General features: G+C 40.0%; 1 protein-coding gene, 1 non-coding gene and 2 pseudogenes across 2 annotated transcripts; 2 read left to right on the top strand and 2 right to left on the bottom strand.

Annotated features, from left to right (window-relative positions):
* The first annotated feature begins 20,151 nt into the window (after positions 1–20,151).
* Positions 20,152–20,428, top strand: LOC113200231 (ataxin-7-like protein 3B; annotated as a pseudogene).
* Positions 20,429–49,548: 29,120 nt separating this feature from the next.
* LOC113200243 (large ribosomal subunit protein eL21 pseudogene) lies at positions 49,549–50,030 on the top strand (annotated as a pseudogene).
* A 10,125-nt stretch (positions 50,031–60,155) lies between these two features.
* LOC113200238 (BTB/POZ domain-containing protein KCTD16-like) lies at positions 60,156–67,614 on the bottom strand. Its single transcript, XM_026413611.2, has 2 exons — positions 67,508–67,614; positions 60,156–62,210 (listed from the first exon to the last, which is right to left on the bottom strand). Exon 2 carries the CDS (start codon positions 62,202–62,204, stop codon positions 61,326–61,328), a length of 879 nt encoding a protein of 292 aa, XP_026269396.1. The 5' UTR covers positions 62,205–62,210; positions 67,508–67,614; the 3' UTR covers positions 60,156–61,325.
* A 2,477-nt stretch (positions 67,615–70,091) lies between these two features.
* Positions 70,092–70,167, bottom strand: Trnaa-ugc (transfer RNA alanine (anticodon UGC)). Its single transcript has one exon. It is a non-coding gene; the product is annotated as a tRNA-Ala (tRNA).
* Between the last annotated feature and the right edge of the window lie 1,922 nt (positions 70,168–72,089).

The raw sequence follows: 72,089 nt of genomic DNA, 5'->3' as shown, positions 1-72,089 counted from the left end.
TCCAATTTCTCTTCAATGTCCAGATTGACTCACAGTATGGGCACCCACTGAAACAAGTGAAAAATAGAGACTAAGGAGCTGTTTGGTCTTGGATATTCAAAACTCAAATATACCAAGAACAGAGGAAAGGGAGATGAGAGAGAGAGGAGGAAGGGAGCACACAAAATATGAAAAACAATAGTAACTGCAGGAATTCCTAGTCTGTTGGTTTGGGTAGTCCAAATAGACTCCCTTCAAGATGTCAGTACTTCCCTGCACCAACCATCCCTTCTGGAAAGTGTCATGTCTCTATCCAACTGGAGAGCTCCAGGATTGTCTCCAATGTAGGAGACATTTCTGAACTTTCTGAACTCATTGTATGTTCATATTGTAAATATGTTGATCAACATCTGTTTTTCTTAAACAGGTGGGAGAATGTCTCTTGGCTCTTTGAAAAAGAACTTTTCTTCCCATACTTGTCACAGCATGCCTAACACTGACAGTATCTCTTGCCTTTGCTAATTCTCTTTCAATTCTAGAAACCAGTATTTTGGTTTTCACCTGGTTACTAGCATATTGAGTTGCCTCTTGGCTTTTTTCTACCATCTTCATACCTCAGTTTGATGCTATAGAACTGTTTTTAAAAATTTACTCTCAGGGAACTTCTGACACTGTGGATTTCTATGATCACCATTTTGATTTTAAAAAAATCTTTTTGTTCTATTGTCAGAAAACCTGCCATGAGGTCCTGATAAATCCACAGAAGCAGAATATTTGCATAAGATGAAATTGTTACAGGGAAAAACCCTAAATAAACCCTGTAGTTTCACTTAATTTAAAGATCACTAATTTTGGAGGTCACACAGCTGCATAATATATTATTGATTTCCCATTAGCTTTACTGTAGATAGCACTTATGACATGTGAATTATGATGATAAAGCTTGCACAGATAACTTGAAGGCCACTTTTGCTGAAAACGCTAATTGTAGATATCTGATGGGTGATTAGAATTGGACGAAAAGGCTTGGCATATCTGTTTTTATATTATGTCTACCTGCTTTTTGCTGTCTTAACTTTTGGGTCAGATTCTACTCAGCTTGTCATGTACACATGTTGATTGCCCATGGGAATTTGTATGTGTTTTACACCCCACCTTTGTGCTTTCCCAGAAGCTGTATCAGCCAAAAAGCCTAAACTTCTTTAGCCCTATCAGACGGCCTATATTAAGCCATATGGCCAGGACATTTGTGTTAGATGATAGAACCAGAGTAAAAGTAACGCAGCATTTCCTAAGACAAATTGACCATGACCACCGAGTCTCATGCAAGAAGAAATCTTTTGGAACCATGTCCCTAGCTAGTGGAAAATTACTGAACTTTAGCTCACCACAGCAAATCAATAAAAGCTTGCTTTTCCCTATGTTCAGTGAGCAGCCTGTTCTCCTTTTGATCAGCACTGTGTCCCTTCAGCTTCGACCCCAATTAAATCCTTGCCTGTGTGTGTTCACAATATCTGGCTCAGTCTCATTTCTATCATTCCCATGCCAAAAGATCCTGTCTCCAGTAACAGACATAAAGAATGTTATATCCAACATCAGCAAAATATACATCCTTCTATTGCACAAAGAATATTATCCTAGATAAATGACATGTTAAGCCTCTAAGAAAGTCTTAAAACTTTTTTAAAAATTGGAAGACCTTAATAAAAATCCTTATACCTCAAGAAACTAGGAACAGAACAAACAACTAAATACATTAGGAAAAATGGAAATGATAAAGTTTAGATAACATAAATGAAATAGAAACTAGAAAAATGACAGAAACAATTAACAAAACCAAGGCTAGGTTATTATAAAGATAAAACAAATTGTTGAAGCATTAGCTTAAATACGAAAAGGAAAGAAAGAAAGAAGATTTAAATGAAATTATGCATGAAAAAGGAAACATTACAACTGATACTGAAGAAATATAAATAATCATAAAGTAATACCATGAGCAAATATATACCAAAAAATTAGATAACCTAGAAGAAATGTATAACTTCCTAGAAACAAGCAACCTACTAAGATTGAATTATGGTATGGTATATCTAAAAAAACATTAAAAATTTTAAAAAGATTATGAAGAAAGATAAGTTCTGAACAAATCAATAACAAGACATTGAATCAGTCATCAAAAATCTCCAAAGAAAAACAAAGCATGGGACCAGATAGCTTCACTGGTGAGAAAAAAACAAACATTTAAAGAAGAATTAACAACAATGCTGCTCAAATTCTCCCAAAGACTTGAAAAAGGATTTATCTTTGGGTAGCAAGAATGGCTCAATATATACAAAACAATAAATGTGGTGTATTACATTAACAGAATGAAGGATAAAATCACATAGCTATTTTATCAGATGCAGAGAAAGCATTTGACAAAATTTATCATTTGCTTGTGATAAAAATGCTTAATACATTAAGTACTGAAGGAACTTACCTCAATATAATAAAGACTATATGTGAAATTCCACAGCTTATATCTTATTTAATGGTAAAAATCTGTAAGCTTTAACTCTAAGATCAGGAGCAAGACACATATACTCACTTTTGCCATATCTATTCAACTTGATACTAGAAGTCCTAACTAGAGATATTTAACAAGAAAAAGAAAAAAAATAGAAATATAAATCATAAATAAATTGACTCTTTTGCAAATAGCATGATTTTATACACAGAAAACACTAAAGACCACACCAAAACTGTTAAAATTGAAAAAATAATTCAGTAAACATGCAATAATGCAATATCAACATACATGAATCACTGTGTCTCTATATAGTAACAACATACTATGCAAAAAAGAAATTAAGAAAACAAACCCATTTACAATGATTTCAAAAAGAATAAAATACTTGGAATAATACTTAAATAAGCAGGTAAATCATCTTCACACTAAAGACTATAAAAATTTGCTGAAATTAAGGAAATAAATGCAAAGATATGTTCACAGGTTAGAAGAATTAGTGTTTTAATTGATTGCTTAAATGTTGATATTATCTTAAAAATCTACAGATTTAATTCAATCCCTATTGAAATTCCAGTGGTAATTCTGATAAAAATGAAATAAATAATCCTAAAACTCATGAAAGCATAAAAGACCTAGAACAGCCAAAACAATCTGAAGCAAGACTAAAAAAGCTTGAGGAAACACACTCAATGATTTCAAACTAAATTACACAGCTATCACAGTCAAAACTGTATGTTACTGTCATACAACCAGACATATAGAACAATGCAACAGAATAGAAAGCCCATAAATAAACCCAGCCATATATGACAAAGTGATCTTCAAGAAAGGTTCCAAGAATGCTGAATAGAGAACAGGCATTATCTTCCATAAATAGTTTTGGGAAAACTGGATATTGATATGCAGCAGAATGAAATGAGGCCCTATTTCACAAGATACACAAAAATTAACTCAAAATGGAGAAAATACTTAAATGTAAGAACTGAAACTGTAAAACTGCTAAACTAAAACAGCCCATTGGATCGGGCAATGATTTGGATATGAGCACAAAACAAAAGCAAAAGTAGACGACAACTGGAACTATATTAAACTAAAAAGATTCTGCAAAATCCAAGGAAGGAATCAACATGGTGAAAAGGCAATGTGCTGAATGGGAGACAATATTTTCAAAAAGTATATCTGATAAGGGGTTAACATACAGAATAAGAAAATAAGAGGATTTTGAGATGGCTGAATATAGGTGTCCAGCACTCACCTCCTCAAAAAGAACCAAAACAGCTATTGAACAGCTGCATTTAGATTGAGTAGCTGAGGGAGTGATGGGAGCCTTATGGGACATAGAGACTTGGAGTGACAGCATAGAGAGAAGAACAAAGTGCCCAGAAACCACAAAGTGAGCTCACCAACCGGGGGTGGGGGGACTCCCCATTCTGGAGTAAAGGGTAAGAAAATTCCAAAGGAATCCATTGCTGTGGATGCCAGCAATTGTAGCTTAAAATAAAAGTTCCATAGTTCTTATAAACTTGGAGTCCAGTTAGGATTGCTGCCCGGAGTCCACATGGCAACTTTGCTTCAAAGAAGGAACTCACAATGTCTGCTACTACATAGTGCCATCTTGTGAATGAAGCCACAATTAGAGTCCATACTATTCTAGGGGCAAAAAGCTACTACATATCCCCATCCCTGGGAACCCATAAATGTTCCACCACATCTACACAAAAGGCTACAAACTCACCAATTCAACTAGACCCAGTTGTGCAATTGTGACCCTAACATGCAAGTCCACACAGTTTCCTTCACTACAGGGGACAGGTAGTCTGAGCATGGCAGGGGGTGCTTCCCATCAGACCTTAGGACCAAAGTGTCCCTGGAACATAAAACTAATCACCCAGAAACCCACCACCACTTTCTACTACCTCTGGTGCTTATGAATGCAGAGACTGAAGATGCATTTCCTATGATTCATGTCCCCTAGTGCCACTACTGTCACTGCCATCAGCACATACCATCACAGAGTCCGAAGATGTATCTGCCACAGTCCATGCCCCAGAAACAACCCCACCACCAGAAGTGCTCACTCAAGTGGGGTCTGGGATATTGTACCCCACACTCCAAGCCCCTGGCACTGCTTGTGCCACTACTGGATGACTCTACTGACAGCAGTGCTCACCCCCATGAGTCCAGGGAATATGTCCCCCAAACTCCATGCTCTAAGCACCACCCAACAGCATTTCTGGATATCCATTCCAATAGAAGAGCTTGCTTCATTGAGGCCTAAAGACATATCTACCGTGGTTCATTCTCTCAGGGGTACCATTTCCATTGCCAGAGGTTCTTACTGCCAGCAGTAACCACTTCTGTGGCATCTAAAGTCTCCCACAATCTATGTTCCTTACTGCACTAATTGAGCAGTTTTTATCCCTGACTCTGCCAGCTTCTGAGACTGGGTATGTCTGGCAGCTCATACCCACTGCAAAGTTGAACTACTATCTCCAAAAATACCTGTGATCAAAATCATTGAGACACTTACAGATTCTGCTGATATTAATTATGATTAAAAATTCACAGAGATTATACCTCTGTGCCCAAGCAGAACCAAAGCCAAAGCTCCCTAAGCAGCTGACTCCCTATGACAGGAAAAATTCTATCCTTATGAAAACTACTCCATAAAAGTAGAAAGGGTGACAGTTTTACCAGATAACAGAATAGGGACACAAGAAGTATGAAAAAGAAAGCATGAGACCACCAAAGGAAAATTAATAACTGTCTTAGAACAAACCCTAAAGGAAAAGATATTGATGAAATATCTGATAAATAATTCAAAAAGATCCTAAGGAAACTCAAGGAGATTTAGAGAATACAGACAAGACAACACAATAAAGAGAAAAAACTCACAATATGAATGAGAAATTCAGTAGGGAGATAGAGATCAGGAAAAAGAACTAAATAGAAACCTTGGAACTGAAGAAATCAATAAATCAAATACAAAGAAACATTAGAATTCTGGTGCAGTGACACATTCCTGTAATTTCAATGACACATTTGCTATAGCAGAGATATCACATGTTTGAGGCCAGCCTGAGCAATTTAGCAAGACCCTGTCTCAAAAAAAAAAGAAAAAGAAAAAGAAAAGAAAGAAAGAAAAAAGAAGAAGAAGAAAGAAAGAAAGAAAAAGGGGCTGCTGATGTAGTTCTGTGGAAAAGTGCCCCTGAATTCAATCTCCAGTACAAAAAATAAAAAATAACAGAGAGCCTCAACAACATACTAGATCAAGCAGAAGAATTTCTGAATTTAAAAACAGGACACCCAGTAGTTCAGGAGGCTGAGGCATGAAGATAGAGGTGCTGAACAACTCAGTGAGACCCTGTCTCTAAATAAAATACAAAATAGGGCTGGGGATGGGACTCAGTGGTCGAGGGCTCCTGGGTTCAATACCAGGTACCAAAAACAAACAAACAAACAAACAGGACACTGGAAAAAAATAGAATGGTTATTATCAGAAGGATTAAAAAAATGCTGGCAATAATACTGAGAAAAGGAAACTTGTATATGCTGTTGGTGGGAATATAAATTAGAACATTTCTTACAAAAAAATAGTTGTGATGTTCCTCAAATGATCCAGTAATCCCACTACTGGACATATATCCAAAGGAAAGCAAATCATTATGCCAGATCCCTACATGCCGATGTTATTGCAGCACTACTCACAATAGCAAAGATATGAAATCAATTCAGATATCCTTGACAGATTAATGGATTAAAAATGTGCAATATAGCGCTGGGGCTGTAGCTCAGTGGCAGAGCTCTTGCCTAGAATGTGTGAAGCACTGGGTTTGATCCTCAGCATCACATAAAAATAAACATAAAATAAAGGCATTCTGTTCATCTACAACTACAAAAAAACTTTTTAAAATGTGCTAAACATACACAATGGAACATTTTTCAGCCATGAAAGTAGTATCCATCAGAAAATGAAAAAAAATGTGTTATAAATATTTTTTAGCCTTTAAAACAGGAAATACTGGGGCTGGGGTATAGGTTAGTGGTTATAGTACTTGCCTAGTATATGTGAGGCCTTGGGTTTGATCCCTAGCACAAAAAAAAAAAAAATAAATCCTGCCATTTTTGATAACATGGATGAATCTGGAAGATACTGTCAAACACCGAAGGATACTTGTATGATGAATCTAAAATAGTAAAATTCACAGAAGTAGAGGTTGAAATGGAGTTGCCAGTGGCTGGCTAGAGCAAAAAAAAAAAAAATGGAGAAGTATTAGTCAAAGGGTGCAACTTTTGGTAATACAAGATGAATAAATCCTAGGGATCTGTACAGCATAGTGCCTATAGTTAATAGTACTGTAGATAGGTAGCTAGTGTAGTTAGGTAATCGGGTCTAATATTGAATAAGATAAGGAAAATGAAGGCCATTATCAAGAATGGAGTCCAGGAAACCAGAGCAGCACTTGGGGAAATTGAAATGTTAATGTTCCCAAGGCTCCAGAACCCATCCTAAGGAACTGTTAAAGAAACAGCTCCCAGCAAGCAAGGAGGTGCTAATCAAACCACCCCAGGCCCTTCCTGCCCAGATTACACTTTCAGCCCACCTAGCTCCCACCTTTTGGCCTTCCCACCTGCATTCTATCACTGCAGGATAAAGGGAAATAAAAGATAGGAATGTGGGAAAGCTGAAAGAAGACCTCCCCCTTCCACGGATTCTGCCTTTCAGGTTCCCTTCTTCCTCCAGGGAGAAGTCTTTTCTGCTGTCCTTTAATAAAGCTTCTACTTTCCACTCTATATTTGCCTCGGCGTGCTTCTCTGGTGTTATACTTCAGCATTCGGAAGCAAGGACTTGTTGCTGGTAAACAGTGGTAACAGATTGGAGGTTCCCCACCGAGATCTACACCGAGGTAAGCGCCTCTCCATGCACCCCACTTCTGTCTGATGTGCATCTTTCTCTATCTTTCTTTCTGGAGGGTGATGTGGGCACCCAATGGTTATTTAAATGCAACTAGTGAGGTTTCCTGGCCTAGGCAGCTCTCAATCACCTGTTCGATACAGAGCAGACATGTTGGGTTCTGCCAAAGCCACTTCCCACTTTTCTATCTGGGCCCGGAGAGCAATTGGCGTGAGTTCACTGATATACCTAGCCTAGTTCTCTCATTAGATCAGAAGCCAGCTTGTCACAAGTTATGAAAGATTCATTTCTGTTTTCTGTAAAAATATTAGGATGTCTGTATGGCCTAGCCATTAATTGATGTTGTAAAGCTGATTGGAATGCCTGCCCGTTCCCTGAACTCACCCATGTCTATTTTTCCCTGACCAGATAACTACCCTTTCCTAAACCTTAATGACGCCTCATAAATTCTGGCCTTCCCTGGCTGGATAACGACCCTCTCTGAGTCTCTAAGATCTCCATAAATTCTGATGCCAGGACCAGCAAAAATGTAAACTTGTGTTATGCTCCTCAGAGTGTTGTTATCTGTAACCCCCCTTTGTGTAAGTTTTTGGGCTATAAAACTGGGCCACAAAGAAGCCTCACCGCTGACCTTGGCTCCCACGATTTTGATGGGCAAGGCAGCCCGGCTGGTCGAAATAATAAGCTTGCTGTAATTTGATTTTAATTGGAGTCAGTGGTCTTTTCTTGCGTCGTGGTCTAACACACAGTGTCTCTAATCCTGATCTGCCTTGGATGTGTGGAGGAGGAGGAAGGAGTTTGGGACAATTGTAAAATTCCGGTCTGGGCTACACTCAGACGTATTCCTAAAGTTCCTCTTGAATCCCTTCCCGACAGCCCTAAGGGGTATTTGGGTGATCAGTAGATGAATGGCACTGAGGGAAAGCCCCAATTTCATTTGCCTCCGTATGGGCTACACAACACTCCCAACCTTGCATCCATTCCCTCCTGGATGCTCCCCTTCCTTTGCTGATCAGAAACACTAGCAATTCAGGTTGTAGGACTGAGAAAGACATGGGATAATTAGTAAAAAGGTGCCCAGGTTCCCCTCATGCACATAGGTAACTTTCACTAGTCTGTTTTAAAATTTCCCAATTACCATTCCGATGTTTAAAAATGTGCTGTGTTCTCTTTAAGCTATTAGAGGGAGGCATTTGTAGAATCAATCTTTCCAATAGTCCCTCCCATATCAACCAGTAGATATCCCTCACCCTCAGGAGATTTCTTTAGTCTACGGGGCAAAAAGGCAAACAAGAACAGTGGGTGATTCTCTTTTGCTGTGGGTTTTATAGTGGCAGGGAGGAAAGCAGTAATGCCCTTAATTCTGAATCCTCCCAGGGTCTCCTGCACAGAGCAAACTGAGACCCTAGCACTTTGCCAAAGGGGATCAGAAACAACCTTGACAAATCAAAGTGAGAGACAGGTTTTCTGCACCATAAGGAAGCTCAAGCTTGGGGAGATGTCCCTAATAAGAACAGTTTTCTCCCACATAGGTGCCTGAATCCTGTTTTTTTTTTTTTCTCTTCTCACTCAGATGAGAGCTTCTCTCTCCAGTATGCTAGCTACACCATTTACCTGCATATTGAAAAATTGGGATGTTTGCCCACGGATGATCAAGAAAAAGTTGCCTCAATACAAACTCCCTGATGGAGAATCCTGGCCACCAGAGGGAAATATCGATTTTAATACAATTTTACAGCTTGATAAATTTTGCAAAAGGGAAGGGAAATAGTGTGAGGTGTGAGGTGCCATACATCCAGGTTTTCTTTGCCCTAAGTGAAAACCCCAAATTATGCCAACAATGTAAAGTAGACTTAGGTATGATCTCTGCCATGAAGAGACAAAATCTTAAGAAATCACCAACTGAGGAGAAAGAATCAGGAGGACCCACAAAGTCTCCATCTCCTGCTGATGTGCAGAAGTAGCCCTCCTGTCCCCCATATCCTGGCCTGTCTCTGCATTTGCCCCAACAGACAGATCAAATATATTACCCCTCCAGAAGATGCCAGGAGGAGAATTTAGACCAATCAAAGTACATACCCCCTTCTCCCTTCAAGAGCAAGACAGATAAAAACAGACTTAGGGAGATTTTCCGAGGACCCAGATAAATATATTGAGGTATTTCACCTGGAAAGATATTATGCTATTGCTCAACCATACTTTGACTTCCAATGAGAAGAAAGCAGCCCTAAGAGCAGCTGAACAGTTTGGGGATGACCTACACCTTGCTCATGCCCCAGCATCACAGACTAGGAGCAAACCCAATTATCCATCTGGAGCACAGGCAGTTCCCAGAAATGATCCTGACTGGGACCCAAATGATGAGCAGGATGCTTGAAAAATTAGACATTTCCAAATATTGGTCCTTGAGGCCCTCAAGAGAATTAAGCAAAAGCCCATTAATTATTTTAAGGTTTCAGAAATTATCCAGGGCCCCCAGGAAAGCCCTGCTATTTTCATGGAGAAACTCAGGGAGGTGATGAGAAAACACACTACCGTGGATCCTGAATCCACAGAGCACCACCTACTTTTATTTTTTTATTTTTATTTTTTAAAGGCAGAGAGGGAAGTTTATTTGGGAAGTTCAGGTACATTCAAGGGAGGATGGGGGCAATTTCAAGAGGGTCACCTTTGGATAAAACAAGGAATGGGCTCTCAAGGGAGAAGGCGGGCCACCTCCAGGAAGAGAGGGCAGCCTGTGGTGTGGGTGTTCATATTTGCAGAGGCCAGTGCCAGGGGCTGAACGGAGGTGGAGGCGGGGTGGGGTTGCACCATTTTATACTGGTTTCCCTGAGTTATACCTGCCCTCAGGTTCTGGGGTGGGGGGACAAGGGCTGGTCACTCAGGAGCTATAATTGCTCCTGGGTGCTTCCTGCATTTCAATGACTTTGGGGTGTTTCCTTTAAGATGCAGCAGCTCTCTGGGTATCCCAAATCCCTATCTCATTAGGGCTCAAAAATCAGTGACGGAAGCTGTTTGACACACACTGTAATCCAGCAATGCAGGAGGCTCTGGGGTTCAAGTTGCAGGCCAAGCTCAGCAATTTAGCAAGGCCCTAAGCAATTTAGAGAGACCCTGTCTCAAAATAAAAAATAGGAAGGGCTGAGGATGCTGCTCGGTGGTAAAGCACCCCTGGTTCAGGGCCCTGTAGCAAAAGAAAAAGAAAAAAAGGGTGAGTTGCTTCCTTCCGGCAACATTTCTGCCAACTTCATTCTTACCTGTTTTGCTCCAGCAGATTCCAGCCAGAGGACCTCCCTCCATCCACTGGCATCTGGAAATTGGGCCACGAGGAAGGATTTGAAGGAACTCCTTCCCCACCAGTTATTCCAAATGGTCTCTGACTCTCTGTGTTGCCAAGGGCCAGTCCTTGTCCCATGGCAATCCAATAACGAGGACAGTTTGGAGAAAAAGGGAAAAGAAGGTTTATTGCTTTGGGAGCAAAAGAGAAACACAGGGGACTCCTGTCCCAGAGGCTGGGATTCTGCCCATCAGCATGAACAGGGGGCTTTTTAAGAGGTGACTCAAAGGCTCCATTCCAGGGGCTCCCTGTTGGAGCTGGGATTCACCTGTCAATGTGTGAGAGAGAGGCATTTCTGAGACCTTTCCCCAAAGTCTGCATTACTTGGTTCCTGTTGAGCACCACCTAAAGGACAAACTTATCACTCAGTCAGCCCCAGGAAGTTACAAAAATTGGCATTCCCTGATCAATCTTTAGATGACATCCTCTGACTTGCTACTTCCGTTTTTTATAATAGAGATCAAGAGGAAAAGGAGAAAGAGCCCAGAGACAGAAAAAGGACTGAAGCACTGGTATTAGCTCTTTGAGGAGTAAGCTCCCAGGGTGAAAAAGGAGGAAAATGAAATGCTGCTCAATCCACAAAAGGGACTTGTTTCCATTGCGGAGAGGAAGGACATTTCTGGGATTGCCCAATAGCCACCCCAAAAGCCCTGCCCTAAAATGTGAAGGTAATCACTGGAAGAGTGACTGTCCTCAGGGGCATAGGTCCTTGAAGCCAGACTCCTCCACACAGGCCTGGGCTCAATTCTGGCTCCCATAACTCCTGTTACATGATTCCCCCCACCCCGCCCCCGTGGTACGCACTTCTTACCCTGGACCTCTATAAGGATGCAAGGAGTGTCTGGACAGCCTATTACCAGAAAGTTTACTCCCCCACTGAGTTGTGAGTAGGACCAGATGATGTTTTCTCATGCATTTCTGATTGTCCCAGAATGTCCTATCCCTTTATTGGGAAGAGACTTACTTTCAAAACTTCAGACATCCATTACAATGAATTTGGGACCACAAAAAGAGTAGTGACAGATCCTTCTGTCTTTCCACATCAGAGACAATATCCCCTATGCCCAGAGGCAATTTTACAGCTTGATAAATTATATAGGGCTTATTGAAGATCATTCAGAACCTCAAACAAAAACTTTTAGTGCCTTGCAAGAACCCATGGGGAATGGAGACTAGTTCAGGACCTGAGAAGCAGTTCTTCCTCTCCACCCTATAGTTCCTAATCAGTACATACACTCTGTTATCTGAGATTCCAGCAGCCTTTTTCTGTATACCATTAGACTCCCAATCACAATATCTGTTTGCCTTTGAGGAACTGGATCTCAATTAACTTGGACAGTATTGCCCCAAGGATTCAGAGATAGCCCTCATCTGTTTGGCCAAACCCTAGCTAAGGACTTAACAGAATTCAGAGATAAAACTTCTCTGACTGTCCTGCAATATGTAGATGGCATACTTTTATGCGCTTCCATTCAAAAGGAATTTCAAGCCACTAAAGAACTTTTAAACTTCTTAGCTGATAAGGGTTATAAAGTCTCAAAGAAAAAAAGCTCAATTATGCTGAAAACAAGTTCAATATTTAGGATTACAGCTGTCTCAAGGAACCCACAAACTAGGACCAGAAAGAATAACCCCTATATGACAATATCCTCTACCTCAAACCATAAGGCAACTCAGAGGCTTCCTAGGGATAATTGGATACTGTAGGCTTTGGATCCCTGGATATGGCGAATTAGCTAAGCCTCTTTATAGCCTCCTCAGAGAGCTCAGAGAGACACTACACCAAGGAACAACTTCCTTGGCATTGGAAGAGGCCTTACTCCAAGCCCCTGCCCTCAGCTTACCTACTGAACAAAAATTCAACCTATTTGTCACTGAGAGAGGAGGAATAGTCCTGGGAGTGGGACCTGCTCAACAGCCAATAGCTTATCTCAGTAAGGAGCTTGATCTAGTGTCTCACTGAGGATGGCTTCACTGTTTGAAAGTAGTAGCAGCAGTAGCCTGAGGCAATTAAATTAGCAGAGTCCATGAGGCAATTAAAATCACCCTGGGAAGAGATCTTACTTGTCCATACCTCCCATGATCTCTCAGGGATTTTAAATACAAGAGGAGAACTATGGCTCTCAGACAATTACCTTCTAAAATATCAAATCTTACTTTTAGATGGACCTGTAACTCAAAATAAAGACCTGCTCTAATTTAAACCCAGCCACCTTCCTCCCAGAGAAATTAGAGGGAAGTCCTGAATGTGACTGCCAACAAGTTCTAGCTATAAATTACTCAGCCCAGCTATAAATTACTCAGCATGAATAACCTTCAAAACCTTCCCCTGTCCAATCCAGACCTCACCATGTTCACAGATGGGAGTTGCTTTATGGAACTGTATATGCTGTGGTGACTTTACATGATACCATAGAGGCACAATCTTTGCTCCCAGGCACAAGCTCACAACTAGCTGAATTGATAGACCTAAGGAGAGCACTTAAAATAGGGAAACAACGGAGAATTAATATTTACACTGACTCTAAATACGCCTACCTAATCCTGCATGCACATGAAGCAATTTGGAAGGAAAGGATTTCAAACAACTGGGGGAACATCCATAAAGAAGTATGAACAAATCTTAAAACTGCTAGAAGCTGTTCATTTACCCAAAGAGGTTGCAGTAATTCACTATCAAGGACATCAAAGAGGGATAGATGAAATAGCAGAAGGAAACAGACTAGCAGATCCACAAGCCAAAGAGGCTGCTAAGGGAAGTTTACAGATGACAACCTTAGCCCCTTTGATATGGACAGGCCCTCCCCCAGAGATAAGACCTCAGTACACCCAGGAGGAAACAAACAAGGCTCTATCTAAAGGAGGTATTCTTTTACCCTCTGGGTGGATTCAAATGGAAGATGTCAAACCTTATTTACCTGCTAAATCCCAGTGGAAGATTTGAAGGGTTAGGGTTATATTTCAAAGACCATCCACCAAATAGTCAAAGCCTGTGAAACATGCCAAAGAAATAATCTGCTTGATTCTGCCAAGAAGCCTCCAAGATTACAAAGGATGGAACAGTTCAAGTCAAGGCATTATTACAGGAAATAATTCCACAATTTGGGTTGCCTCACAGTCTGAACAATTTCTTAGCTCCTGGTTCTCTGGTACCTCCTGGTGGAAAACATTGTTGTCATCATACTCGTTGGCATATTCCTATGCTGTGGCATTTATTAATCTCATTTAAGTACTAATAACTGCTTGTTTCTCTTATAGACCACCCATCACTCAAATGACCCTCCAGCCTCAATCGTACTTCTATCATGGACCACTCGATAGACCAAAATTTTAAAAAAGGGAACTCCAAAACTGCTTGCTCCACTGCTACCCATCTCCCACCTTTTGGTCTTCCCACCTGCATTCCATCACTGCAGGATAAAGGGAAACAAAGGACAGAAATGTGGGAAGACCTTAGCTATAAAAAAGGGATGCCCTTCCACGGATTCCACCTTTCCATCTTGTCGGGTCCCCTTCTTCCTGCAGGGAGAAGTCTTCTCTGCTGTCCTTTAATAAAGCCTTCCACTTTCCACTCTACACTTGCCTCGGTGTGCTTCTCTGTTATACTTCAGCATTCATGGAAGCAAAGACTCCTTACCAACTCCTTACCAGTAAACAGCGGTAACAAAAGGACAGATAATTATGTTTTTATCACACATAACATTGGTAACAAAAGGACAGATAATTATGTTTTTATCACACATAATAAAATGGTATAGATTAATGTGAGTTTCACAGATTCTTTCTTATTTCCAAAGTTGAGGCACAGATTTTTGTATGTCAATCATATTTGTCAATAATATAGCTCAGTGGTAGAGTGTCCCTGGGTTCAATTCCCAGTACCACCAAAAAAAGTTATATTTATTGATAACCCAAAATATGTAAGATATTATATGGGGCCTTATGTACATTTTATCAATTAAATCTTCAAACAATTCTATGAGGTGATTAAGATTTCAATTCTGTAAACAAGGTACTGAGGATCGGAAAGTTAAGTGATTTGCCTAAGATTACAGCACTACTATTTGTCAAAGCCTAATTTTATTTCTGAATTTTGAAAAATAGAAACTTTCTTATAAAACCTAAAAAAAAAATAGAAAATTCCTTGCAAAACCCAGTTATTACTCAATAGACTCCAGAAACAATTTAACATGCCCTGTAAAGCTGGTCAGAGTAGATTATGGACAGGATAATTTTTTTAATAGTAAAAGGGGACAAGATTAATCATTACCATGCTTGAAAACAAATGAATCCAGCAGAAAGCATGGGTTGCTATCCAGAGCTTAAAAACTGAGAGAATGAAATACATCATTGTTTTCACCAATAGTTACTCAGAGTTACAGGTAAACCAAAATTAATTCCTATTCTGTGTGTTTTCCCTTTCCCCACTGACCTTCCAAGTCTCTAATGACCCCTATTCCATCCTGTTCTTCCATGAGATTAACAATTAGCTTCCAAAAATGAATAAGAATATGTGATGTTTGTCTTCCTGTGTCTGGCTTATTTCACTAACGACTATGATCTAAACCCATCCATATAACAAGATTTCATTGTTCTTGTGGTTGAATAATATTCCATTGTATACATATGCCAAATTTCCTTGAAAATAAATATTGCTGCACATTTATAATCAGCTAAGGTCATGACAGAAAATTATAGAACAATTTTTAACTGTCACTTTTCTTATTCACTCCTTTAAAATGTCTAAATTCTGTTAATTTTTGTCAACATGGGAGGAATTGGAGATCACCATGATAAGTGCTGTAAGCCAGTCACAAAAAGCCAAATATTGGAATATCTGACTCAAGTGTGAAATCAAAATACCTTGATCATTTTGAAATCAAGTAGATAGTGATTGCCAGAGGTTGCAGAGAGAGTAAGGGGTGAGTAGGGCAGGGAAAGGGTAAATAGTGGATACTAAATTGAAGTTAGATGGAAGAACAAGTTCTTGTGTGCTATTGCACACTAGGGTGAACACAGAAAATGATGAAGGAATATTAGAGAAGATAGGTGTGTTTAACCTGATATAAACATTACACAGTGTGTATGTGTGTGTATGTGTGTGTGTGTGCGTGTGTATAAACATCACATGGTACCCTGTTAATGTGTAGATTTGGTATTTGTCTTTGTGTGTGTGGTGCTGAGGATTGAACCCAGGGCCTTTTGCATGCAAGGCTGGAACTCTACCACTGAGCTGTGTCCAACCCTAAAGTGTAGATTTGGGATGTTATGTATCAAAGAAAACTTATTTCAATCTAAAATGACAAAAAAAGAAAAAAATGAGGGAATGAAACTATGTTGTGCTTGGCTGATGCAGTGTCTAATTTAAAAAAAAAGGACTTTCAATTCTTATTTTAAGATTCCACATAAAAATTCATATTTCTGATTTTAAGAAATTAGAAGAGTTGGCAACACTAGATCTTATTCCCATCTGACAATCAGATTATCTCTTTCTCCCTGTGCTTTATATTCTCCATTTTTTCTTGTTTAGATTACTTGTCTATAGCCTGAGTCTTCACCCTTACAAATAAATCTCAGCTCTACCAGTTTTTTTGTTTTTTTTTTTTTTTGCTTTAGAAACAAACAATTTGGAAACAATTAACTTAAATAAATTTCTCATATCTGTAGAAAGGGATTATTTCATCTCCTTGAAAATCTGAGGATTAAATTAGATTAGATATGCAACATACTTAAGAGGATGTCTGAAGGGCTGGGGATGTGGCTCAAGCGGTAGCGCGCTCACCTGGCATGCGTGCGGCCCAGGTTCGATCCTCAGCACCACATACAAACAAAGATGTTGTGTCCGCCGAAAACTAAAAAATAAATATTAAAAATCTCTCTCTCTCTTTTTTTTTAAAAAAAAAGGCACAAGGTGATTTCTCCTGCTCAGGAAATATCATTTCCCTGTCCTATGTTCCTCCACAGACTTGAGAAACAACTTAGCTGTTTCAGGTGTGAGAATCAAAATCACAATCTTAACTGTCAGTAGCTGTGCAATGAGGCAAGTTATGTCATATCTCTGAAATTTTGACCCTTCATATGTAAAATAATGATAATATCAAGTTCTTAGGAGATAATGCAAATAAAACCCTCAGTCAGAAGGAGCAGCTAATGTTAAAATGTAATTTGGTCTCCCTAATTAGTCTTTCCTGAAGAAAGACTAACATCATGGTTTTCCACACTGATAACATAATAAAACCATTTAATTTTTTTTTCAAAACAGCAGTCTTGCTATGTTACTTAATCTGGGCTCAAACTCAAGACAGCTCTGAGATTACACTGCATCTGGCTCATTTGAGGAATTTAAAAAATATTTTCAATGATCATGTTGTACTTCAGACAAATTAAATCAGAATTTCTTGTCATGGGGCCCAGAAATGGGACTCCTGGATGAATCTAATGTACATCTACAATTAAGAACTACTGGCATAGGTTGTAGACATAAAATCTGGTGAACAAAATGTATGTTTTCAACTTCTGTCTTGAAGGAAGCAATCATCACCACAGAAGGAGATGGCAATGTGAGATAATTGAGGTTGCCTCAGTCCCAAACCACTAGAAGAATTTAGAAGTGCAGCAGGCTGAGCTGCTGTGGTTACAGGCTTGTGCCATTATGCTCAGTTATGGTGAGGCTTTTTTTTTGGGGGGGGGGGTATTGCGGATTGAACCCAGGGGCAGTTAACCACTGAACCATATCCCCAGCCCAGATGAGGCTATTTTAACCACCCCAGTGCCACTGATCTCAACCAACTCTGACAAACATCCCAGATGAACATACAATCTAAATTCCAAACTGTGCTTTTATGCAAAATCAACTTCAAACCAGTCTTACACAACTATAGAATCTTAAAACAATGTATTTGCTATACGAACATATCTCCAAGACAAATCTATTTTCCCTCCAGAAACAAGTGTCATTCCTAAGTGCTTCTGATGTAGAAATCCTGTGGTTACTATTGATTAAGTATCTTTTCAGTTTCCAACAAAACTTTATTTTTTCATTGATGCCATTTTGAACCAGAAAACCAATATTTTCTTAACAATTCACAAAAGTCAATGTATAAAAACAAATAGAGACAGAACAATATGGGATGATTGAAAGCATGGGCTCTGAAATGAAGACTTCTTGGACTTGAGTCACTAACCATGCCCTTCTTAACTTTGTAATCACAATAAAATTTGCTAAAACTCAGTCTCATTATCTGGTAAAATGGAGATCTACAACATAGATTTGAAGTGAAGTAATATCTAAGTGCCTGGAATATAATATATTAGATAACAAGCAAAGTTGAGATGTAAGAGATGAGCCATGTGCAAGCTTATTTACTTGAGGTTTGTTGTACACCAACCTTTCATGCATGTGATTATATTTCTTTAAGAAAATAACCAATTATTACTTGTTACAGGTATTTAGGATCACTTGCAAATAATCAAAATCATAAATATTAAATCCATGAAGGGCAAAACCTCTGCTATATTTGCTTCCTTCTCTTTCTGAGTGTTTCTGAGTTACTTGTACTTTAACACCCTTCGCATGTATTTGTCACTAATAAAAACCACTTTTTCTTCAAACTGTATCTAGCTTTGTTAAAGATACTTTTCACAAACAATCAAAACATGAACAATCATTAATATTATGCAACAATTTTAATATCCCTTCTTCAATGGACTATGAAAATCAGAAAACCACTAGACAACCCAATGAAGCCTTCATTTGATACTCCAACTAGTAAAAAAATTAGAGTAAGGGCTGACTTATCACCTTTAGCATGTTGACAAGTTTCCGTGAGCTAACCCTGATTATTGGAAATTAAATGAAGATGGCAGAATTATAAATCTGGAGATCCACATCTAGGAAAGGAATTACTGCTCTTTTGAGAGATACCACCTCAATGATGTGACTGATGTCAAATTGCCTGACATTTTGGTAACTGATTTGGAGGTCAGTACCTAACTGATCTCTGATTTCAAGGGAATTAAGTCTATACTAAAGGCAGGGAAGGACAGAAAAACATAGAAATAAATTTTAGTTTTTCCTTACCACAAAGTCTTTGCCAATGTAGCTGTGTTAGTATTTCATCACTGTGACAAAATACCTGACAAGAACAAACTAGAGAAGAAAGATCTTTTTTGAATTACAGTTTCAGAGGATATAGACCATGGTCAACTGACTGCATTACTCTGGGCCTAAAGTGAGGCACAATATCACAGCAGAAAGATGTGGCAAAGGGGCTGGGGATGTGGCTCAAGCAGTAGCACGCTCGCCTGGCATGCACGGGGCTCTGGGTTTGATCCTCAGCATCACATACAAGCAAAATAGAGATGTTGTGTCCACCGAAAACTGAAATATATATATATATATATATATATATATATATATATATATATATATATATATATATATAATTCTCTCTCTCTCTAAAAAGGAAAGAAAAAAAAGAAAGATGTGGCAAAGAAAAGCTGAAAGCGGTTTAGCTCACTGCAGCCAGGACAGCGGGGGTGGGGGAGGGGTGCAGAGAGAAGATAAACTCTTACAGGGCATGTGCCCAGTGACCTACTTCCTTCAACTCGGTCCCATCTCCCAGTTGTCCATCCGGATATCAATTATCCATTAATTCACTCATGAATTTTGATCCCTAATTATCCCCAAATCCCCTAAAAATATGAGAAATATGTGTATGGGTAGAGGAGTTGGATTAGGGATCATGCTTCCAACACATGAGTTTAGGGGGAACATTCCAGATTCAAACCATAACAGTAGCTGTGTGTGTCAACATCCTGGAATTCCCTCCTTCTGGGAACTGAAGTCTATCAAAACTAGAAGAAAAGCTGGTGGCTGGTGCATGCTTGTAATCCCAGCTACTATGGAGAATGAGGCAGGAGAATCACAAATTCAAGGCCAGACTGGGCAACTTAGTGAGACTCTGTCTCAAAATGCAAAATAAAATGGAATGGAGGGGCTGGGGATTTAGCTCAGTTGGTAGAGTGCTTGTGTCACATGGACAAGGCCCTGGGTTCAATCCCCAGCACCACAAAAATAATAATAATAGATATACAGGATCCCCAAATATTTTTTTTTAATGAAATGAAGTGGAGGAGGCCCAGGTAGCTGGCTGAGATGCTGAGGCTGTTCGGTGCGGAGTCTAGGCCCAGGAGCTGCCCAAAGCTCAGAACCGGAGAAATGCCAAAACAAATGGAAAGACATGGGGTTCCAGAGCAGTTGTCACTGACATGGTAGCTTCTGCCACCACTGCTTCAACTACCACCATCTCCACAGCCTTAGAAGGCCCCAGGCCTAGGCACAGCCTACAGAGTCCTAAGTGGTGCCCTGAGTAAAATGAGCGCCCTCTCTACAGTAGTTTACAAATTAAAATGGAGGAAATTTCATCAGCTAACCTGGATACTAACAAGCTAGAGGCCATTGCTCAGGAGATATATGTAGATCTGATAGAGGCTTCTTTTTTGGTATTCTGCTTTCAGGCGCACTGGTCAGTCAAGTGTGGCTACTTCTACCTGAAGTTGAAAGAGATTAGTAGCATGAAGGGTTTGGGCTCTCAACAGCAGAAGAGCATGCCACCTCCTGCTTTGCTCCCTTCCTGGAGAACCTGGGAATGGACCTGATCAGCAGCTGCAACCTGAGAGAGTCTGAGAGTGACCAGGACAATAATATAGACTGGTCTAGTGGCTTGGAGGAGTAAGTAAAAAAAAAAAAAAAAAAAATCATACAAAAGTCTCAGTTCCCTTTGAAGGTCCTAGCATTTTAAACTCCAAAGTGTAGAATTTGGAAATTTAGATCCCTGGGTCCCTGGGATCAACTCTGAATCCCTGGGCAGAAGAAGGTGCAAACCTGGGCACCATGCAATGTGTGTTGATCCCTAAACACGTCTGGATGTACACAAGATCCCTGTATTGCCCTCAGTTGCAGGTGAGCAGTTGTTGGCCCAGAATATAAAATCCTTTTGTTCCTCAAGACTGTCTTATGTGCTTGATGTCAAGGGTTTCCTGGATACCTCACACATTACTGATGGTCAGGCCATAGTCAGTGGGACTGCTCATCTGATGTCTGACCCTCTGATTTGGGCTTCTCTGATGCAAATGAAATGAGATCTAGATACTAACATTGTCAGAATGGACAACCAAGAAAAAGAATCCCAGTTGAATTTGGTAAGGAAGCTCTGTGGCCTTGGCTATGTAATGCCAGATTCGTGGGACCCCAATAGACCTCCAGGAGCTGAATCCGATGCAATCACACAAGAGTCTTTATTGCAAGCTTGAGCCTGGACTCAAAACCGTTCCCTATGCAGTGGTCCCAGGGAGTGAGCCCCTGTCCTTTGTTCAGTGAGATTTTATAGGTTTTGGGGCGATACTCTATGCGTCACAACATCACACAACAAATCATTCCATACCACGGGAAAATCAAACAACAACTCTTAACATTGATTAGCACATTCACTGGTGGGAACAAGTTGGGTAGGGGTGATTGGTTAGAACTGATTGGTTTAAGCCATGAGGGGTGTACGTGCTAAACTACATGGTTTCCTAACATGTTATCAACCACCAAGACTACTGGGGGGGGGGGGTCATCTGGCATCCCAGGTAGTTTCCCTGTGTCATGCTGATTGGTGGTTGCTAGGGGGTTGCTATGGGTCTTCACCTAGCCTGAGTCAGGGACACTTGGCTCCTTAGATCTCTCCTGTTATTTACAAACAACTCAGCAGGGTGAGCCTAGGAGTGCTCTGTGGGTTTTTCCAAGGACAAGGGTCACGCCCCCTCCCTTTGGACAGGACTTGAAGTAGAAGCTGTTTTCAAAAATGGAGTCACATCAGTTTCTCAACTACAAAAAGAGAAATTCAAAACCACCTGTTTTCTAATCATTTGCAATGATTTCAATAGACTTGGGATAAGGCCCAAATGTTGGCTGAGCAGAGCCCTCTTTCTTCCCCCACCCAGTGACATAGGCTTGATGAAGAACAACTTGGTTGTCCAGGCAGGCTGAGAATTCAGACGTGAGCCTGTGGCGAGGTAGTAGGTACCTCTGCAACTGTGCACCATCTCTCAAAAATAGATGAATTGCACTAAGGACATAAGTTTGGTTAGGCAGTCCTTTCCTACTCTTCCTGGTTATATAGAAAGTCTATGGTTCTGACTTTTAATCTTGAAAACCAAGATTAAAAAGAACTTTTTCCAGCTGCCTCAAAAATGTGAATGGGTTACTGCTAAGAACCAAGGAGCAGGATTGGGTAATCTCTCATCTGAGTATGTGCAAAATCTTGTTGAATGCTTCTGTTCCTTTTCAGTTGGGCAATCAGCTCTGCTATGGTGAACATCCAATCACCACCTTCTCTGCCCCTCACAAGGAAGCAGTCCTTTCCACTTTGTCCCCTTTGGACCTTCTTGAGAGCAAAAGCTTTTCTTCTGTTGTTTAAAGACAGGAAAGGACCTCCAGAACCCCCTGTCTTTAGGGAATTGATAGGGGAGGATTGGGAAGTAAGAGTTGCATATCAAAACTGCCTTCTAGGGGCTGGGGAGGTGGCTCAAGCGGTAGCGCGCTCGCCTGGCATGCGTGCGGCCCGGGTTCGATCCTCAGCACCACATACCAACAAAGATGTTGTGTCCGCCAAGAACTAAAAAATAAATATTAAAAATTCTCTCTCTCTCTTCCTCTCTCACTCTCTCTTTAAAAAAAAGAAAAAGAAAAAAAACTGCCTTCTATTTCACTCCCAGAGTGAGGGTTTATAAAGTGTAGGAGGGTGGGTGTCCTGAATTGAGCACAGTGGTGCTGCTTTGTTTAAAATATTTGCTTACCTCATTCTGTGCCCCATTAACAGAGTCCAGCCTTATCTGTCTGGCTTGGGTCCATGTTCCTGTCCACTGCTCTACTGCCTATCAGGTGCAGCTCATGACTCCAGGTGCTGTTTGCCATGCCAGCTTCCACATTGACCAGTTTTAGTTCATCTCTCTTAATGCTCCTGCTTCTGATGTATGCCAATTTTGCTTTTTCTTGACCTCTTTTAAGTTTATATTATATATTGTTGCTTTTGCTTTCTCCTGTTTTTGTGGAAGACTCAGAAGAGAAATTTTCTCAAAACTCCCTCTGTTTTGATTGAAGTCAGAAGAGAGCTTAATTTTTTGTATTTACAAGGCAATGCCATGCCTAAGCATTTCTCTATAGGAATGCCTTGCTAGCATGTCCTCCTGCTTTGTCTTCATGACTTATATCTTCCCACCTTCACTAGGATACTGCCTCTTAGGACCTAAGCAGAACAGTGAAGGCTGACTGACATACACAGGGATAGAGTTGGTCCTGATTAACTTTCTCTAACCCTCACTGTGTATGTATCTTCCTTATCCCAGAAGAAACTGGACCTTATGGATTGATTTGAGTTACATACTCTAGAGAGTTAAGGAAAACATAGTGATTGGACCTTGGGACTCTTGCCTTCTCCTCCCAGGTTGCCCTGATAGGGAGTGGGACCTATTTGCAGACAAATCTTCTATCCAAGAATGGTTAATGTTCAAAAAATCATATGGCAGGAATAAAGAAATTTGGAGTTATCTTTGCCCTTGACTTTTTGTAGATATCTCCTCCTAAGAAAATACACAGGGCTGGGCATGGCAGCTCATGCTTGTAATTCCAGTGGCTCCAGAGGCTGAGACAGGAGGATTGCAAGTTCAAAACCAGCCTCAGCAAAAAGTGAGGCACTTGTATATAGGTGACTGTATGACCAATGTGATTCTGCAATCTGTACAATTAGAAAAATGAGAAATTATACCCCAATGATACAAATGTATGAATTGCCAAGATCATTGTAATGTCATGTGTAGATAATAAAAAAATTAAAAATAAAAAAAACGTTAAATAAATAAACAATTTAAAAAAAGCTCTTTTCTTAAAAAAAAAAAAAAAAAAAAAAAAAAAACAGTGAGGCACTAAGCAACTCAGTGAGACCCTGTCTCTAAATAAAATACAAAATAGGGCTGGGGATTAGGCTCAGGGGTCCAGTGCCCCTAAGATCAATCCCCAGCACCCTCCCCCACCAAAAAAAAAAGAGAGAAAATATAGCAGGAAAGGAGATCTAAGTGAGACTCTGGCCTACCTCCAAACAGTGTTTTGGAAACAAGATGAATATAGGGGAAAAGGCAGTGATCTACTCACTCTTCCTTCAGAGAGAGAACTCAGATTCTGAATTTACTATGTCCTTTCTAGCCTTTTCTGGTTATAGGAGGAAGATGTGGGAAGTAGTTTTGAGTAATGGTTTGTTCACATTTACTTCCTTTTTTCCCCCTTTGTCCCCACTACCACCATAGGGACAATAGCTTCGTGCCCTGGATAAGTATAAAGTGAGCTCAGTCCAGCAGGGGCCCTGAGGAGATTTATTGTATTGATCACCTTGTAATCCTATTATTTATCTGAGTATGTATGGAGTGTGGGGGAAGGGGTTCTTTAAAATTTCTGTGGTTTGTGGCTTTCTCTTCCTTACATTAGTTCCCACCACTTCATGCCCAGGGGCCACTGCCTGGCATTATTGCATGTTGGGATCATTGGGGAGGGTAGTGAGAAACTCACCACTGTCCTCTGTGTTGGAGATTCTTATTTTTTGCAAAAGTAATCCATCCCCTACAGATAGCTGATTAACTCTGTGTGTTCCCCTTACCCTTATGGCAGCTTGTGTAAATAAACTGCATCTCCCAGGAATAGTAAACAAAATTTTTAAAAATGAAAAAAATATATGGAATGGGACTCTGTCTCAATGGTAGTGCACACCTGGGTTCAATTCCCAGTACAAAAAATAAACTAGAAATCACAAGTGTTTTCCTCCACATCAATCCAGCTTTGGAGACATTTTATTACTTACATACATTTCTTCCACTAAAAACGAACAAACAAAAAAACAGCAATGAAGTGGTCCATATGCTAACCACATAGCTTAAAAATAAAATGAAATTCTATATTTTTAAAATTTTTTGATAAAAAATATTATTTCAAACCATAGAGTCACTGGAAGTTCACAATTATTTTTAAAAATGCACACACTTTACTTGTCATCTCCAGCACCTTCAGCTTTTGGTGCCTGATCTGTTTTGGCATCTCCATTTTCTGTAGGGTATTCCTATCTTTGCCAACATCAGCTTTTTACTTTTTTTCCTTTGAGTAACTTCTTTACCCTTGCAAGGATTATTTTAGGTTCAAGTTCTGGCAATAGAGGAGCAGGTTTAGCAGACAACCTCGCAGATCCTCTCTGCAATTTATTCTTCACCTTGATTTTATCTTCCTTTAGCATCTCCTATAGCCCTCTTCCTCTTAACACAGTGGCCATTGAAAGAATCCTCCACTCAAGACAATTCACCAGGGAGAATTCCAATTTTATTGCAAAAGGCTGTGTGTTTATATAGATCTAAGGAGAGATGGCAGGACTTAGATAAATGGCAGGCCACCCGTTTATTGGCAAGTTCTTCCAGATATCAGTTCCGGAGCCCAGGAATTAGTTTTATATATATATATATATATATATATATATATATATATATATATATATATATTTATTTTTTAGTTTTCAGCAGATACAACATCTTTGTTTGTATGTGGTGCTGAAGATCAAACCCGAACCACACGCATGCCAGGCGAGCGAGCTACCGCTTGAGCCACATTCCCAGCCCCAGGAATTAGTTCTTATTGGGGTTAAGGTTCCCCGCCCGCGAGATTTGAAATTGGCACCAGTGGGAGAGTTCACACCCTCGGGAACTTTTCGCTCCAGTAAAAAAAAGAAAGGGGAAAGTAGGAAGAGAAGGTCCTTAGGCGCCATGTTGGGGTTTTTCTCTGGGTGCGCTGCCGTTATACTTTTCCCAACAGGCATGGCAATGGCACATATGTACTATATGTAGGGATATAGCCACACATAGGCCTGGATTGGTTCAGAGGTCATTCTTTATGATTCTTCACACTGCTCTAAAAAGCCACCGTTAATCATTTTACAAGTGAATAGTGTACAGCCTTATAAGAAAAAAAAGAATAGTTTTGTCAAGGTGGAGGAAATGTTAAATACTAGATAGGCTCTTAGGGAAATTACCATATTTTCTTGGAAGAAATAATTTAATAAACTGCTTAAGGTTGAAGACCTGAAGATGTGACTTAACTACAAAGGGAGATATGAAATGACTATGAGGAAGGCATAAGGAAAGGCACTGGTTTTGCTTCCAAAATGTGAGAAATAACTGTGTGGGTGGGGGAAACAGTAAAACAGTGAGATAAACAAGACTGGACATCACATTGATGCAATTTCTCCTTGTGACCTACAAATCCTCTGTTGTATAGAAAAATGCATCAAAGGCTTGGAATGAGTGGATTTCTGTTGAAACTGAAAAAAATCAGTTTTCATGGATTAACGTTGAACAAAAAGAAAAGTGTACAGTAATAGATCACATAAACAAGTAGGGGTTTCTATCTTCATATCAGATAAAGTGGACTTTAAGCAGCACACAATGGAGTTTCCACATACATCAAAGGAACCCTTCTCAAAGCCCTTCTGAGGTGGCCAGGAGGATGCAATCTTTTACTGCTGTTTACCATTGAAAAGACTTCTTCACAGAGGAAGAAGGGGACCTGAAAGGTGGAATCCATGGAAGGGGGAAGTCTTCCCTTTTTATAGCTAAAGTCTTCTCTTAGTTTTCCCACATTCATGTCTTTTGTTTCCCTTTGTCTTGCAGTGATAGAATGCAGGTGGGAAGGCCCAAAATGTGGGAGATAGGTGGGCTGAAGGGCCTGGGGTGGCTTTTGATTAGCACTTCCCTGTTTGCTGGGAGCTGTTTCATTTTTTTTTTAAGAGAGAGGGAGAGGGAGAGAGAATTTTAATATTTATTTTTTAGTTCTCGGCAGACACAACATCTTTGTTGGTATGTGGTGCTGAGGATCGAACCCAGGCCACACACATGCCAGGCAAGCACGCTACCGCTTGAGCCACATCCCCAGCCCCTGAGCTGTTTCATTAACAGTTCCTTAGAGTGGGTTCAGGGGCCTTGGGCACATTAAGATTTCAATTTCCCCAAGTGCTGCTCTGGTTTCTGGACTCCATTCTCTATGATGGCCTCCATTTTATTTATCTTGCTAGATATTAGACTCGATTTACCTACCTATCTTTAAATCTGGCTTCAAATACAGACATAACATATCACTCACATAGTAAATATGTGTATGGTACTTAGCATAGTGCACAAGACCCAACAATATGCTGTCTCCAAGAGATTCACCTCATAGACAAAGACATTGTTTGCTTTTAGGTGACTTTGACTTAAGGATTAAATAAGAAAAAAAAAATCTTTTAACATCAAGTATATAATTGATGGATATTCAACCATTTGTTTAATGGCACCCAGGCCAGAGGTGCTGCTGGGGTTCTTATGGACTGAATTTTAGTCATCCACTCACATAAGAAATAAATTCTATAAAAAGAAAAAATGTATTTTGAGAAACTGATGTGACTCCATTTTTGAAAACAGCTTCTACCTCAAGGCTTGTCCAGAGGGAGGGAGTGTGACCCTTGTCCTTATAAAAAACACACAGAGCACTCTTAGGCTCTGAGTTGTTTGTCTGCAAATAATAGGAGAGATCTGTGGCGCCTGGTGTCTTTGGCTCAGTTATGCTAAGTGAGGACCCATAGCAACCCCCTAGCAAACACCAATCAGCATGAGACAGGAAAAATACCTGGGATGCCAGATGACCCCCCAGTAGTCTCAGTGGTTGATAACATGTGGGGAAACCATGCAGTTTAGCACGTACACCCCTCATGGCTTAAACCAATCAGTTCAAAGGAATCTCCTTCTTGTGCTAACCAATCACCCCTACCCAACTTGTTCCTGCCAGTCAAACAACAGTTAAGAGTTGTTGTTTGACTTTCCCACGGTGTGGAATGATTTGCTGTGTGATGTTGTGACACAGACAGTATCCCACAAAAACCTATAAAATCTCACTGAACAAAGGACCGGGACTCACTCCTTGGGACTGCTGCTTTTAAAATGGTTGTGAGTCCAGGCTCGAGCTTGCAATAAAGACTCTTGTGTGATTGCATCAGATTCAGCTCCTGGAGGTCTATTGGGGTCCCACAAATCTGGTATTACATATTTAATCACAGTTTGGCCCAAACTAGGAAGGTAGCTAAACTATTAAAGCCAGAATTAGACAGGCAGTCAGTATAGATAGGTAAATTGACTCAGGTTGGATCAAGGAGGCCAATTTTGAGTGAGTCAGGGAAGTTGGAGACAGTCTCCTGAGGGATTGAAATGTTAATTCCTTCAGAGCCCTTCCTCTACCCTTTTCAAGAACCTGCCCCAACTCCAACTTTTCCTAGGAATTGCTCCTCCCTACAGGGAGCTATAAACTTGTTAATTAATGTGTCCTGGGCTGCTCCACCCTGCCCTTCTCCCTTCAGCCCACCTGTTTCCCACCTTTTGGCTATGCCACCAAGTATCTCCAGGGCCTAGTCACAGAGGCAGGAAGGAGAAAGATAACGGGAGGAGAACACAGGAAGCCTAAGACCTATAAAAAGGACAGAATGCCTTGTTTCTTGGGATACCAGGGTAGCAGCTATGGCCCCCTTCTCCCTCCAGGGAGAGGTCTATGTTACCCCCTTTTAAATAAATCCTGCCTTATGTGCTTATGTCGGCATGCTTCTCTAATGTTCATACTTCAACATGTGATGAAGCAGGACTCATCACTGATAACCGGCAGTATCACTGTCTCCACCTTCCCTACAGAAACAGTTACAGAAACCAAAGCTAGGAAATATACATATGTAGACTTAGCTGGGTTGTAGTAGCTAAAGAATATGTTATAATTCTATTTTTTTTCAAACCATGAAGTCCTCTGCCTAGGCTTTTTTTTTTTTCCAGTTCCTTGTTTTCCCTTCTCAGCATGAGAAAACTTTAGTTGCAGAAAAGCAATTTTTCAGGAAATTTGTAAGGTTGTGGCTTTAAATTTAAGTGGGGCTGTCTACAATAATTAATGTTCTGTGTCATCTAGCTCACTGTTTATTATTGGATCAATGGGTAGATTACATTGAGGACCACTTTCTTTTCCCCAAAAGTACCATTATAAATTATGGAAGTTGGCAAAGTCCGAAATATCTAACATCTCTGCCTAGAGACAGATTTTAGTGTTAGGTACTCATGCATAGAAACTATAACTTCCCAGCCTTGTTTTTAATTTTAATAGGATCAACTCCATTTTATGGAACCCCCCTACTCTGAACAATTTCCTCTGTACACATTACTGAATATTTATCAAATGGTTGAGTCTCATGTTGCAGGAACTTTGTCTCTTTATTTGATCTGTTTCCCTTCCAGAGGGGAAGTGATAGCCATGAATCAGCATCAAAATGTTAGGCAGCAGTTAGACATGAGCAGTGGGTCAGGAGTTTAAGAAAATATTTAGTACAGAACAAATTAGTTTAATCAACAGACCTGCCTCAGTGGTGCCTCAAATTCTTATAAAATAGCTGTTTCAGGACCCTTGCCTGATCTCAGCCCTATAAACTATTTCTCTTACAGTAGAAGAAAAATAAATAAATTTAGGGGAGGACAAAGATTGCTAACACATCTTAAATAAGATCCTGCAAAAACAACACAGACCAGAGATTCCCAGATAGAAAAATAGGGTGATTAAGACTGGAATCCACCACCCATAAATTCTGTAAAGCCATTCAATGGAACCCCTCAGGCAAGGCAAGATGACAAAGAGTTGCCCTTAGGTTGTTACTATTAGCCAAGAGGTGATACTTTTGTACCTTTAACAATCTCCCTCCTACCCCAACAAAAGCTGGGACACAAAAAAGTGACTTCTCACTCCCCTCTATGAGAGAATCTACTCTTTCCCTTGAGAGTGCTACCCCCTGCAGCAAAAGACCAGAAGTCAATGTAAATATGCCATTTGGTTGGATCAAGAGAATGGGGGACAGTTTGGGTCTGGGAAGTTGGAGACTGCCCCCTGAGGAATTGAAATGTTAATACCTTTAGAGCCCTTCCTCCACCTGCCCCTGCTCCTGTTGCTAAGGTAACCAGTCCCAGGAATTGTAAAAGTTGTTAATTAATGTCTCCTGGGATGATTCCTGCCAGAATCACACCATTTGGCCCTTCCCCCTGCCCATCTGCTTCTCACCATTTCTCCATCCCACCTGGGCTTTCTCCTAGGTCTAGTCAGGTACTCAGGAAGGAGACAGATAAGGGGGAAGAAGGTGGAAAAACAAAGAAAGTATAGAATGTATAAAAAGGGCAGGACGCCCTCACTTCTTGGAATACCAGGATACCAGTTATGGCCTGTTACTACTTTTTAAATAAACCTTGCTTTATAAGTCTACCTCAGCATGCTTTTCTAATGTTCAAACTTCAGTGTGTGAGAAAGCAGAACTCGTCATTAATAACCAGCAGTATCACCCCACCCCTCTTCTTTGTCTTATAATAAACTTTGCTATACTATTTTTAGTCTTGCATGAAATCCTCTCATGCAGAGACATAGACCCTAGAACATGATGGCAATCTCTGATAAGATCTTATCTCATGTATGATCTGATCTTTTATTAAAAAGACCCATTTTAAAACCAAATTTAAGCAACAAAAAGTTTAGAAACAGTAGTCATTAAGCTAAGCTTACCCAGAATCCCAGTGTTAAGAATTTTTGACAGGTAAGAAAAATGCAAAACACAAATAAAAGTGATAAAAATATAGTAGATTTCAATTAAGAAGCATAATCTATAGTCTTATGGATAGGGAACAGACAGACAAGAGTGGTGGGAACATACAGTTAAGGGGATAATACTATAAACTAAGCCTACAATACTGATATTTATGTGTTTTCTTAAAAAGAAAAAAAAAAAAGACTGACCTGCCACTTGGCCTGCTTAAGTCAATAAGACATGTTACATTCCTTCAAAAACAACTTATCTGCAGGAATATTGCAGTCCCAAAAGGCTCTATTGAAAAGGAGAACACAAGTCACCTTGAAGAGGGGGTACTTTTGTGACTTTACACAGACCAGATACCAAAATTCAGGGAGATGTGATTATTAGGAGCAAAGCCCCTTAGCCATGAACTCTGTAAGAACAAATTTCAACTAGAATTTGGTCAGTATGGGCCAAAATGACCCAGAGTTGCCTTCGATCTTTACCCTGCATTGTGGGAACATGGAAATCTAATGCAATTGTGCTGTCAGTTAAAAGTCAAGAGGTGGACTGCTGAGAGCCATAGCTAAGTAAGAATGACGCATGGCAATTTCCTTGTCAGCCTACCCCATATTCCTTAGAGGGAGGACTCTCCATTGTGGAAATGGGCTTGCTTGGACCCAGGTCATTTGCAGGGACATTGCATGAATGTTTGAGTAAGGTGACCCTGCTCAAGGACCAGGGTGGACCCGGGTTTAGGGAGGATCCTGCTGGATTAGGGTGGGTCCAGGTTTAGGGTGTATCCTGCTGGGAATAGGGAGTATCCCTCTCCTTGGGTTTAGGGCAGTTCCAGGTTTAAGGTGGACCCTGCTGGGAATAGGGCATATCCTGCTGCCTCAGGCACTGGCCTGTTCCTTGAGTTCCCATTGAGTTCTCTCGGGATTCAGAGAGTATTTTGGGATGCAGAGCCCAGTGCAAGTGTGGATTTTCCCGAGAACATGCGTGTGGAGTGCTGGTGACAGTTCGGGAATAAAGAATTGCTGTTTGAATCTACAAGGCTCTGAGTGGCTTGTGATTTTGTGCCCAGCCAGACTGCAGTGAAACTTCTCTGAGACTCCTAATAAAAAAAGGCTAAGAGTGTGTTATCCTCCTCTCTGAGAGGACCCACTCTGTTCCTGTGAGTGTCCCTTTTTTTCTTTTTCCATATGTTCTTATAAACTCATGCATGCTACTCTTGAGTGACACGTCTAAAATCTTTCCTGCTTGATTATAAGAACCAGTGACCTAGGACCATCATGGCTTCCCTTGGGCCCCTAAGCTCTTTTGGGAGCCCTTTCTCAGTAACACTATAACTTTTATTTAATCAAAGAAAACGAACTTGTCTGTACCAGTAGTTCTGTCAGAGGTTGGCATCAAACTGAAAGGATAAAAGAAATTGAAGTTAAAATGTAAAGGACCAGGTATTGTAAAGTTTCTAAGCTGCAAAGCCTGAGTTAAAATGTAAAGGACCAGGTATTGTTAAGTCTCTATGCTACACTCAAAGCCTGAAATTCCTGTAGCTGTTAGGACAATTCCCAGGACTGCCCATTAAATAATCCCCCATGACCACTTAGTTGTTTAACAACTTGGACCCTGTGCAGCTAGGCACGTAGGCACCTCAGGGCCCAAACCAATCAGTTTGAATGTATCCCCCTCCTTAGGAATAACCTATCACTGCAGCCCAACATGTTCCCGCCAATGAATGTACTAATCATGTTTGAGAGTTGTTTTTGATTTTCCTGCACCTCATGATGATTTGTTCTGATGTATGCAAAGCCCCCGCCCTCCCCAAAAAGTGTACTTAAGCACAGCTCAACCCCTGCTCGGGGCTCTTGGCCGCTCTCCCTTCTTGAGTGAGCCTGGAGCCCCAGCGCACTGGATCCTCAATAAACCCCCTTTTGCTATTGCATGAGTCGGTCTCTTGGTGGTCTCTTCCTCCGTCGTTCGCCGGACCCTTATAAAACAGATCCTTTTACCGAGGATAATTACAATTTGGGAAGAAAGCATCTCATTTTCAGAATTACATTTTACAATGCCTTTAGAATTTTAATGTATACACCACGAGAATTGTAAAAACTTTGAATAAAGACTACAAGAATTAATGTTTATTTACCAGTAATAATGTACAAATATATACATTTCAAATGTATTTTACAAACTAAGTCACAATATAAACAGTATAACTAAGATAACTTTTTTAAAACAGCCGTTCTTACACATATCTCACATTAAAATCTCTAATTTCAAATTTATCTCAAGATGGGAGTATGAATAAAGCAAGGTTGTTCCTTATTAAATCCAGGGACATGGCTCATGTAAACTAAAGTGATTACAAACACTACGTAAGTTATTATTATTACATAGAGTATTTGATAACTTAGCAAAACAACTTCATTGCATTTGCAGCATGTTTGTAATCCAAAGCTTGTCTCTGAAGTATAACATTAAAAGGGGTAACATAGACTTCTCCTGGGAGGGAGAGGGGGGCCATAGCTGGTATCCTAGATTCCCAAGAAGTGTGGGTGTTTTGACTTTTTGTATGTCCTAGGCTTCCTTTGTTCTCCTGCTCTCTTCCCCTTATCTTTCTCCTTTCTGCATACATGACTAGGCCTAGAAGATGCTCAGTGGGATGGCCAAAAGATGAAAAGCAGATGGACAGGGGAATGGCTGGATGGAGCAGCCTGGGACATGTTAATTAACAACTTTATAACTTCCTGTAGGGAAGGGCAATTCCTGGGACAGGTTACCTTAGCAACATGTTGGAGCAGGGGCAGGTTCTTGATAAGAGTGGAGGAAGGCCTTGAAGGGGTTAACATTGCAGTCCCTCAGGGGTCAGTCTCCTACTTCCCAGACTTACTCTTGGCCTCCTAAATCCAACCTGAGTCAATTTACCTATCTAAACTGACTGCCTGTCTAATTGCAGCTTCAGTTTTGACAAAAAGGATAAGGTTTATTGTTTTGCTAGCAAAGGAGAAACACAAGGGACTCCTATCCCGAGGCTGTGATTCTGCCCATAAGCAGAAACAGGGGGCTTTTGTAGAGGTGATTCAAAGGCTACATTCCATCTGTGTTCTCTGTTGGAGTTGTAATTCAATTGTTAATTTGGGAGATAGTAATTTCTGAGATTGTTGTAGGGACAAAGGTGGCAAGGCACCCAAGATAGCAGGAAACTGTTTTATTTGGCTGCAGCCAGGTTCAGAGGGTACAGCTTTTGCTGTAATCAATCAATCCCCTGAACCCCGAGTTCAGGGAGTTTCAGAGTTTTATACCCAGTGTGTAAGGACAAGGGCTCAGAAGTTCACAGTCTGCAGAAGTTCACATAAAAGCAGCTTTTGCTTTCACTGTTCTGTACAAGTTAACCCTTCAAGGACAACACCTGAGAAGGGGAGAACTTCTTCTCCCCTTTCTTTCCTCCCCTGCCAGCTGTTACCATGGAGTCCAGTTGGTAACTTCTCTTATCTTAGAAATGTAGACATCTCTGTGAAGCCCCAGCTCAAGGCCAGAGACCTTGTTTGCACATTTCTTCAAAGTACTATACTGGATACATGTTTGCAAAAAACTAGTAAGGGGGTGTCCAGCACCTGGAGTGCTGGTATCTTCTTGGCCAGTGGCCAAGTAAACAGGGTGACATGAAAATAGGAAGTTTATCTACAATGGACTCTTTTGCTGACAGTCCTAAAATCAGCAATGGTGAAGAAGGCTTTTCTGTGGAGAAAGGGGATGCCACTTCAATTCCCCCCTTTAATGATGCTCCCCATAATTTAGTCCTTTAAATTTAAGAGTATCATTACCATTACCTTGGCTTAAAGCTTATACAATGTCAAAACCTTAGTTTTTGTCATCTTTTCAACAGCAGCTTCTACAGTGGACCCAATAGTTTTAATGCACAGTGGAGCCAAACATGGGAGCAATAAACAGGTTAACAGCAGAATACCCATTACACCAGTTAAGCTTTAAAATCTACCAAGAGTTGAAAACCATCTTCCAAAAGCATGTTTGATACCCAAACTTTAATGCCCTTCTAGGTATGAAGGAGTATATGTGCTAGTTCTCTTGTGTTGTTGGTTGTATTCTTAACTGCTTGTCTATTGTCATCCATTTGGATGTAACAATCTGAGCTGTTGAACTCTCCATATACTTCTTTTTCCTCAGCCAGTAGGTAATCTAATGACAAGCGGTTTTGATAGTTAGCCACTCGCATCTGGTCTGTTGTGTGGCTAGGAGGTCAAGGGCTGTGGCAGTCTGATTAATAATAATTTCTAGTACAGCTTGTAAGTGAATAATTCTGTTTAACATGTAAATAGGAGTTCTAGAGCTCCAACTGCCATTTTGTGCCCAGGTATCTAGAGCATAAGTGGTAATAATCCTCTGGGGTGGCCAGTTACCTTCACCCCAAAATTGGTCACTTCCTAAATCAAGTTTCTTTCCAATGGACCTCTTTTTCCTTTCCAAACAGTCATCCATTTATAGCATTCCTCTGGTGGGACAGGTCCTAAATATATGTTTTACCACCTCTTATAGTGGATTGGCTTGGCACATGGTTCACATGATCTCCATGGTTGGAATAGGAGTAGGGCAGAATCCCTTAAGGTTATCAAAGGAAACCAAACTAAATAGACTACCATTTTGGTTAGTATAGGTTAAACAGCATGAATTAACAAAGCCAAACTAATAACACCAAACAAATCCTAGAAAACTTATATAAGCAAGATAAAAAAAATATAAGTGAAATTTTGTTACCCAGAGTCCAGTTAGTAGGAGTTACTGTTATCAAACCAGTAGCAAAAACCAAACAGAGAATTGTATACATATCTAGAAGTAAGGGGTGGCAATGTGTTATAGTATAAGAACTATCTTAGGGATTGAAAGAGTTCATTAGTCCTGGTGGGAAGTTTATCTTTCATGGGGCATTGATCAGCCAGTCCCTCCTGTGTGGCTGAAACAGGGCCATAGTCTCCTCAAGCTTCAGCCAGCCGTGCGTAGACCAGTCAGCTTCCAGAGTGACTGGAGCAGGGCTGTTGTCCTTCTGATCCTCAAGCTTCTCCAGTGCTCTTTTTTTTCCAGATGGTCAGCTTCAAGGACAAAGCAGCATCTGGAGAGCACTCCCAGTCCTCAGCTGCAGGCGTGAGTCTGGTGTAATGAATCCAGGGACCTATCTCTGCAAACTTAACTGCAGTTGGGGTGGATAAAATAACAGTGAAAGGGCCCTTCCAAAGAAGTTCAGGGATTGAATATTTCATTCTTTGACCCAGACTCAATCTCCAGGCTTGAAGGAGTATGCACCTGTGGTCAAACTTACTGGCAATCTTTCTCTAACCCATTGGTTGAGAACCTGTAAAGTTTTCCCTAAGGCCTGAAGCTGTCATCTCAGAGTTAATTCTCCTATCTCTCTTAAGTCTCCCTGTAGTCCCCTAATAAGGTGGCGGTGGGGGGGGGGGGGGCTCCCATATATTATCTCAAAAGAAAAGAATCCAGTCCTCCTAGTGGGAGTGGATCTAATCCTCAACAGTGTAATAGGGAGAAATTCATCACAATGTAACTGAGTCTCCTGACACAGCTTACCCAATTGAGCCTTAAAGTCCTGTTCATCCTTTGAACTTTACCAGAACTCTGCAGCCTATAGGCAATACGTAACTTTCATCTGACTTTATACTCTTGGTCAGTAATCATATCACCTGTGCCCAAATGCTGGCCCATTGTCTGAGCCAATAGTTATTGGGACACCAAATCTGGGAATAATTTCCCAGAGAAGCATCCTAGTATTTCCCTAGCCTTTTCAGTGCGGGTGGGAAAGGCTTCCACCCAGTCAGAGTGGGAACACACAAAACCCAAAAGTTATTTATAGCCCCATAAGCATGGTAGTTCAGTGAAGTTTACTTCCAAGTCTTCAAAAGGTGCTCCTCCTATAGTTTGGATTCCTGGTGGAAGCTTTGGCCCCTGACAAGAATTATTGTGAGCACAAACCTCACATTGTTTGCAGATCATCCAGATGATTCTTGTGAGCCAGGGGACATAGAAATGTCGACTCAGAACTGTCTCAAGTGTTGTATGTCCAACATGTTCTCCTGTGGAACTATCTGATAAAGGCTGGGGCTAGAATCTCCGGGATGGCTATGCTGGCCATCAGAAAATCTCCACCATCCACTTGGGAGAAAATTTTCTTTTTCAGTTTTAAATCACTTACTTTCATGTTGGGAGTATGTTGGCTCCCATTCTGTTAGATGGTTGGCCAGGCAGAAGGGCAGCATTTAAACCTGGGACTGGATTTTCTTCCCGTTTCTTGCAGACAGCTAACTGGCCTCTCTGTCAGCTCTCTGGTTGCCCTGAGCAACCACAGTGTTTCCCTTTCGATGATCTTGGCAATATATAATCACAATCTTCCTGGGAGCCCACAGTGCATCCAAAAGTTTAAGAATTTCTTGTCCATCCATCATGTCCCCCCCCCTTTTTTTTCTCCTGAGTTAATTAGCCTACATAAGTCCTATTAACATGAAGGGTAGCGAATGCATATTTTGAGTCTATGTAAATATCTACATAGACTCCTGATGTCAACTGAGGTGCTTGAGTCAAAGCAATAAGTTATACTTTTTGTGTTGAAGTTCCCTGAGGCAGAGGTTCTGCCTAGACAGTGGAGTCCAGAGTGACCATTGCATATCCAGCAAAACATATCTCAACTTTTATAAACTGCTTCCATCTGTGAAGCAGTTTTATAAAAGATGAGATATGTTTTGCATATGGTTAGTATGCATCAGTGTCCTTGAGAGGTTGGTCTGTTGAGTCTGGTCTGCTGGACCAGAACGACCTCAACACATTTGTGATCAGGTTTTCCAGGTCCAATGGGCAGCAAAATTGCTGGGTTTAGAGTTCTGAGGACCTCAACGTGGATATGTGGGTTTTCACATAACATGCCCTGATGTTTGACTTCTTTCATTAGTCAACCAATAGTGTCCTTTATATTTTAACAATGTCAAAATTGAATGAGGAATTCTGACAACCAGTTCTTGTCCCATGGCCAGTTTATCAGCTTCCAACACCAGAAGAGCTGTGGCTGCAAGGACCCATAAACAAGGTGGCCAGACCTGGGCTACAGAGTCCAGCTGTTTGGACAAATAGGCCACTGGACGGTGCCATGTCCCCAGCATCTGAGTCAAAATCCTATAGCCACTCCAGACTGATCATGGACATACAGAAAGAAAGGCTTGTGAGGTCACAATGAGGACACAATCAGGGAGCCCTAATCCAGGTGCACTGGTGAGTGCTCATTTAAAGTCCTCAAAGGCCTTTTGCTTAGTTGACCCCCATATTAGAGGATCCCATTCTCCCCACTTTGTGGCTTCATAGAGTGGTTTTTGTCATAACAGAAAGTTGGGGATCATATATGGCTGAACCCAGTAGCCCCCAAGAGTTCTCTAGTCTGATGGCAGGTTAAAGGGACTGGAATTGAGCAGATCTCCTGTTTCTTTTGAGGCCCAGTGGTTGTTCTGTTCTGTTGCTGAGTCATGGTAACCAAAGTATTTGACCTTTTTCTTGATAGATAAGGGTTTTTAAGTCAGAGTCCAGTGCTGTCCCAAGGATTGTGTACTTGAGCCCCTGGGAGGAGCTGTCTTTTAGGGAAGGGAGGCATACATAGAGCCTCTGGCGCTTTAAGATGCAGGAATTATTTTGTTATCTCCCAGTGCAGGATCTTGGCTGTTAGGATTCTCCAACTCTAAAATCTAATGTAAATCTTAGCAGAGACTGATCACCTGGGACATCATTTGTGTAAAAGGCACCTATGCAAATCTCGCTGTGGGCTGTCTGTCAAGGTTGGAGGGCAGTGGTGTGGTCCCATGCAGGTCCTGGTGTGGCAGTCACATTGTGCCCACTTAGGTGTTGCTCTTTGTCTGAGTGGCTTTCTCCTCCTGCCAGGTGGGAGCCTGTTCTAATTATATATAGCGGCTGCCCCGCCTGTGTTTTTGTTCAATATGCCTGGGGGCATGGGGCTCTGTGGCCCTTCCTGCTGGTGGCTCACAGCATGTGGCTTGGCCCCAGGGTGGCATGTCCTTTTGGAGTGAGCACCCTATGGTCCACTACTGGCTGTTAACATGAACATATTCCTGGTTCATTTGGGGGCTTGCAGCAGCTGAGCCCTTCTGAGGTGCTGGGTCCCCTGCATCGGATGTAGTTGTGTGTGTCTGTGGGACCCCTGCCATATTCGTCAATCATTGACTTCTGAGCAAGTGGGAAGAAACTGAAAGGAGGGGCTGGCCCAAAGGCTTGAGGGAAAACACTCACTCCTTCTCTGTTCAAGTCTTAGCATTTGAGCATGGCAGTAGGTACTTGTCTGCCGGGGCCATTGGAGGCTTCCCCTTTTTTTTAGCCAGGCTTTTTTCCTTATAAACATTTGGACCATTGGCTTTGCACTAGTGAGACCCCCCTTTGAGTGACCTCTGGGTTTGTGGTGAGGACACCTGTAAGGAGATCCATCCTCCTCTTTACCTTTCTGGTCTACCTGTCTTTAAGTCTTTGGATCTCAATTGATGAAAACTGTGGTGGCCACCTTAATCAGCTCACTGGCACACTTCTCAGTAAAGTCCTCTAGGATTGTAATTTTTGGCAAATGGCTCTCTAAGCCTGTCCCACAAAGGCTGCATTGATCACCTGTTGCTTGTGTCTGTGCATTTCTTTACTGACAAACTTGCACTGCGGCAGCAATGTTTGTATGGTGCCCCTCCTCTCCCGGGCACCTCTGGGCAAGGAGAGGGGTGGTAGCGGTGGTGGCTTGGACATTCAGCTCTGAGTCATTTGGGCACATCTCTTTTGATCATTGCTGCCAGTTTCATAGGGCAGAGGGGCCTTAGGCAGATGTGGGGCCCAGAGAAATGTTCAGGGCTATCGAGGGTGCGAAAGGGAGATGCTAAAGTAGCGGGAGGCTTATCTCAGCTGTTTGTCTGCAGATGCGCTTGGCTTAGGCTAGGGCTCAGGGCTGGCTCCGATTCCTTTTAACTCTTGGGCACAATGTGTTTTTTTTTTTTTTTTTAAAGAAAGAGTGAGAGAGAGTGAGAAAGAGGGAGAGAGAGAATTTTAATATTTATTTATTTTTAGTATTTGGCGGACACAACATCTTTGTCTGTATGTGGTGCTGAGGATCGAATCCGGGCCGCACGCATGCCAGGCGAGCACGCTACCGCTTGAGCCACATCCCCAGCCCACAGACAATGTGTTTTACTTTCTCTTTCTCTCTCTCTCTTTTTAAAAAAATTCTTTTAGACTTTTTATGAGGGCTTCTTGACATTTATTTATCTTTAGACCTTCTTTTTTGTTGGGGCCCCATCCTAGGTCTGGATAATGGGCTACATCAGATCAGTCATGGCCCAGGGTTTCTCCGTGTAGGAGGGAGTATGGTTTTTCCAGCTTATGAGCTCAATGGTGGTGAAAGGCTGGCACACAAAACTGCCTTGTCTCCCTCAGGTGTTTCCCTCTGGTCAACATGGGCAGGTCCTTTAGTCCCTTGCAGGGGCATCTGGAGTGTTCTCATCTGAGTTGTGGCTCTGGTCTTTGGACAAATCTCCCACCTTCATCTTTGGAGGTGAAAGAGTCTTTGGTTCTAGGAAGCCTTTGGCTCTGAGGACATCACAGAGGAAGGAGTAGCCAGTATTGGGGGGCCTTCATTTGTTGCCTCTGAGGACAAGGGGGTTAGGGGACAGTCTGTTGTTCCTGTGGTCTTGGCAAAGTTGGGTAGAGTGGCACAAAAGGTCCTGGGTCCTCTTCTGGCTCATGGGGAAAACTGTTTCCTTTCCTGTCTTTTCTGTTTAGCTGCTTTCCACTGAGTCTTAGAGACCACTATGCTCCTGGCTAACATCAGACTGGACTGTCCATCTAGACAGGCTCTCAACCAAGGGGGCTGTTTCTGTACTATCTCTTGCCAGCAATCAATATAAGAGAATTGGTTCAGGGGTTCCAACAACAATCAAAAGGACCTCAGCAGTGACTCTCTCATCTAAAGATCCGTCTGGTGGCAAGCCCACATCTTGGGTGAGCCACTCTAATTCACAGAGTATGCAACCTTTGTGGAGTGAGTTTCACCCCCACAGTTACCAGGTAAACCTTCCTAAAGGTTTCTAACACACATTTCAGAAGGCTCAGTTTCTTTAACGTGCCTTCCATGTTCCACCCTGCATCGGTGTCGCACACTTAGAACAAAACACACTTAGGACAAGACTCGCTTCACCCATCTCTGACTGCTCCCCTCGCAGGGACTTAGGGCCCTCTTAGCCTTGTGGGTCTGTATCAACCCCAGACCTGGAGCTTTCACCTAGACGTTGGTTGGTGAAATTCCGCCATAGACTGTATGAGGTGACACGGAACCGCAGATCAGGACTCTGCACTCGCTTCGGCCCCCAGGTTGGGTCAGAACCCTTCTGTTTGTCCATCTCATTCACACACTTTTACACACTTTGAAACAGACATGGCCAGGACAGAATTTCTATACCGCCCAAATTCCAACAATTCCAAACCAAAGAGAAAAGGGAGCCACGGTTTCCCCTCTGCTCGCTGACCCCGAATAGAGACTACTCCGGCCACTCCCTGGGTCTGTTTCAGCTCCAACCACTTTGGAGGTACTCGGGACCCAACAGAGGGTGATCAAGCCTCTCTTCCACCTGCTTAGGCCTCGAAGGGGAAGTCAGGTGGGTTGCAAAACCAAAAGGACCCGGGTCCTACCTGTTCAGATGGGCGGTGTCCAAAACCCTAATTCTGGTTCCTGCTGCCTGTGGGTTCCATTGTGCTCTGGGGTGGCAGCCGCAGGGCGCTGGGTGAGTGGATCCTCCTTCAGGCCAAGAGTGACCTGGGCACACCAAGAGGACCGCTGTCCCCCAGGGAAGCCCGTCCCTGGAGACAAGAGAGGCAGAATAGCCTTCCTTACCTCCTCGGTCCCTTCGTAGTCGCCAAAAATGTTGTAGGGACAAAGGAGGCAAAGCACCCAAGATAGCAGGAAACTGTTTTATTTGGCTTCAGCCAGGTTCAGAGGGTACAGCTTTTGCTGTAATCAATCAATCCCCTGAACCCCGAGTTCAGGGAGTTTCAGAGTTTTATACCCAGTGTGTAAGGACAAGGGCTCAGAAGTTCACAGTCTGCAGAAGTTCACATAAAAGCAGCTTTTGCTTTCACTGTTCTGTGCAAGTTAACCCTTCAAGGACAACACCTGAGAAGGGGAGAGCCTCTTCTCCCCCCCCCATTTTTTTCCCCCTGCCAGCTGTTACCATGGAGCCCAGTTGGTAACTTCTCTTATCTTAGAAATGTAGACATCTCTGTGAAGCCCCAGCTCAAGGCCAGAGGCCTTGTTTGCACATTTCTTCAAAGTACTATACTGGATACATGTTTGCAAAAAACTAGTAAGGGGGTGTCCAGCACCTGGAGTGCTGGTATCTTCTTGGCCAGTGGCCAAGTAAACAGGGTGACATGAAAATAGGAAGTTTATCTACAATGGACTCTTTTGCTGACAGTCCTAAAATCAGCAATGGTGAAGAAGGCTTTTCTGTGGAGAAAGGGGGTACCACTTCAATTAGCACATTCACTGTTGGGAACAAGTTGGGTAGGGGTGATTTGTTAGTACAAGAGGGGGGTTCGTTTGAACTGATTGGTTTAAGCCATGAGGGGTGTACATGCTAAACAACATGTTATCAACCACCAAAACTACTGGGGGGTCATCTGGCATCCCAGGTATTTTCCCTGTCTCATGCTGATTGGTGGTTGCTAGGGGATTGCTATAGGTCTTCACCTAGCCTAACTGAGTCAGGGACACCTGGTGCCGCAGATATCTCCTGTTATTTTCAGACAAACAATTCAGCAGGGTGGTTATCTGCCTAGAAAGGGTCTGTGGGTTTTTCCAAGGACAGGGATTATGCCCCCTTCCTTAGGACAGGCCTTGAGGTAGAAGCTGCTGTTATTTATTTTCAAAAATGAAATCACATCAGTTATTCAGAACCCTGTTACATGTTGAGAAAATAAACATTATATTGGGATAACCAGATTTTTAAAAGTTAATAAAATTCACATCAATAAAACAGCATAACATTGTAAAAAGTAGTTAATTTAACTAGAATTGTAAACCAAACAGTGAATTTGGAACAAATAAAGTTTTAAATAAGCCCTATATAAAAACTTAATTTTCTTAAGCAATCAAAAATCTAAAAACAGAAAAAAACATAAAATCTTTGTTCTTTAAGCCAGGAAGCAGCTTATGTATTACAAATAATCAGGTAAGGGTTTTTGATTTTTTTTTATAATCTGTTGACTACAGTCCACATAAAAGTCCTGTTTATATTCATCAACAGGCCAGGTTATCATTGCTATTTGGATCAGCATTCATTAATGAACCTTTATAGGAAAACATTGGTTGTTTTTCTAAAAACTGACAAAACATTTATAAAAATTTGTCTGATTTATATTTATCTGAGTTGCTGATATTAATGGTTATTTTCAGATTACCCATGGAAGTATACTTAACATTTTACTTTTGTGGGGAAGGAGTACTGGGGATTGAACTCAGGGGCATTCAACAATTAAGCCACATCTCCAGCCCTATTTTGTATTTTATTTAGAGACAGGGTCTCACCAAGTTGGTTAGCATCTTGCTCATTGTTGAGGCTGGCTTTGAACTTGCAATGCTCCTGCATTAGCCTTTGGAGCTGCTGGGATTACAGGGATGTGCCACTGTGCCTGGCAACATTTTAGACATTGCTGAAAGCTCAGTTCTTTTCCCAGCTGCCAATCCAATAATAAGGATTTGGTTTTGAGAAAAAGAAAAGGTCTATTGCTTTGCTAGGAAAGGAAAAACACAGGAGACTTCTGTCCCAAAGGTTGTGATTCTGTACATCAGTAGGCTTTTAAAGAGGTGATTCAAAGGCCACATTCCAAGTGTTCTCTGTTGGAGTTGTAATTCACTTGTTAATGTGGAAGATAGTTATTTCTGAGTTCTTCTGGTGCCATCCCCAAAGTCTGGATTAATTTATTCTTATGGATGGTATGTGCTCAAGGACAGATAACTCTGCCTAGGGTGAGAAATAATGATAATCCTATTTTCCCAAAGATTAGGGAAGGGAGAGATTAGGGAGGTGCTGGGAGGAGAAGAAGAGAGAGAAAATGTCCATTTTAAAAGTAAGTTGCAGTGACAGAGCAGCAAGGGCTATATTCAAAGCATAAAGTGAACCACAGTTACATTTCCCCACTTTTTGTAGGGCTGACAAAGTGTACTATTTTATGTTATATTAAAAAATTTGTTTTTCTTTTTAAATGTCCATGTAGGACTGTGCTCAGGCTATACTCTCCTGCCAGGTGTTTAATACCAAGTTGGTCAAAACTAATGACAAATCTAATGACACAGGGGGCAAGCATTAACAGAAGACCTATGACAAGGAGAGGGAGCTGTCATTCTTCAGTAGAGCAGAGCTGTTGTTTCCGATGTTCAAGGTCCTGCTGGAGTTGTTTTATCTTGTCCTTTACCATACCAGATTAATTGACATGAAAATAGCATTCCTCCTGTAGGTACAGACAGAGTCCACTGTTTTAGGCAAGATCAAGGCCCTAGGGCTGGGGTTGTGGCTCAGTGGTAGAGCACTCACCTAACACATGTGAGGGCCTGGATTCGATCCTCAGCACCCCACAAAAATAAATAGAAATAAAGGTATTGCATCCAACTACAACTAAAAAATAAACATTAAATAAAAGATCAAGGCCCCTTCGATTCTGGAGAACCACGGCAGCTACAAAATTAAGTCGGTATTGTATGGTTAGTACGGTTTGAGCAAGTTGCTGTAAATCTCTTAGAAATTGGAATGGTAATTTCTAGTAATGGTACCCCTGGGAGGTGAGTGCAGAATAAGGGAGGAGTGCAAAAAATGAAAAAAGGAAGGATTATACTCACAGTTCTGCAGTGTCCTCATGGTCCTCAGAGACTGAAGGAAGATTGGGGGTTCTGTCCTTGGAGAAATGCAGCTTGAGAGGCCCTGTGGGTGTCACTGTATAAAAAGGTGGAGAAAACCATTTTAAATGGGAGTCATGAAACAAATATGGTGTGCCCTCAAGGTGGGCCACTGAGGAAGTGGTAAGAATAATCCAATAGGATTATTCTGTTAAGGTCTGTAAATAAGTCAAAAATAACACCTGGTATTTTGCCAGAGAAATGTTAGAGTTCGTAAACAAGTCTGGATGGTGCCTGGCAAAATGTCAGAGGGAGTGGTTTGAGAAGTAACAAAAGCGAGCCATTAAGTGTGGAGATTCCTTATTGGTTGATTGATGTATCTAGTTTATGCTAATTAAGATAAGCTGTGCAAAATGTATAAATAGCTCTGTTGTCCTACAATAAACGGCTCCCATTCCTGCTGTATCAACGTACACAAGTTATTCGTCACCCCCCCCCCCCGGCTATTTTGCTGCAGCTGGACTGCGGCAAGGGTCCAGTCCATTTTGCAGACAGTTGAGAGGACGTGGGGGGCGGTGTTAAAAATTTCCAAGTCGCCAGGAGACAGAGTGGGAGAAGGGGAAGAGGCAGAACTAGGCTTTGCTTGAACACCATTACCATATTGCCAAAGAAGGTTCCTAATGTATGCAAGAAGAGGCCAGAAAAAATGATGAGCAAGGGGTAGTAGAGAATCAGAGGGTGGTGAGCTTAACAGGGAGATAAGCTTTCCATATAGAAGCTCAAAAGAGGAAATGTTGAGTGACTAGTTTGGAGGGCTCATAACCTAAGAAGAGCCTTGGGAAGGAGTTTAGTCCAATTTAAATGTAATTAATGGGATAGTGTAGTGAGAATGTTCTTCAAGGTCCGGTTGGTACTTTCCACCTTGCCAGAGGACTGGGGATGGTAGGGGATGTGAAAATGCCAGGAGATGTTGAGTGCTACAGATCATGAAACATGGGAAGTAAATTCAGGATCATTATGAGACTGAAGTGAGGAAGGGAGGCTGAATCGGGGAAGAATGTATTCAACGAGGATGTTGGCACCATGGGGGCACATTTATTGGTGGTAGGAAAAGCCTCAACTATATCCTGAGAAGGTGTCAACAAGTACCAAGAGAAAATTGTACCACTTGACTGGAGGCATATGGGTGAAATCCAGCTGCCAATCAGAGCAAGGGAGATGTCCTCTTGCCTGGTGTAAAGGGAAGGCAGGTGGGTGGAGACTGGAGGTGGGATTTATTTTTTGGCAGATTTCACAGGAGGCAGAGAGGGTAGAGAGAAATTGTAGGTACTCTGGAGAGAATTTAAGGTGGGACTTGAGAAATTGTTTTAAAGATGTGGTGTTAGGGTGAAAGAGATTGTGAAGGAAGGTAAGCATCTGTTGAGTGTCAGGTAGGGAAGAGTCCATCGGGGGACTAGCAAGCAGAGGACTGCAGGTGGAGTAGGTTGTTGGAGGGTGGTGGCCCTCACCTCAGAGTCTGCCTTATTGTTGCCAAGTGTCACAAAGGAGATGTCTGATGGGATTTACAATGTGAGATTCCAATAGATGTGGGAAGCTTTGAGGCCTGAAGGATTTTCAGGGTCCAGATAATATATTGTAATAAAGCCTTGGTCGGGCAGTCTAAAAATGTTGAAGGGTTCTCATTCTTATCTTGGAAGATTTCCTGGAGCCTTTCATAATTGATAGTCTTATGGGTTGCTCTTCTAAGTCTTGCCATGAGTCAAGCAATGAATTGGTTTCTGCTAGTTACTACTCTAGGTAAATTATAATCCCAATTGGGGTCTTGATCAGGGACTGCTTCAGTGCCAATCGGATGGGCAGAGGAGGTCTGATGTACCTTATCAGCATAATTTCTAGCTTGCTCCCAAACTTGCCTGTGCTCCTCAGGCAAGAGGGTGTTATATAAGACCATATGGACATTGTGGAAGGTCAAATTATATGATTGAGTCAGATATTGAAACTCTTTGATCTATGTGGTGAGACTTGAAGTATAGGACCCAAGTCTCTTTCCTTCCTTCCTTCCTTTCTTTCTTTCTTTCTTTTTTTTTTTTTTAGGTGTAGATGGACAGAACTCAATACCTTTATTTTTATGTGGTGCTGAGGATCGAACCTGGGCCCCGCCTATGCTAGGTGAGTGCTCTACTGCTGAGCCACAATCCCAGCCCCTCAAGCCTCTTTTCTCTGTGAAAGATCTGACAAAGAGAAAGGAACATGAACCCGGATTACATCATCTACCTCAGCCACCTCATGTAGAGGACACAGAGATATGGGTTGGGCAGGGGCAGCCCATGAACATGTGGCAGAAGACAGGGGCCAAGGGGACAGTTGCTGTGGAGGTTTCATTAGAAAAAACTGTGGTATGGCGGGGGCTTGTGGGCTTATCTGCTGGGTCAAAGGAGGAAGAGTCCTGGGTAGGATCTTATGTCTCTTTGGAAGTAGGCATAGCAGCAGTGAGAGCTAAGAGGACTTGTGCAGGAGAGCAAGCATTGCAGAGAGAGGGACAATGGTGGACCTGATACCAGGTTGGGTTTAAGGCCTGAACATATGATATCTCTTTCCATTTTCCTAAATGCTCACAATAGTTGATAAGATCCCTGATATTGGGATCTGTAGTACCGTTAAGCGGCCATTTAGAGTCATTATCCAAAGGATATTGAGGCCAGATCTGATTGCAAAAGTGGATAAGTTTTGGAGGGTTTAGGTCTGAGGTGAGAGAGAGAGACCCTAGGTTATCCAGGAGGCAGCCTAGGGAATTATGGGGGGGGGGGGGAGAATGGATAAGGAGTCATTCATGGTGAGACATAGGAGGTAAATTTAGAGTTGAGGCATGCCCCCATCTCTAGTATCACCTAGTCTAGAGGAAAGTTACACTCAGGGGGTCATCACCACAGCTGGGTAAGTGTCAGGGATGGAGCCTGTAGAGACACTTGGGCGCCCAGCCGGGACTACATAGTAGAGGCAGAAGCCTGTAGAAGGGGCAAAAACCCATAGAGATTAACCCAAGGCCAAGAGGTAGTCTCACCAGGAGCAACTCCCAATCATCCTTGGTGGGTTTTTTTTTTTCTCAAAACCAAACACCCAAATAAAAGACTACCTGTAGACTTGGTTGACAGTAGGAATCAGCCATAAACTGTGAAAGATGTGGCTGGGGGTGCCCCCAATCACATGGTAACCCCTGGAGTGCCAGATGATCAACGGTCACGTCCCAGGACCTGTAAGTTGTTTAGGTCAATAAGAGGCAGGCATCTTACCTGAAATGTCCAGTGGTGGGTGCAGAGAGGGCATTCGGCAGAATGGAGGGCCTGGTCCCATGATGGAATCTGGATCTGGGCCCAGGGATGCTCAGTGACCCTCGAAGAGGGGAGCAGGCACATCAGTGAACTGATCCCAGGTTTTGGCATCAAAATGAAGGGAAAGTGAGGAATGACAGATGGGTAAGTGAAATGAAAGATGGAGACCAGGCAGAGATACACACCAGAGTTTATTCATTAGAGCTGACAAATAAGGCCACCTCTCTCTAGGAGAGAGAGGCACAACAGGCTTAAGTTCTGGGACTTTTATGGGGGAGGCTCAGGAATTAGAGGCCCAGAGTCCTAATTCGGGCAGTTAAGGGTTGGGTTGGTATGAGGGAGTGGTGAGCCTTTCTCAGAAACACCCTTGGGTGGGAAAGCAAAACTTTTCCTTAAAATGACTGTCACTTAAAATGGCCATTCAGATGCTAAGCAAGGACCTTGTAACACTAGGATCTATTACTAAAACTTTCCTGGAAAATTGTCAGAGGTTTTCAAACAATTTCCTGATCTTCTGAAACAATAGCCATATGCGATTCATTTAACTCATTGCCTAGAGAATTATATGCTAAAGATAGGTAAAATTCAAAGGATGTTTACAGAATTGAAATGACCCTCTACACCCATTGGTAATTTTATCCATAAATTAGTACAATGATGGTTTGCACTCATTTATAGGTTAAAGGATAAGATAGTGATCTCCTGAGGGCCTTCACAGCTCTTGGATCTGAGTTTCTAGCATTCTGTTTCAGTGGTTTTCTCCTCTATTTTTAGTTCCAGTGTTTTTTGACTCCAGGAAGTGCCACTTCAACATACAATAATAGGGTCTGACCTTTATCCTTCCTTAGGTCTCTGGAGCCAAACCAAACTATTTTAAGCATACAAAGAAAGGGAAGATGATAACAACAACAACAAAAATTTAAACTGACATACAAAAAGCACAAGAAAAAAAATTTAAAAACTAGATAAAAGTAGATTTCATCAAAATTAAGATATTTTGTGCATCAAAGACTACTATCAAGAAAGCAAAAAGGGGGCTGAGGCTGTGGCTCAGAGGTAGAGCGCTCACCTAGCACGTGCGAGGGACTGGGTTCGATCCTCAGCACCAATAAAAATAAATAAAATAAAGATATTGTAAAAGAGAGAGAGAGAGAGAGAGAGAGAGAGAGAGAGAGAGAGAGAAAGCAAAAAGAGTCTGGCGATGGCACACACCTGTAATCCCAGCAGCTCGGAGGCTGAGGCAGGAGGATTGTGAATTTAAAGCCAACTTCAGCAATTTAGTGAGGCCTTAAGTAACTCAGGGAGACCCTGTCTCTAAATAAAATATTAAAAAGAACTGGTGATGTGGCTGAATGGTTAAGCACCCCCTTGGTTCAATCCCTGGTACAAAAAAAAAAAGGAAAGAAAAGAAAAAGAAGCTGGGGTGGTGGCATAACACTGTAATCCTAGTGACTCAGGAGACTGAAACAGGAGGATTGCAAACTCGAGGCCAGTCTCAGCAATTTAGTGAGATCCTAAGCATCTTAGTGAGACCCTGTATCAAAAAAAAAAAAAAAAAAAGACCTGGGGCTATGTCTCAGTTGTTATGCACACTGGGTTCAATCCCCAGTACCAGAAAAAAAAAAGAAAATGAAAAAGTAAGAAAAAACAACATGCTAATGAGAGAAAATGTTTGCTAATCACATGTCTGATAAGAGCTTAATGTCCGGCACATATAAAGGACACCTATAACTTAAAAGCAACAAGCAAACAACTCAACTAAAAAATGGGCAAGGAGTGAATAGAAATTTCTCTAAAGAAAATACAAATGGCCTTCTTTTCGGTTAGAACCACCATTTTCTAGTAATTCACCAAAATGACGAACACAAAGGGAAAGAGAAAAGGAACCCAATATATGTCCTCTAGGCCTTTTAGAAAACATGGAGTTGTTCCTTTGTTCCGTATATGCAAATCTACAAGAAGGGTGATATTGTAGACATCAAGGGAATGGGAACTGTTCAAAAAGGAATGCCCCACAAGTGTTATCATGGCAAAACTGGGAGAATCTACAATGTTACCCAGCATGCTTTAGGCATTGTTATGAATAAGCAAGTTAAGGTCAAGATTCTTGCCAAAAGAATTAATGTGTGTATTGAACATATTAAGCACTCTAAGAGCTGAGACAGTTTCCTGAAATGTGTGAAGGAAAATCATCAGAAAAAGAAGGAAGCCAAAGAGAAAGGTACCTGGGTTCAGCTGAAGCACCAGTCTACCCCATCCAGAGAAGCACATTTTGTGAGAACAAATGGAGAAGAGCCTGAGCTGCTGGAACCTATTCCCTATGAATTCTGGGCATAATAAATGTACTACGAAATGGACTATAAAAATCATTTTCTTTTTTAAAAAAAGATAATATGGGGCTGGGGATGTGGCTCAAGCGGTTGCGCGCCCGCCTGGCATGCGTGCAGCCCAGGTTCGATCCTCAGCACCACATACAAACAAAGATGTTTTGTCCGCCGAAAAATAAATATTAAAATTCTTTAAAAAAAAGATAATATACAAATAGGCAATAAGCAAATGAAAAAAATGCTCAGCATCTTTAATCCTTTAGGAAATGCAAATCAAAACCAAAATATTATTTCACACCTAGTAGGATGTATATTATAATAAAAATAAATTTAAAGAAGAAAATAATGAGTGTAAGGGGAACATGGAGAAATTGGAGTCTTGTGCATTGTTGGTAAGAATACAAAATAGTGCAGTCACTTTGGAAAACAGTTTGGCTGCTTCTGAAAAGGTGAAACATAGAACTACCATATGACCCATAAATTCCACTCTAAGGTACATATCCAAATGAACTGAAAGCAGGAACTCAAACATCTGTACAGCAATGTTCCAATGTTTATAGTATCATTACGAATAATAACAAAAAATGAAGAAAATAACTCTGCCCATCAACAGTAGAATGGGTAGACAGAATATGCCATATATATGAAACAAAATGTTATAAATGGGAATAAAAGGCATAAAAGTGAATGAAATTTTATATATACTACAACATTGAAAATATTATGCTTAGTGAAATAATCCAAAAAAAATTTGTATGATTGCACTTATATGATGTACCTAGAATAAGCAAATTGAATTAGATACAAATGAATAGAACGCTATTAGGTTACCATGGAGGGAGGAAAGAAAAGAAAGAAGATTGATTGTCTAACAGGCAGAGTTTCTGTTAAGGATGATGAAAAGTGTCAGGTACTATTATAGTATGGATATGCAATGTCCCCCAAAGGCTCATGTGTTGAAGGCTTGGCTTCCAGCTAGTGGTGCTATTAGTAGATGAGGCCTAGTTGGAAGACATGGGTCACTGGGGTCCTCCCTTCTGGACACCATAAGGTGAGAAACTTGCTTCATCATATGTCCCCTGTCGTGATGTTCTACCTCACCATGGGTTCAAACTGACAGAATAAAGTGACCATGGACTGAAACCTCTGAGCCATTTCAAAACTTAAATAAATCTTTCCTCCTTTAAGATGGTTCTCACAAGTATTTTGTCAAAGGGACAGAAAGCTAACACAGATATAGAGAGTGGTGATGGATACACACCATTGTGAAAGTATTTGCCATTGAATTATATGCTTATGAATGGTTAATACAATAAATATTATGCTAGGAATATTTTAGTATAATTAAAAAATCAGGCTATGCTAAGTGATGATGGTTTCTTCCTTCCTTGACTGTTGCCTTGATCTGGGGAACAGGAAAGTACAAACTTGAACCATTTTATGGCCTGCTGTGTGTCAGGCACAAAAATGTTGCTGAGATATAAATGTTTCCCAAAATTTTGATTATCCAGTTATAATAAATACAACTACTGAATTTAAAAAGAGAGAGTCAGGATAGAAATAGCAATATAGTGGAGATTGTACAGCAGCAAGAATATAAACAAACAAAATGTGGGTCTATAGTCCATAGGATAATATAAAACAACTTTAAGAAATTATGTACTAAATATTTGGAGAGCAGGAAGATCACATACAAAAGTGAGATTTTAGGAAGACTATTCTTAGTGCAGTCTGAAGGGAGAATTAAAGGGTGAGGGTTAGGAGAGAAGCAGGAGACAGTAAAAAAAGAGAGAGAGAGAGAGAGAGAGAGAGAGAGAGAGGTAACAGTGCTGTAATAACAATCCACACCAAAATCTCTGAATTAGAAATATTGGCAATGATCATGGAAAGAAAGAAATAAAAAGAGGCTTTCCACAAATAGAATCAGCAAAAATTGCTGATTTGTTAGCTGCAGATGGCAAGGGAAGAGGAAGAAATCAAAAAGAACTTCAGGAGATTTATGTCAATAACTGGTATAGTAAATTGAAAGTAAAAAATCCTCACTTGGGGGTAGGAGAGAGGATTGTAGTACAAAGATTTTAAGTTTGGATTTGAATATGTTGAGTTTGAGGTATTGGTAGATCAAGGAGATATTCTATAAACAATTCAAAATGTAGGACTATAGATGTAGAAAAGGGTAGGGCAGAAAATTTCTATTGGTGGAGTCCTACAATTATTAAGGATCCTTGTCTCAACATTGGAAAGATTAAAAAGAAATGAACTATCAAGCCATGAAAAGACATGGAGGAACAATAAGTGCATATTAGTAAAGAAACCAACCTGAAAAAAATTTATGCTGTATGAGCCCAACTCTGACATTCATAAAAAGCAAACACATGGAGATGTTGATGTTTAAAAGATTGGTGGTTTCCAAAGGCTTAAGGGATTATGGATGAATATGTGAAGCACGGGGGAATTTTTTTTTAAGAGAGAGAAAGAAAGAAGAGATAGAGAGAATTTTTAATATTTATTTTTCAGTTTTCAGTGGACATAACATCTTTATTTTATTTTTATGTGGTGCTGAGGATCGAACCCAGCACCCTGCGCATGCCAGGCAAGCACGTTACCGCTTGAGCCACATCCCCAGCCCCTGAGCCACATCCCCAGCCCCAAGCCCGGGGGAATTTTTAGGGCAGTGAAACTATTCTGTATGACACTACAGTGTGGATGCATGTCACTAAACATTTGACAGTCCATAAAAGTACATTAACCCTAATGTAGACAATGGACTTCAAATGATAATGATGAGTCAACGCTGGTACAAACCATTCTGGTGTAGGACATTGATGGTGGAAGAAGCTATGTGTGTGGAGGGAAGGGATGCATGGGAATTGTACTTTCCATTGAGTTTTTCTGTGAACCTGAAAATTAATCCCACTCCCAAAAGGCTATATTTAAAGATCAGGAAGGTCATAATAGATTGTTTTATACCTAACCAATTAGATTTTTTATTTGTTCTTTTTATTTATACATAACATTAGGATTCATTTTGCATAAAAAAATCATGGGATATAATTTCCTCTCACTCAGTTCCTGGTCCCTCCCCTTTCCTTCTCCTTCTCCCTCCCCACACCTTCCCTTCCCTCTACTCTACTTGAATTCTCTTTAATTACTCTCAGCAACTGGTAATCTAATATATTCTGAACATTTCCTTTTTTAAAAATATTTTTTTAGTTGCCAATGGACCTTTATTTTATTTATTTATCTTTATGTGGTACTGAGAATCAAACCCAGGGCCTCACACATGCTAGGCAAGTACTCCACCACTGAGCCCAGCCCAACATTTCTAATAATATAATTTACACCACCTTACAGATAGTCCATTCCATTTTTTAAACAGTTCCAATTATTAGAATACTAATGTGTGTGAAGAAAATTAGTTGTATCTGTAAAAATATAAATGTATTTTCCAAGAAAGAGTAGTCTGTCATTTCATTATTCTATGCTTTGTCATTCTTCCTCCAATTTTGAATAGGGTCTGCAGTATAATGGAAAGTTAGGATAGAACTGGGTGAGCTCAAAATCTAGATTCTAGATCCAACTTTACTACTATCTTCCTCAACTCTCTCCTTCCTGGGAGTCATTTTTCCCCCAGTGAATTAAGGGACTTGGGTGAGATCCTCTCTAAGTTCACTTCCAACTATAATTGTGGTTTTTCTTACAAATTCTTACATTTTTCCCAAGATAGTACTATTCCATCTTTATTACCAGAGGGTGATTGTATAAGAGATTTTGAGTATTTGGCAGTGGGGCTTAAATTTATCACAATGTTCTGAGATTCCTTCACACCAAGATTTGACTCTGATATGATACATATTGCCTCCTACCCAGTCCAAGTTTCCTTCCAAATAAGAGTTTTTCAGAGTTACAAAAAATTGTACTGTGAATGGATAATTATGAATGTAATGCACTCCACTATGGTCATGTATGTAAGAAATAAATAAAAAAATAAAAAAAAGAAATTACTGGTAAGCCCTAAATAATCCAGTCCATGAGTCAAAACTCAACCAGAGGGACACAGAGTTAAGCCATACTATAAATCTCATACTCAGTTACAGACTGAAACAAACTTTGAACTATGTTTATATCTGGGCTTCAACTCCCTTCCTTTTAGTGTCCACCCAATATATTCAAATATAATATGAAAAATGTGTATTCTGAGGTTGGAAGGGCTTGGGATTGAATCCTAATTATATGAATGTAACAGGGGTTCACTTGATGCTTTGACTATATTCCTCGTGGCTTTGAAACTTACATGTTTTTTTTTTCTTTTCCCCAATCTTCTTTTCCCTAAACTTCTCCCTGATCTTCTCCTTCCTGATCTCACTTTCTCTGAGTCACCCCTTTATTTATTTTTCTTAAATATTTATTTTTTAGTTTTAGGTGGACACAATATCTTTATTTTATTTTTATGTGGTGCTGAGGATCGAACCCAGTGCCTCACTGCATGCTAGGCGAGCACGCTACCACTTGAGCCACATCCCCAGCCCTAAATTAGCTCTTTAAAAACCCCCTGTTCCTGCTTATGGGCAGAATCATAGACAGCCTTTGGGACAGGAGTTCCCAGTGTTTTTCCTTTACTAGCAAACCAATTAACCTTTTTCCTTTTTCTCAAAACTGTGTCCTCGATATTAGGTTGTATCAGGGACAAGGACTGAGCTTTTGGCAACATGAATACTAACTGTATGATTATTTTATTTAACCTCTCAGGATGTTCATTTCCTTACCCATAAAAATAAAATAATACCTACCACAAAACTTTATTATAGAGATTAAGTTGAGTAATCTCTTAAAATCTTTAGCAGTGTCTAAAATATAATACAAATTCAAAATATGTCCTCAATCCCTATTTTCCTTCCTTCCTTCCTTTCTTCATGTTTCAAATCCATCCTCAGGCTGAACTTTAGAAACTATGATGGAAGAATCTTATCCATTCAAGAAAGTCTTTGACCCATTTGTACTAAACCTGCCTTCCTATCTTTTAGTGAGAAACTGATGTGATTCCATTTTTAAAAATAAATGAATAATAGCAGCTTCTACCTCAAGGCCTGTCCTAAGGAAGGGGGCGTGACCCTTGTCCTTGGAAAAACCCACAGAGCACTCCTAAGCACATAGCCACCCTGCTGAGTTGTTTGTCTGTAAATAACAGGAGAGGTCTGTGGCACCAGGTTCCCTGACTCAGTTAGGCTAGGTGAGGACCCATAACAACCCCCCTAGCAATCTCCAAGGGAAAATACCTGGAATGCCAGATGACCCCCAAGTAGTTTATGGTGGTTGATAACATGTTGGGAAACCATGTAGTTTAGCATGTACACTCCTCGTGGCCTAAACCAATCAGTTCAAATGAATCCCCCTCTTGTACTAACCAATCACCCCTACCCAACTTGTTCCCGCCATTGAATGTGCTAATCAATGTTAAGAGTTGTTGTTTAATTTTTCCAAGGTATGGAATGATTTCCCGTGGTATGGATGATAGATCCAAACTGATCTTTTCTTAAAATTGGGAGCCATCTCGCCACAAAGCCATGAAAAGATAATTTCGGCTTTACTATAAATTACTGCAAATTCTGAACCTGCTTGGAATGCCTGCCCGTGCCTTGAACTTACCCATGCCTGGCTCTCTGACCAGATAGCAGCCCTCTCTGAAACAAATCTTGGCCTTCCCTGGCCAAACGACGACCCTCTCTGAGGCTCTAATGATCCTCATAAATTCTGATGTTGGGGCCAGCAACAAAATGTAAACTACCATTCGTGTGATGCTCATCAGAGTTCTGTTATCTGTAACCCCCTTTTGCGTAACTTTCTGGGCTATAAAGCTGGGCTGCAGGAAAGCTGTGGCTGCTGTCTTGTTCCCGCGGTTTTGGGGGGGGAGAGGCAGCCCGGCCGGTGGAAATAATAACCTTGCTTTAATTTGATTTTAATTGGAGTCAGTGGTCTTTTCTTGCGTCCTGGTCTAACAATGGAATGTTTAATTTTCCCGAAGTATGGAATGATCTCACTGAACAAAGGACTGGGACTCACTCCCTGGGACCACTGCATTGGGAATGGTTGTGAGTCCAGGCTCAAGCTTGCAATAAAGACTCTTGTGTGATTGCATTGGATTCGGCTTCTGGAGGTCTATTGGGGTCCCACGAATCTGGCATTACATTGGAAAGGCAAGTTGGGCAGATATTTGACAATGCTGTGAACCAGCCTAGGTATTCTTTTCATTCTCACATATGTCACTTCCATAATCACTTTGTACCCTATAAAATGAGTTGCAGAAACAATCTTGCCTACCTATAGCATTCACAGGACTCTCACAATTCCAGGATTGCACATCCAGAATTGTGTGTTGATTAAGAATTAGCCTCTGGGAATCAGACTATGTATAGAGTAGGAAATAAGAGGGCCCTCTAAGAGATGTTATGAGATTCACACACAGTGGTCAGATCAGAGCTATACACAGTCAGTTTAAAGATATAGTAACTTCTAAGTCACAGCAATCCCTGACTCCAAGTTCTGATTCTAGGCTAACCAAGCAATCTTGGTATTATAATCTTTTTGTTTTTTTCAGGGAAAATATTTGCAAATTTTATTACAGAAAAGTTCTAATTTTCTTAAAATTTAAAAACTACTGCAAAAAGTAATATATAAACAACCATTATAATCTTGTTTTACATATATATATATATATATATATATATATATATGACTAAATGACACAATGCACTCTTTGTTGAGTACAATCCTATGGTCTGACAAGTTATATATTATTATAAATTAATAATTTAATGCACAGAGGTTTTCACAGGTAGAATAATGGGTAAAATCAGCCCCTTGTGAGCTTGTCTACTGTGAATAAACATGTTTCTGAGCTAACTAGGCTCAGGGCCAGATCTTAACTGTAAGGAATTCACCAAGGTAACTAAGCAGCCTGCCAGATTTTCTTAGTGACACTCTAACTTTGCCACATGCCTTCTTTTTTAATATTTACTTTTTAGCTTTAGGTGGACACAATATATTTTATATTTATGTGATGCTGAGGATCAAACCCAGTGCCTCATGCTTGTCAAGTGCTTTAACTCTGATCCTCAGCCCCAGCCCCCACATGCCTTCTTTTAAAATCTCAACAACTGAAAACTAATCTGAACCACAAATTAATTTAACTATTCTTTAAAAATAGAAGTATATAAGCCATAGTGAAATCAGATTTAAGATTCTCCACATAATTATTACATACAAATTTGTATTTGGTTCTCACCTTGTCCCTAAAGTTTCTAGTAGTTTTTATTTTTGGGTTGTGTTTTACTGTTAGAGAAATTCCACACCCTATGTTTGATTAGTGCATGGTTTGTGTACCTTCTATCTTAATTTATTTTCAGCACAGAGAAAGGTATTCAAACCATATTGATCCCTACATCAGTTTAGGTCCAGAATCAGGTATCACTAAGCATAGGATATCATCAGTGTGTACCATGTATTTAATGTTTTGCCTTTCTTACCACATAACCCCCAGTCCTGATGCATAACTCTCATTCATTAGGAAGGTGATCAATTATTCATTTATGAAACAAATATACTTTGATCACCTATCATGTGCCAGGCATTAGAGGTAAAATGATATGCAAGATGTGGGGCCTATAGTCTGTGGGAGAGAGAAACTTTAATCATATTTCAAAAACAGGTCATTACTAACTGGTTCACCTTATTAACAAAAAGTACTAGAAGTTTTAGGAGTGGATCAGGAGGTACTGGTCTGCTCTAGGGGGTGGGTTGTTAGGTACTTGATGGATTTTTTTTGAAACAGTAGATAAATGATTAATTACATGATTAATTATAGCTCCCTTAGATTCAGGTTCTACAAAAGAACCTGAATTAAGAGACTGCTACTTATCTCTCGATAACTTTTCTGTTCTTAAAATATACACATTGCCAGGCTTAGTGGCTCACACCTATAATTCCAGCAGTTCAGGAGGCTGAGACAGGAGGATTGCAAGTTCAAGGTCAGCCTCAGCAAATTAACAAGGCTCTAAGCAACTTAGCAAGGCCCAGTCTCATAATAAAAAAATAAAATGGGCTGGGAATGTTACTCAGTGGTTAAGTGTACCTGGGTTCAATCCCCCGTACCAAAAAAAAAAGTTTTTCTCAAACTAACTGGTGTAACAGTACCAATTTCTCAGGATAAGTTTTAGGAATTAAATAACACAAGTTGGGCTGGGGATGTGGCTCAAGCGGTATCGCGCTCGCCTGGCATGCGTGCGGCCCGGGTTGCACCACATACAAAGATGTTGTGTCCACCGAAAACTAAAAAATAAATATTAAAAAATTCTCTCCCTCTCTCTCTAAAAAAAATTAACACAAATAAATACCCAAGACTATGTCTGCCATGTATAAATTGGTATTAACTAAAAATTAGATATTAGGTCAAATTAATGATTGTAAAGTCAATTTTCTCCTTGAAACACTAACAACTTCTTCAGTAGCCAAGTTCTCTTCCATTAAGGGAAATTAAAATTAGGGGTTTTCACAAGTTCCTCATTAAGCTGATTCTGTACATTGTCTAAAATTCCTCACCTCTGCCCTCTTAGAGCACTAATCTGTTTGACTTCAAAACAATTAGTTCTTAAACCATGCTTATGGTTTGAACCATAGAACCTTATGATTCCCAGATAAATATAAGACATTGGATATTAGCTGAGTGGCCTGTTCATTACTTTTATTTGTTTAATATAACAGAAATCCCAGTAAAAATTTTTTCTTTTTAAATTTTCATTAGCCAAAGTTTGAACTTCACTACCTTAAAAAATAAGTTATAGAAAATTTATGTTAAAAAGATAACTGCTACTTTGGTGAAGTAACACATAATAATGTCAGCTGGGTTTTTGGTGTTTTTTTTTTCTTCAAACTAATGCAAATTCCTAAAACTGCTTTGAAGATATAGAACCAATGATAATATTTTTTAAAAAATTGATATATAAAATAAGTTTCATTAGCTAACATTGATGATATTGCAAGTTTTCCCCACATGGATGATTTAACACATTTAACACTTTTTCCACTTCAATTGACTTTCTTCTGAGTCTCAGACCTTTGCCATGTTTAGGGCCAACCAGCACTTGAATGCCTTTCCTCCATTTCCATAATCTTATATTTTAGAAGCCTGCTTCCTGTTTTTAAAAATGAAAATGATAGGGCTGGGAATGTGGCTCTGCAGTGAAGCACTCCTGGATTCAATCCCTGGTACCAGAAAAAAAAAAACAACAACAATAAAGTTAACTATGGAAACAATGGCTAATAATTCCTGTTCACATAAGAGCTGACATGACTGTTTAAGCCAGGTACAAGCTGAGGAAAAGAAGGTGATCTGTGTGGAAGGAGAAATATGGAACTAATAGATTCTGGATATGATGAAAGAAGAGCTATGTGGCTTCTGAAAGACAAGAGAGAACAGTTCTTAACACCTCCCCAGGCCTTTGAAACTCAATTGGACTTAATTTCCTGTTATTGGTCTCTGTAAGGCAAACAGATCTTTAAAATGCCCACCCAATCACACCCCTGATGCATGTATGCACTTTTAAATGGGTTTTAGTTCCTTGCAATCCAAGAAACCTGACTAGAAAATCATTTGAAAGGTAACAAGCACAAATAGAGGCTGATGTTGGGACAAAAAAGCAAAGAATAAAGGAAGAGAAGGATATTTGATCACTGGGGTGTTATAAAGCTATTCAAAATAGTGATAAAGATCTTCTAAAGTGGGCCCTCAAAGTTTCTTTTTCTTGACTTGTCTCATCATCTCCAGCAAGCCAATCATTTGTCTCAATTCCCTGATGTTTTTGTATGAGGGTGTTTACTTTCAACCTGTATAATAAAAAGTTATCAGTAGAGGCTTCAGAAGATGAATTTTTATTTATTGTTTTTTTAGTTCTCTTTTTTCCTCTTCATCTTCTACCTTCTCCCATTCCCACTCCCAGATAAAAACATACATATTCACTTCAGCTAGTCAAGAAAAAAACAAGTTAACAGCTGACATATACATCCAACTATTTGACCAGTGAAAACCAAATTAACACACACACACACACATATATATATATATATATATATATATATATATATATTTACATAAAACAATTCTTTTCTTATCCTTCCCTTATCTACATACTTTTCTTACCCTTCCCATATCTACAATGCTAATGAATAAGACAGGTATTTGGGGGCAGTGTTTTAAAATGGCATATCTGCTTATACCTGTGTAATAGCCATGGTACTCATCCTATTTTTCTCAGGTAAAATGAATTTTAGTGCCAAGCCTTTTATTCTTGAAAATAATCACTTAAGAAATTGTTTTCTTCACCCACCTTTTTTTTTTAATCCAGGTCCTTACACATGCTAGGTAAGCACTGAGCTACATCCTCAGGCCTTTTTAGACAGGGCCTTGATAAGTTGTCCAGGATATTCTCAAAACTGTAATCCTCCTGCCTTAGTCTCCTGAGTAGCTGAAATTATAGGCATGTGCTACCACACCTGGTCTTTTCACCCACATTCTGTTAAGAGCAATTGATAGTTTGAGAATTGGTTGATCTTTCTATGAACCTTTTGGAGGACCCTTGTCAACTTCTTCCACTAAGCCTGGTAAAATAATAGCAACTGTGTGTGTGTGTGTGTGTTCACTTTTTAAAAAGCATATTCCTGAGCTGGTGATGTAGCTCAGTGGTAAAAGCCTTGCCTAGCATGGATGCAAGATCTGAATTCGATCCCACTACTGCAAAAAGAAAAAATAGCATATTACTATAGCAATCTCTAGCTCAGAATGGAGAATACAGGGCTTTACCTAGGTGAATACAGATAATAAGTCATGTAAGTATATCCACACTTTGGTGGAGTGCTAAGAAAGTTTGGAAACCATGGCTCAGCATTTCTCAACTAACTAAATTTTGTGGCTCTATCTGTATTCACCCAACAAATTCATTTCTACTATCTATAGCGATGTGAATAGACATGCCTATTCACATTTAATACTTTCCCTCAGAAGGTATCCAAATATACAACACAAGGCAGGTTGGAAGCCAGATAAAATGGCATGATGTGTAAGAAGAAAATGCCAAATAAGGTTCAACTGGTTACAGTGACGGGGGTGACATTGTCCATGATTAGACAGAGGACTCAAGGCCTAAGAGTAATGTGTCTATTTCTAAAGGAGATAGTTGACACTAGAACAGAGAGAGGAAAGAGAGTTGACTTTTCGGTTTGTATTTTCCAGGTGATTTTTTTGTTTTTTTTAGTGTCACTCACGGTAGAAAACATATTCAGTGTAAGAGGTCCAGATCTTGTCATCTGTTTGGTCATGTGTGACAGTGCAGGTGCCAGTGGAGTTGCATGCTACCATGTGGAAGCCAGCATCAGCTAGTCTGTCAAAGGCTTGTTCCAGAAAAGTGAATTTGAGATAGTATCGAGAAGTGTATCTCTCAGGAGGACGGTCAGGGTCTCTGCTTTCATTCAGAGTATCTCCAAACACTTCTTTGGCCAAGGAGATCTTACCACACACCATGATTCGGGCCACACGGCGGAATTTGGCATCTGTTTGGCTGTCCCGACCCAGAGTATAAGAGCCTCGATAGCCTATAGTGATGAAGCCTGCCTTCTTGAGATGAGAACCAGCACCTGTTGTCAGAGCTAGAGGGTTATCAGGGCCACTAATATGGACAATACTACTTGAAGAGGGATTAAACATGGTGTCAATGCTGGGAGATAGCTCTTCTAGGTCATTTTGGCATAGGTCATTGCCAACTGAGTTGAGCTTATTCATTTTAGGAGCCAACATCTTGACCAGTTCTGGCAACCTGAAGTATTCTGCTTCTCTCTGGAGCCGACCGTGCTCTGGAAAGTGGTCAGGAAGCACTACTTGCCGGTCCCTCATGTAGTCTAGCACATAACGAAAGAGAAAACCATCTCGATCTATGAAAAACCTCCCTTTGTTGTCCTGGGTCAGGGAACAAAGATTCTTTTCACTGAACATTTCCCAGAGCAGGGAACCAGGAATGCTGATCAAAGTAGGATAGCGAGTGATGTACACTTGACCACCGACATTGAGTTCAATAATCTGAGGGAAATGACTGAAATCCTCACTTGGTTTGGTACAACTGGATTTTTCTGGCATGGCCATATTGACCTGCAAAAGCAAAACAAATTGGTTTTAAGTAAGGATTTACAGGATGTCCCTATTCTGTTTATAAGCAAAAATTTTTCCACACATACACATTGTACATATCAAGAAACTCAAGCAAAAGCATGACCTTTTACTAATTAACTAAGCTTGAGGATGACAACATAGAAAAAATAGTGCATGATTTAGCTTTGCAATGATTCCTAATGTCCTTCTAAATGCACATGTTTCTGACGATAGTAATTCCTCATTTCATGATGGCAGGTTATCACAGTTCATGCAAGGCCCCCTCTCAATGATGCTCATTTAATTCTTTTACTTTATTCTCTTACTCTATTTCCATTTCTGTCACTGCCCCCAACACAGGCAACCATTCTGATAAGTTTAGTATATATCTTTTTGTTTGTATGCATTCTTGCAAAATGGATTTTATGGTTTTAGATATATATGCACCCACCACATTTACCATTCACTCTCCCAGTGATTGAAAACCCAGATTACTTTCAACTTCCTGATGTAATGTACACCCTTGTACACGTTCTCTATGATTTGCAAATCCTGACCTCTTTCCTAAACTTCAGTTCTATATTAGCAACATTTTCTGACTGCCCTGGCAGCACCTTGAATTCAGCATGTTCAAAATCACTCATGTACATCAAAGTGTTTTTTAAAAAGTAAGTTATTATTAATTATTTCTCGGGCTGGGGATGTGGCTCAAGCGGTAGCGCGCTTGCCTGGCATGTGTGCGGCCCGGGTTCGATCCTCAGCACCATATACCAACAAAGATGTTGTGTCCGCCAAGAACTAAAAAATAAATATTAAAAATTCTCTCTCTCTCTCTCTCCTCTCTCACTCTCTCTTAAAAAAAAAAATTATTTCTCTTCATGTTTCCAGCCCAAACAGGTCAAATTTTCTGACTTTTCCTCCCATCAGTAGTACCACAATTTTTTCAGTAGTCTAAATTTGAAATTCAGAAACCTCAGACATGCTATTGATTTATTCATTCTTCTCATCCATATTTCTCACTAACCTAGAAATTATTTCTTTATGATATCTCTTGCATACAGTTTATTATTGCTACTTCCTATTCTTATTCTTCACTCATATAAGAATCTACAGTTTGGTCTGTCCATCTCTGGTTGCTACCCAGTCATATTTATTCTCTCCTGCTAACACACAGCCAAACCAAGGTATTTAAAATTTTGCTATCAGATTAGTTGTTATCATGTCATATCTGTTTAACAATCTCTGGTGGTTCCATTTTGCCTATACATCAAATTCAAACCCCTTACCTTGGAATTTAAAGCTATCTACAAGAATTCCTAATACTATATAGGACTTCCTATGCACTAGGTATTGTTCTTAGCTGATGAGTTTATCCCTGATTAAAAAAAAAAAAAAAAAAAAACCTTGTCCAACATATGTCTAATAAGTAGTTTTGCTGATGTCCAAATTCAAGCAATAGCACACCTGTGTCCATGTTATTAACTACTATGCTATACTGCTCCCTTTTGATCATTATCTGCCAAGACTTTTTTACACATAGAAAATAAAAAGATAAAGGTCATTGATCATTGTCAATGATGTTTGCTTTAAATTTGGAGGGTGGGGGGTTGTGAGTTTTTCATTTTGTCTTTTGTCTTTATTCACATCTCCCCGACCCCTGTAAAACCTTATTCCTTCTCCTTGACATCCACCTGTACTTCAAAGACCAATTCAAGTCCCAAATAAGGTCAACCTCCTCCTATTTCTTTATTAAACTTGAAAATCTTGGATTTAAAAAAAACAACTCATATGGCTTTCTACTCCTTAACGTAACAGTAATAGTAGTAATATATGAGCTGTACTAAAAATAGCTAACATTTACGAAGCACTTACTATATACCAGTGCTCTTCTGATCCCTTTTCATGTGATCACTCAATTAATTATTTGTAACAATGCAATGAGGTCAGTTCCACAAACTCATCCACTTTTTCATGTTCACATGCCCCAAACTTATGATTCCTTCTGCTTGAAATGTCTTGTTTTACTCTAACCATCCCAAGCTCCTGGTCCCTCCTTGTGAAATAATATAATATAATCCCAGGTCTGCTACTTACTAGCTGAGTAATTTTTTGTGTGTGTGTTGGGGTGGGGTTTGAACTCAGGGCCTTGTGCATGTGAGGCAAGCACTCATATATCCCCAGCCCCTAGCTGAATAATTTTAGGCAAACTATTTTTTTTTCTCTGAGCCTCAATTTCCTTTCCAGAAAACGGATACAATAAAATACCCTAATTAATAAGATGAGAAAATTATATTTAAGGCAAATAAAATACTTAACACACCACCTGGCATATCATAAATGCTTAACAGATGGTAGGTTACATTAGTTTCCTTAGCTTGTCTCAGGAAAAGCAATAAAAGATTGCTTTTCACTGAATTGATTATGGCAAAAGAAGTCTCATAGCGATCCACTGAAATCCTGCTAAAATGAAATATCCTAACTTTTCATCCCATTCTTTTATATTCATTATCACTGCAGTTTATAAGTATCTCTATTGGAGAATTTTTCAGCCCATACTAGAACTAGAACTATTTATTTATTTATCTGTTTGGGCCTAAGGCAACAAAGTAATCTCTTTTAAAAGATTTATTTTTTAGTTGTAGGTGGACACAATACCTTTTATTTTATTTTTATGTGGTGCTGAGGATGGAACCCAGTGCCTCATGCATGCTAGGCAAGTGCTCTACCACTGATCTATAGCCCCAGCCCACAAAGTGATCTTTTTTTTTTTTTAAAGATGTTGGTAATCCTAGAGACCTTAATTGTCAGAAGCAACTGGGCATATTTTTTTAAATTTATTTTTAAGTTTTAGGTGGACATAATATCTTTATTTTACATTTATGTGGTGCTGAGTATTGAACCCACTGCCTCATGCATGCTAGGCGAGCACTCTACCACGGAGCCACAAACCCAGCCCCACAAAGTAATCTTAATTTAAACTTCCGAATCCCCAGCACTGAGTCTGGTGATTAGCAAGCCTGTGGTAAATAATTAATGAATGATGAGTAAATCACCAACAAACAAATGTAACACTAAATCACACTAAAATGTGACATTATTTTCACAATCCCACAGTATATGACTAGAATTCCATTTAGAAGCTGGTGTGGTGGTGCATGCCTATAATCCCAGCAGCTCAGGAGGCTGAGGCAGGAGGATCACAAGTTCAAAGTCAGCCTTAGCAACTTAGCGAGGCACTTAGCAACTCAGTGAGACCCTGTCTCTAAAAAAATATTTAAAAAGGGCTAGGGATGTGGCTCAGTGGTTAAGCACCCCTGGGTTCAATCCTCAGTATCAAAAAAAAAGGAAATCCATTTATAGAAATTCATTTTGAATACACATTTAAGAACAAGAAGTGTACATATATTAGATTTTGCAGGATTCTGAATATAAAAGAGGTCTTATTTATTTCTTCCAAAAACAATGACAAAAGTCCCAAATGCTTTTCCCCATTGTACAATAAAACAGATCATTTTATAGCACAAATAAGCATTTGAAAAACAGTAGTGAAAATTTATTATTTGCTTTTCTTTCTTGTTGCTTTGAAGAGACTTCTGCCCAGGTCAACTAGTAGTTTAAAATCCTATAAGTGAGAGTCACATTCAATTTGAGGAGTCAAGCTGGGTATTAGATTTTGCCTCTTACATTAAGTACAAAATTTTTAGCTGAATTCTAATGACCCAGCCTTTGTTTCTGGAGGAAGAAGTCAGAAGAAGAAAAGTTAAGCCTAGAGCTGTGTGGGACGTTTAACTGCTTCCTCTCTTTGGTACAATCACAAATATGTTTTTAAACACAAATATAATTTTTCTCTGAGAAATTTTACACTGAAAGCTAGAATCTGAGAAGAGTTTTTTTTTTTTTTTAAGAAATAAAAATGGAGGTGGTTCCCTCACTAACGAAAAAAGTCTAATTCGAAAGAGCCCCTGGAATATTATCATAACATGAAGTCAAGAAGGGTATACTTCCCAAATAGAAAGATTATTATTTGTTTGCATGTATTTGCAATTTGCATATAAAAATCTTTTAATATTCTTCCTTTTCCTTTCTTAGTATTTTCTGTTCAACTGGTTTTGCTCCCAAGGAAGCAAAAAGCAATTCATTCAAATCTAACCATCCATCAGTTTTTGAAATGCTTGCTTGGCAAATGTTTTTTAAGGAATCTTGAAATGTCTCATTTATTGTGTATAAATCAGAGGTTGATAAGGATTTGTGGTTATTTGCCTCAGCAAATCAAAGAAATAAAAATCTCTGTAAAGGAGGAAGTAAATGAGACAATGTGTAAAGTAATGATTTAAACCAGATGAAAAAAAAAAGTCCTTAAACCCAGCTGTATACTGCAAGCCCAGAAGAACTTAGCTTTACACTTCAATGTTTCAAAGGCACTGAGGAAAGTAGCAAGTTCATCCTTCCCTTTCTACAAATAATCTTCTTAATTGTAGTACTTAGAACCAAGATCCACTGTTTCTAAAGGAAAAAAAATGTCAACTATATGAAAACAAACTATAGTATTATCTCTTCTTAAGATGCCTGATTTCTTCCTGAAAATGTAAAGAGTTTTCTAAGGAAATCAGACAATTTATAAATGACCAACTTCCAATTTTATTAAATCTGAAATCCTTCTGTCCTAATCTCTTCCCCCTCTCTCCCTTTTTTCTCCTCTCCCTCCTCTTCCTTCTTTGCCCTCCGTTCCTCTCTCTCTCCCCTCTCTGACCAGTTTGTCTGAAATATACACTCACTTATAAAATGAATCCACCAATTTTAAATGTGGTTCCCACCTTTTCTGATGCTCCAATTAAGAGATACACAAAATCAGAGAAGATAACAGCTGAACTGGAAGTGTAAACAAAAGGAGAAAACGACTTTAAGAAATAAGAAATAGTTTTTCTTCTACTTGCAGGAAAAAATCCTCAGTAGCATTCCCTTCCTTTTCCAATTAGTTTATACTTATGGCTTTTAGCCTGCTCATAAAAATGAAATGCCAGTACCCAGGTGCTTAAAAACAAACAAAAATTTTACTTTTCAATTAACCAAATGATAAAAGGCAATCTGAGTTTTCAGAATTGCCCTGCAGAAAGAGCCTCCCCTATTTTTGGATCTGTAGCCTGCTTTCCAATCAGCAGGTTTAACATGCAGTCCTCTCTCCGTATAGAGAAAGGACAAACAGAGACATGCGCATCCCCAGCTCAAATGCAGAAGCTCCTGAATTCCAGAAGCAGTTTACTGGAAAGGAAAAACAAGGAGATCAATGGAGTAGTTACCTTGAATCTCTAGTATCTGCGATATTCTTAAGCAGTCTCAGTCCCTGTGTGTCTTGCTGCCTTGCCAGCTCAGCTCTGCTTGTGAAATGACTTCCTGCTCGCCTTCCTTTCTCTGGCTGTGCGCTTTGGCGCTTGAGCAGAGTTTTCCCTTTTAATACTAGCAAGGCTGTAGACCCTCCTCCCCTTCTGTGACAAACTCGGTTCCCTCCGCTGCCCGCCTCCCAGATAGAAAACGGCAAGCTCTTCATTCTGCAGTTTGAGGAGAAAGCAAAGGAGAGAGAATAAGATAACCATGGTGGTGATGTTAAAGGAGTCGAATTTGGAGGTAAAAGAGAATTTTTGCTCATCATTTTCTTGGTTCCAGCAAAACAAATAAACATTTAGCACATGCAAATTACCTGAATGTATTTTTTTTTTTACTAAAGCGTTGGCTGGATTCTAAAATTGAATGTATAGGTATGATTAACAATTTTACTGTGATAATAACTCAAATGGTCTCTTTTGTTCAAATAAATAATTTACTAAGTGTCCTGTGTGCAAGATAATATTAAATGCTGAGGATAAAGAAATAAATTAAACACATTTTTCATTCTTAAGACTTACTCTTTAGTCCAGGAGAACAAACGAATATAAAATGTTAAGTGTCATGGAAATAACTAAGCATACAGTGTTGAAAGGACACAAAGGAAAGACCCCCTAGGCCATCAGGGACTCCTGAAGGGTTGCCGGAGGATGTGACTAAACAATTTTACCAAATAAATAAGAATTAGTAGAAGAAAAGCAGGAAGTGTATTCCAGGCAGAAAGAACAGATCAATGAAGATGGTTGAGGGGGAAAAAAAATGTTATCTACAAGGAACTGTATTAAATTTTTTAAATGCTGGAGTCAAGAAAGGCAGGTTATTTAATTCCCAAAACCTAAATTAATTTTCTTCAGATTGTCTACATAGTCAAAGTAAAGAATGAACCTATTATCCTGTATGAAAATCTGTAAAATAAATTATTTCATTTCAGAAGCAATTTCTCTTTTTATCTTCTAATTTAGTCTTTGAAATAAAATGTGACTTTTTCAGCCAGATGTAGTAGCATACACTTTTTAAATCTCAGCTACTCAGAAGGCTGAGGAAGGGGGATCCCAAATTCAAGGCCAGCTTCAGCAATTTAGACAGACCTGGTCTCAAAATAAAAGATAAAAAGGGCCTGAAATGTAACTCAGTGGTAGAGCGCCCCTAGTTTCAATCCCCAGTACTGCAAAAACAAATAAATAATAAAATGAGGATTTTTCAAAAAGGAAGTGGAATGTTGTGATAGTCACCTCTCTCTGAACTTGAAACTTCTGTCAGTCAAATAGATTTCTGAGAGATAGTGTTAGCAATATTATGGTTTTAAAAAACAAAATTACATCATTTGCAGGAACGTGAATAGAACTAGAGAACAACAAGCTAAGTGAAACAATCCAGATTATGTTACCTGCATATATAAATATATCTCAACAAATTCCACTATTATGTATAATTATAAGGCACCAATTTTAAAAAGAAGTAACAAATCAGCAAAATTTCAAGGAATAAAATTATGCAAAAGTCAATTGTATTTCCACACACTGAATAATTTAAAAATGAGCAAAATAATTCTATTTAAAATAGCATCAAAAAGGGAAAACCTGCTATCGGTTCTCCTCACTGTGAGAGTTCTGTTCTTGTTTTATTTTTCAATGAATTCTACTCTTTTTTAAAAAATATTTTTTTTATTTGTGGATGGACACAATATCTTTATTTTATTTATTTTTATGGGGTGCTGAGGATTGAACCCAGTGCCTCATGTATGCAAGGCAAGTGCTCTACCACTGAGCCACAACCCCAGCACCTAAATTCTACTCTTATCACTCATAAAAAAGCAGCAAAAAAACCCCTTAGAAATTAACTTAAACAAGCTGTACTCTTGAAAACTAAAAAATGTTGCTGAAACAAATTAAAGACACAAATAGAAAGATATCCTATGCTCATGTCTTTAAAAACTTAATATCATTAAGCTGTCAATAATATCAAAAGTGATCTACAGATTCAATGCAATCCTATTAAAATCCCAGGGGCAGTTTTTGTAGAAATAGATTAATCCATTGTATAATTCATATGGGACTCCAAATAACCAAAACAATCTTGAAAAAGAACAAAATTAGACATCTCTACTTCCTGATTTCAAAGCTTATTACAAGGCTAAGTAATCAAAATAGTGTGATACTGGCATTAAGACAGATATACAGACCAATAGATTAGAAAATCCAGACATAAACTCTTGCATAAGCGGGCTCTGTGGTGCAAGCCTGTAATCCCAGCGGCTAGGATGTGAGGCCCTAAGCAACTCAGAGAGATCCTGTCAATATTTGTGCACCTATGTTCACTGCAGCATTATAGCATTATTCATAATAGCCAAAGGTGGAAGCAACACAGTATTTTCAAATGGATGAAAAAATAAACAAAATGTGATTATATATTTAGTTTTTTTCTTTAGTATATTGTTCTCCCTTTTATTTATTTATTTTTTTTCATTATGCTGACTTTTTCCTTGATATCTTTTTTTGTGTGTGTGAGGTGCTGGGGATTGAACCCAGGGCCTTGTGCATGCAAGGCAAGCACTCTACCAACTGAGCTATATCCCCACCCTGATACCTTTTTAAAAAAAAAATTAGAGCTTTTCAATTATACATACAAGTTGGGTTCATCACCACAAGCACACACCTGCATGGAATTTGATCTTATTTCATGATCCCTCCATTTTCTGTCCCTCTCTCTCCTCTTCCATTCTTCTTCCTGTACTCTACTAGACTTCCTTTCACTCATCTATTTATTTATATTTGATTAGTTCTTTTTACTTATGCACAAAGGTGAAATTCCCTGTGATATATTTATATATGCACATAACATGATTTTAAAAAGAAATAATTCTGCATTGCCTCCCCTTACCCATCCCTCCATTCTCTCTCCATTTCCTTCTTCTGTATTATATTTGGTTTTGAAAAGGAAGGAAATTCTGAGATATGATACAAATAATGAATGAATCTTGAGGATATTATGCTAACTGAAATAGTCCAGACATGAAAAGACAAATACCATTATGATTCTACTAATATGGATTACCTACAAAAGTCAACTTTCTTTGTGTGGCACAGGGGACTGAACCCATCACCTTGCAACATACTAGGCAAGCACTCAACCACTGAAACAAATCCCTAGCACAGCAGTCAAACTTTTTGACTGCTCAGTAGAATGGTGGTTGCTCAGGCCTGGGAAGAAGGGATGGAGACAAGAATGAGGAGTATGCACTTAATGGGCATAAAGTTTCCGTTTTACAAGATTAAAAGTTCAGAGACTAGGGTTGTAGCTCATGCATACAGTGCCTGCTTACTATTCATGAGGCCCTGTATTCAAATCCAAGCACTAAAGAGAAGTTCTGGACACGGATGCACAACTGTGTAGATACTAGTGAAATGTACACTTGAAAACAGTTAAGATGGTAAATTTTATAATGTGTATTCCACCACAGTAAAATAAAACAAAAAGGAATGAAGTGCTGATACATCATGATATCTGGATCTTCATAACATCATGAGCCTTGTATATATTATATTAGACCATATATTGTGTGATTCTATTTTTATGAAAAATCTAGAGTGGACAAATCCATAGAGAAAGCAAGCCTATTAGTATTGCCAGGGCCTGGGTCTCTTGGGGTATTGTGAGTGGTTGATTACATAGTAATTTTTTTGGCAATCACCTTTTTTTTCTTTATTGGTGGTGACGAGGATTCTCTAGGATTAAATAGTGGTGATGGATACACAAACTGGTAAATATACTTTAAAATGCTCAGTTGTTCAGGATGTGAGGGAAAGGGAACCTTTGTACAGTGCTGGTGGTAATATAAATTAGTACAGCCCCTATGGCAATCAGTACAGAGGTTACTCAAAAAACTTAAAAATGGCAGGGTAGTGCATTGCCTGTGATCCCAGAAGCTTGAGAGCCTGAGGCAGGAGGATTGGGAGTTCACAGTCAGCCTCCACAATTTAGCAAGTCTCTAAGCAACTTAGTGAGACCCTGTCTCAAAATAAAATATAAAAAGGGCTGGTGTGTGCTTGTTGGGATGAACCCAACTTTATGTATAATTGAAAAGCTCTAATTTAAAACAAGGTATCAGGGTGGGGATATAGCTCAGTTGGTAGAGTGCTTGCCTTGCATGCACAGCTCAGAGGCAGAGTGCTTGCCTTGTATGTGTGAGGCACTGGGTTTAATTCTCAGCACAGCATAAAAAATAAACAAATAAAATAAAGGCATGCTGTCTATCTATAAATAAATAAATGGACTGGGGATGTGAGCTGGGGTTGTGGCTCAGTGGTAGAGCTCTTGCCTCATGTGTGTGAGGCACTGAATTTGATCATCAGCACCGAATAAAAATAAATAAATAAAGGTATTGTGCCCATCCACAACTAAAAAATAATTTTTAAAAAGGGCTGGGGATGTGGCTCAGTGGTTAAGTGCCCCTGGGTTCAATTCTTGATATCAATACACACACATACACAAATACACAAA

Source organism: Urocitellus parryii, chromosome X (genome assembly GCF_045843805.1).
Source record: "Urocitellus parryii isolate mUroPar1 chromosome X, mUroPar1.hap1, whole genome shotgun sequence".
In the NCBI taxonomy this organism is placed as follows: domain Eukaryota; kingdom Metazoa; phylum Chordata; class Mammalia; order Rodentia; family Sciuridae; genus Urocitellus; species Urocitellus parryii.
The sequence above is the reverse complement of the archived record's forward strand: the minus strand, read 5'-3'. Positions and strand labels throughout refer to the sequence as shown.

Bases quoted from the DNA above. Each gene is read 5' to 3' on its own strand.
- LOC113200238 (XM_026413611.2), bottom strand. From the start codon at position 62,204: ATGGCCATGCCAGAAAAATCCAGTTGTACCAAACCAAGTGAGGATTTC.